The following is a 72,089-nucleotide window of genomic DNA, read 5'->3' on the forward strand; positions in this document are numbered from 1 at the left end:
ACAGGCTAATTTAGTAACTTTTTGGCTAATTGGCTAAAAAAGTAGGTAAAAAAAACTTGTATGTTTGGGATGACTTTTTGACTAATCACGAAAAGCTGTGCAAAAAGTAGAGAGAAGCCGTAATTGTTGACTTTTTGGTATGACTAATTGGCTAATTGGCTAATTTAGTAACTTTTTGACTTTTTGGCTAAAACAGAGCCTTCCCAAACGAGGCCTTAGGCTTCGTTTGGGAACATACTATTTTAGTAATTTTTTGACTTTTTAGTTAAAATGTGATGTAAAAAAAATTAGTATGTTTGGGATGATTTTTTGGCTTTTTACGAAAATATGTGCAAAAAGTGGAGAGAAAAGGGAATCTTTGACTTTTTTGTATGAGTTGTTAGCTTTTTGATTTTTTTAGTAACTTTTTGACTTTTTGGCTAAAAAAGTCACTTGCCAAACGAGGCCTTAGTCTTTATTTGGGATGTGAATTGATTTTTTAACTTTTTAATTTTTTTAATTTTTTGGTTATTTTAATCTCAAACTAAAAAGTTTTGTTTGGGAAAGATTTTTTAACTTTTTTGACTTTGTAAGAAAAAAAAAGAAATAATTATGAGTTTGATATGACATTTTATCCTATTTAACTAAAATAACTAATTTTATCCTATATAACTATTTTAGCCCAAAGCAATATCCCAAACATAAGTCCATGCTTTTGAGGTAATACTAATTTTTCTTGAGATTTTAATTTAAATAATATCTAATCTAAAAAAAAAAAATTCATATAACACAAATCTCATTTCATTAGTGATTTTTAAGTCGTATAGATAAAAAATAACATTATTATATTTTTTTATTAAAAAATATATATATACCATTGTTTATTTAAGTATTTATTATCATTTGCATTAATTTTGATAATTTTAAACTTTAATAAAAAAAATTGGTATAATTATGCCAAAGTTATAGGGTTAATCGTATTTTATTTTTCAAATCCCAAGAGAGATGAGTGTAATTTATCCTAAAATTATAATAAATATTTACACATTAAGCAGATCTTAAACAAGCTTTTAACAAGTCGAACACAAGTCAAACTCACATAGCTTACTTTTTATAGTGTGTACATTAAGCTGAGGATTAAGTTATTTAAGTTTAAGTAAAGACTTAACGAGTTTAAAATTATATTTAAATTTGATTTTTTTATATAATGAATCGATCTCAAAACGAACATTTAACGAGTTCAACACAAGCATTTAACTACTTTGCTTTGTTTTGTTTTATTTTATTATTTTTATTATTATTGATAGCCACCTCTCATCTTCACTGGTCGTCCATCAGCACCCATCTTCTCCAATCCATTGCCACATTTCATCCATTTTTTCCATCGATTGCGTGTTTGGTAACGTTTACGTTTTCAGTTTATATTTATAAAAATTTTATAAATTGATTTTTGTTTATTTTTTGTTTATTTTTAAAAAAACATAAATTACAAACGCGTTTGGTAATTGACAAAATGTTTAAAAAAATTTGAAAATATAAAAAAGAGTGAGAAATGACAAGTGGTGGCAAGTGGCAGCAGAAGATGGTGGTGGAAAGTGCTGATGGTGGGTGGTGGTGGTGGTGGGTGGGCAGGTAACGGTGACAGGTGGTGGGTGGTAGCGAGTGAGTGGTGGTGGTGGTGGTGGCGGGTGGCAGGTTGTGGGCAGTGGTGGTGGTGGCAGGTGGGTGGCGAATGGTGGGTGGTAGTGGATGGTGGCGGGTGGTGGTGGTGGGTGGGTGGGTGGGTGACAGTGGCTGGTGGTGGGTGGTAGCGAGTGGGTGACAGTGAGTGGGTGGCGGATGGCGGGTGGTGGTGGTGGTGGGTGGGTGGGTGACAGTGGCTGGTGGTGGGTGGTAGCGAGTGGGTGGCAGCGAGTGGGTGGTGGTGGCAGGTGGGTGGCGGATGGTGGGTGGGTGGTGGGTGGTGATGGTGGGATGGTGGGTGGGTAACGGTGGTGGGTGGTAGCGAGTGGGTGGTGGTAGTGTTGGTGGTGGGTGGTGGCGGCAGGTGGGTGACGGATGGCGGGTGGTGGTGGGTGGTGGGAGGTAGGTGGTGGTGGGTGGTGGTGGTGGTGGTGATGGGTGAGTGGGTGACGATGGCGAGTGGTAGGTGGTAGCGAGTGGGTGGGTGGTGGTAGTGTTGGTGGCGGGTGGTAGTGTTGGTGGCGGGTGGTAGATGGTGGTGGCAGGTAAGTGGCAGATGGCGGGTGGTGGTGGGTGGTGGGTAGTAGTGGCAGGTGGGTGGCGAGTGGGTGGTGGTGGTGGTGGTGGGTGGGTGGGTGGTGGTGGCGAGTGGGTGGCAAGTGACTAGTGGTGGTGGGTGGCTAGTAGAGGCAAGTGGTGGATGATGATGGCAGGTGGGTGGTGAGTGGTGGTGGCAGGTAGGTGGCGGGTGGTAGTGGTAGGTGGTGGGTTGTGACGGGTGGATGGCAGGTGGCTGGTGGGTGGCTGGTGGCGGCGGTGGTGGTGGTGGTGAATGGTGGATGGTGATGGCGAGTGGGTGGGTGGTGGTGGATGGTGAGTGGTGGTGGCAGGTGGTGGTGGGGGGTGGGTGGTGGTGGTGAAAGATGGTGGTGGAAATGGTGGCGGGTGGTGGCTAGTGTTGGGTGGAAAAAAAAAAAATTCAAAACTCAAAATTCAAAACGAAAACACATTTTTTATGTTTTCATTTTTTGGCCAAATTTATAAACTGAGACCACTGATTTATAAATCAAAAATCTTATCAAACAAGTTTTTATTTGAGTTTTTAAAATTTTTGTAAATATAAATAAAAAATTAAAAACGTAAGTGTTACCAAACGGCACCTACCCTTCTCATTCTTTCCCAAGTCCATAGCAGCCACCACTGTTTAGTACTACTAATAAACATTGATTAAATTGTCTAAATTATCATTATTCTATTAGTTATAAGTTATAACTACCAAAGTTTAGAATTGACACAATTTTAAAAATAAATAATTTAAATTGGAACAATAAAAAAGTTAAAATTTATTTGTTCGTCTGGATCCTAGCGTTTTATTTATTTATTTTTTATATACTTAGAACAAGTTTGGAAAGACTAAATAAGTGTATTTTTTGACTTTTTATGAAATATGGGTTGGATTTGGGTTGGGTTTGAAGTGATGTGTTAGAAATGTGATGTGACTTAAATAAGATAATGTGACTTAAATAAGATAATGACTTTTTGACTTTTTAAATTTTTTAAAGGATGCCAAACTTGACCTTATTTTTTAATTTCCCCAATTTGTTTTTTAAAAACTTTTTTAGCCCTTTCTGAGGGGGGTGTTTTCGTCAATTCAAATTCTTGATTTGTCTTGTTCATTCCCAAGAAACAAAAGCCAAACCCCCCCGCGTGAAATCCAACAATTGACGTTCTCCGGAAACCCTCAAGACGCCATTTTCATCACCCAAATCTCGCTCTTCCTTCAACGTCTCTTTGAACTGTAAGTTTCAAAACAATCTCATGCAAATCTTCACACAATCTCTGCTCATCTCTATTCACACGCAAAAAAAAAATTCGAAGAATAGAATAGCTGAATGTAAATAGATTTTCGTATCATACATCTTCATATCTTTGATTTGGTTTGTCTTCCAAATTCTGATCTTTGTTACTCATAATCGCTTCCATGGCAATAAAACCCTGTTTTAGAATCCTCATTCATTGCCGAGACAAGGCCTTTTTTGGCTTCCCATCTCCAAAACTCCACCATTCATTCACCAATATTTCATCAAGTTTTAGATTTAATTTTGACCATAACTATAAATTCCATAGCTACTCGCCTCGAATCTTGGGTTTTCGAGGCGTGACTGATCGAACCCAGAAACCGTTTTATGCCCCTAATTCGAATTGGGGCCAATCTAGGGTTTTTTCCAGCACTTTCAATGGTGGTGGTGGTGGTGGTGGTGGTGTAGGTAGGGGTGTATATGTGATTGCTAGTGCTGTATCGAGTGTTAGGAATTATTCGACTTCGGTTGAGACCCGTGTGAATGAAAAGAATTTCGAGAGGATATATGTTCAGGGTGGCATGAATGCGAAGCCTGTAGTAGAAAGAATTGATATAGATGAAAATATAGCGAGAGATGAGGAATCTAGGGTTCATGATGACGTTGAGAATGTAAATAATGAGAATTCAAAAGGTTTGGACAAGGTTGAGGTGTTAGATGCCCGTAAAGAAGAGTCTGAGATTGAGAAAGAAGCATGGAAGCTGTTGCAGCACGCAGTTGTGACATATTGTGGGAGCCCAATCGGAACAGTGGCAGCAAATGACCCGGCTGAAAAGCAACCACTTAACTACGATCAGGTCTTCATTCGTGATTTCGTTCCATCTGCCCTAGCTTTCCTGCTTAAGGGGGAGCCAGAGATTGTGAGGAACTTCCTCCTCCATACCTTGCAACTGCAGGTAATTCACATTGCTTTTATTGTTTTATTGTCCTGATTTCACCTTACCTTCACTTGTGATGTATCATCAAATAACAACATTGTAACCTCTAGGCTTTGTATTTAGAAATTAGGGTAAAATTACATCTTTCATCCAAATTTCACTTTGATCTCTCATTTTTCAATTTCAAGGATTAATCTTCAGATTTCTAGTTCTGGTTTATCCATTTCACATTGGCTTGAATGGTTTTTTTTTTTTTTTTTTTTTTTTTTTTTTTTTTTTTTTTTTTTTTTTGGGGGGGGGGGGGGGGGGGGGGTGTTTCAATTTCCTCTGTTTGATACATGATTCTTCTCATGAGCTACTTAAAAAATTATCTTACCTGTGCCAGTTCTCATTGACCATTGAATTGTATTAGTTTGCCTTTTGGTTTAGTGAAAACTTGACCGCATTTATGCTGTGGCATTTTGTGGAGTGATCAGAAAATCTTCTTCTTATGGTTTACAATGAGTGCACTCTCTGCCCCACCAAAGAAGGTTAATTTTACTATTGTATTCTGGGGATAATCAATAGTTAAGACTATTTATGGTACCAGCTATTTTTTATAACTGGTCGTCTGGTCCTTTTCGAATTTCTTTTTTACCATTTTATTGAGGAAATTCATTAGACCTCCATGTTTACTACTAGTACCTAGTTGGAAAGTTATGTCAGCTAGTATTCAATTTACTAGTAATTATGCCCATGTATTCATATTTGGTATTTGTGGAACTCTCGAACTGTTTTTCTTGTTTATTTGCTAGAGTTGGGAGAAAACAGTGGATTGCTACAGCCCAGGGCAGGGGTTGATGCCGGCAAGTTTTAAAGTTAGGACTGTGCCTCTTGATGAAAACAAGTTTGAAGAAGTTTTAGACCCGGATTTTGGTGAGTCAGCCATTGGCCGCGTTGCACCTGTGGACTCTGGTAATCATATTCTTCCTCTATAGATGTCATGTCAATCAATCGACTTGTAACTTTTATGATGTTAAGGTCAATGCCATCTTTGTTGCTGTGTAGTTGTTTTGTTTTAGGATGTCCATTTTTTGCATCTATAAATCTCCAGAAGAGAATGATTTATAATTTAGTGGCCCCTTGAGTCACGCACCTAATGAATTTTGAGCCTTTTTTTTTTTTCTTTTTTTTTCTTTTCATCTTGACTTCTATGATAGGGTTGTGGTGGATTATCTTATTGAGAGCTTATGGGAAGATCACTGGTGACTACACCCTACAAGAAAGGGTGGACGTCCAGACGGGCATAAAACTCATTTTGAACTTGTGTTTGTCTGATGGATTTGATATGTTTCCTACCCTCTTAGTCACTGATGGCTCCTGCATGATAGACCGAAGGATGGGCATCCATGGTCATCCCCTTGAGATTCAAGTGAGTCGATTCCAAGTTGTTTGTACTTGTCTTGTCATATGTAGCTTGTGATCTTATTCATGGCTTTGAGCTACTGTTGCAATCATGTCCATATTTTAAACTATCAAGGAGTACTATTTTCAATTAATTGCTGTAGTTCTACATATATGCCTTTTGCTGGAGAAATGGTTAGTTTTAATGTTTGGTGGCTTCACTTAGTTATGAAGTTCTTTTTCGAGGTTTGAATGATTGAGACAGGCATATGTTTGCTTTGTTGGAAAAGCTGTAAGGTCTTTCACTTTCAGAGGTCAGTTTCACATGTGGCATGACTTAAACCTCTAATTAGCTTGCTCTGCATGTTTTCAATGCTGATATTCTTCCTAGTAATCGGGTTTGTAGTTTCCTGGAGAGTTGTTTTAATCTTGCGTCTTTTCTCTTTAGGAGAATACTAAATTGGAACAAAGTTGTAAGACATTGCATCCTGTATTCCGAGTCATATCAGTCTTATAGTTTTGAAGTGGTGTCCTTTGTTCTACGGATTTTTGGTTACAAATATTGTTGTTACCTTTTTCAACTCTAGTTGTTTTATCTGCTTTAGTCTTATCATATGAATGCCAAGTTTTGTTTTACAGGCCTTATTCTACTCGGCTCTGAGGTGCTCCCGGGAAATGCTCTCTGTAGATGATGCATCCAAGAATTTGGTGAGGGCCATAAACAATAGACTTAGTGCATTGTCATTTCACATCAGAGAATACTATTGGGTTGATATGAAAAAGATTAATGAGATATACAGATATAAGACAGAGGAATATTCCACAGATGCTACTAACAAGTTCAATATCTACCCCGAACAAATCCCTCATTGGCTAATGGATTGGATTCCAGAAAAGGGCGGTTATCTGATTGGCAATTTACAGCCGGCTCATATGGATTTTAGGTTCTTTACACTTGGAAATCTCTGGTCTATTGTTTCATCGTTGGGTACTCCTAAACAAAATGAGGCTATTTTGAATTTGATTGAAGTCAAGTGGGATGATCTCATGGGGCATATGCCTCTTAAGATATGTTACCCTGCTTTGGAATATGATGACTGGCGTATAATTACAGGCAGTGACCCAAAGAATACGTGAGTGCTCTATACTATTTTATGCTGTGTGTGTGTGGAATATGTATCACTGGTTTGGTTATGTTCTTTTACTGGTATTGATTATCATTCTATTGACTCTTGCAGCCCTTGGTCATATCACAACGGGGGATCTTGGCCAACCCTTTTATGGCAGGTAATTTTGTATTTGATGCTATTGTATTTGTACTAAGGGATGCCCATTGAATGCTTTTTAAAAATGAAAATAAAAATGGGTGCACACGTTGCTATGAAGGCAATGTCTTCCCAACTAGATGACGTAACCATGTCCTTATATAAGAATTATTGAATAATATGTGCCAAAATCTATGAAGCATGGACACGGTAAAATTGGTGCCGTGGTGGTGTTGGACACGGGGACATGCCAGATGGTGTGTCCCTTTAATTTGATTATTTTTTTTTGTATGGGACACGTTGGGGACACGCGCGTCCAGATCTGGACACATCATGAGACACAGCGAGGAGAGAGAGACAGAGGAGAGAGAGTGTGAAGGAAGAGAGTGAAAAGACAAACCTTCGACTCTAGTCGAACATCCAGTTAACTCGAACAATCGATCGAACCATCGAACCATCGATCTCGTCTCGCTCGCATAGAACCATCGATCTTGTCTCGCATCGAACCATTGAACCTTGTCTCGCTCGTGTCGTCTTCTCTCTCTGTTGCTCCGTCTCTCTGTGGCCGTTTCTGTGCCTTCGCTTTCTTTCTTATCTCTTATATATAAGATAATATTAATAAAATCATATTATTTTATAAGTATATATAACATAATATTTACTACTTATACATATTAATAAATAAATAAAAAACACATGAATATAAAATAAAATAAAATAAAAAATTACCAAAAACACATTATTTAAAATAAATAAATAAAATAACGTATATTAAAATAAAAATATTTATGAAAAAAAAAATTGTCATGTTCCCTGCCATGTCCGTGTCCCCATTTTTTGGAAATTGCCGTGTCTCGTGCCCGTGTCCGTGTTCGTGTCTGTGCTTCATAGGCCAAAATCAATTTCTTTTAATTTATTTGATATATGTAATTGTTTAACATAATTTTTAATAGGTTGTGCCAAATTTTATGATAAATTAGAATTTTGATTCGTGATATGATTCTCAATTTGACAGTATGATAGGAACCATGCCGTCAACCTCCTGATAGATACTCACCATTCATGCTGCTGGTATCTGCTTCCATTTTTGTGGGAATTTGTCCGCTCTATGATTCCTTGTTTTTATAACTCAAACAAAAGGTCCAACGGTGAAAACGGTCATTTTTTGGTTCACTGATTTCAACTCCGTGGCTTTACTAAGTAAAAAATGTGATGGAACTAGGGGAAAATGGAATCAAGAAAGTCTCAAACAATAATTATGTACTTAAAAAAGTTGGAAACAATGAAATTAAAGAACATTTATATGCTTAAAGTAACAAGAGTTGTATATCTATTAATATTTGTCCTCAAACATGGTAGTTGAACCAGTTAGAAGAAGAATCAGTTTCCTTTTAGCAGGCTTGTCCAATCTGATTTTGGAAATCTGTTGCAATCATTGCTGATCATGGTTTCCTACCATAGGGTGCTACTGTGGTGCTGGATTTTTGTTTTGTGGTTTCAATGAAGAGTAAGAGGTGTATCCCTTTCCGCCCAGTGTAACCGTGTCCCGTGCATAAAGGTGTGAGATACGTGTCTAACACCCTTACACCATTTAAAAACTTGGATCCTCTAATATTATATGACGCTGGAAGATGAAGACGCTCACATTTGCTAGGAAAAAAACAATTCTAGCCTCTCACACGAATGTGGGAGATAAATTTTATATTTTTCACTAAATCCCATATAATTTGAGATACATTTCTAAATAATTTACAACATCTTATCTAAAACTAGTATACTATATACAATATCTTTAAGCTTTTAGGACTTGTCTCTGCACTCATACCAATTTTTTGATGCATATACCAATATATGAAGGTTTTTAAGTTTAGGATGATCGGACACCTGGTCATGCACCTGCACCTGCACCTGCACCTGCACCTGATAGTCCATGTGACATAGGTACTACTTGTTGGATGGCTTGATATACATTGTTGGGCCCATTTCTTAATAGCTTAAACTTTTGGGATAAGTAGTGATTTAACACTACCATCAAAATTATATGCTATTGAAAGAATGGAGGAGAAATAGAAGAGAGAAGAAAAAAAATGCCTTTTCTATCTATTGGATCTCTTTTGTTTGGGTAGTTATCTCTGAACCATTGATTAGTTTACATGCCTGTTTTTCTGTGGGTCTGTCGCGGTGTGCCAAGTTCTTTGGCCCATTTTTAGCTCGGAATCTCTTCTAAAATATATATGTACTAGGGATAACTTGTGCCTAAAGGCACTCCTAACCTAAGAAGCACGGACACGGACACGCGACACGACACGGACACGCAAAAACGCAAATTTTCAAAAAATAGGGGACACGACACGCTGGGGACACGTTCAATATATATAATTAATTTTATTTATTATATGTCATAAAATTATTAAAAAAAATCAAATAAAGGTAATAAAATATATAAAATAACACTATTAAAATTATAAAAAATAAACATTTAATTGATTTAACATCATATATATCGTTCACAATTAACATAAAATAGCATTCCATCAATACATAACATGTCATTCGAAGCTACCAACCATCATTTGTTACAAAATGCATGAAAATCAAACCACAAAATATAAAATTATCCAATGTACCAACAACTGTTACAAAATCCATAAATATCAACCTAAGTAGAGGAAACTATTACAACATCTTCACCACCGCCTCCATCTTCTCCTTCATCTGTAAATAGGACCGCCTCCATAGCCGGTTCATCAAGTGAGAGGTTAGCTATCCCAAGCATTCCAATATCATCAAGTGAGTCAAAGTTATCTCCGGCAATATCCCACATTTTTGTCTCTCCTTGCAAGTATTGGGAGCTCCTCTTTGATAAAAGACGAAGATTGCTATGAATGAATACCAAATCCTCCGCGCGTTGAGGGGCCATCTTGTTCCTTCTCACTGAGTGAATAAAGGAGTAAGTACTCCAAATTCTCTCACAACAAGATGAAGAGGCAGGTTGCACAAGCAATCTCAAAGCTAGTTTTTGAAGAGATGGTGCATATGCACCATATGCACACCACCAAGTATAAGGATCCATGTGCCACCTATTATGAATGGAATCATACTCTGAGAATGCTTCAACATAACCCGAAAATTTTCCAAACTCAGTTATCACCTTGGTTCGCTCCGTGATATCTTCAAAATACCTCTTAAAACACTTGTTCCTCTCACGTGTCACCTCTTCATCCCTATGTGGAGGAACTCTATTTTGATCCTCATGGAGCCACTCATCACTATAATACCTACAATCCAAAATAGGAAAAATAATTATTTTAAGAAAGACTAGATAAGTCCATTAAAATGAAATTTGTAAAACAAATTTAAATGTGGTACTTACTTTGGATTCGATGAATGTGCCATACAATGGAGAGGAGTATTGTTTTTATTCCAACGATCCACGAGAATTTGATGCACCACATTGTAAAATGTAGATTCCTCATCTATTCTTTTCCCTTCATGCCTATAAATTGACATCTTCACTTTCTCTATCATTGAGTCCCACATATCATATACTAAGTGAAGGCAAGGTTTGTCCGTATCACAAGCCCTAAGCATGTCATATATAGGACCCGTGAAGGAAAGAATATAATCAATGTAATCCCACCACACATCATCCAAAATCTTTTCTTTCACAAATTTTGCCTTCCCAACATCATCCTCTCTATAGCAATTCCACTTGTCACTAATTACCATTGCTTGAAGACCACGTTTTATAAGCTTTAACCTCTTGAGCATAACAATTGTGGAGGCAAATCGTGTTTCGGCAACCGAAAGCAACTTCAATGACACAAATTCATTGTACATAGCCAATCGCATTGAGTGATTAGAGATAAAATTCTTAATCATCAAACCATCTCCGGCAATATCAGTAATCCAACTACATTCTTCATATGTGACTTCATTCCTCTCAATATTCTTTGCGGCACAAATATTTTTCAAAGCTAGATTTAATGTGTGCACCACACAAGGAGTCCATAGAATATGAGGGAATTGAGCTTCAATGAGTTGTCCGGCTGCCTTACAATTAGGAGCATTATCCGTGATGACTTGAACCACATTACTTGGCCCAACCTCATTAATCACTTCTTTCATCAAATTTGCAATGAAATATTTGTCTTTAGTTTCTCCAGAACAATCAACTGCTTTAATGAACATAGGCCCACTTTCACTCGCTGCCATAAAATTAATCAAAGGCCTCCTTTGAGAATCACTCCAACCATCACTAACAATGCTCACCCCTTTTTCCTTCCATGTGCCCCTAATTGGTTGCAACAATTTATCGATGTTTGCCCTCTCTTTTTGAAGTAATGTGGTTCGTAACAAATTATAACCGGGAGGCAAATATCCAGGAATATTATGATTTGCAGCAAATGTGTAAGAGCTAACATAGTAAGGATTTCTTGCAAGATTAAAAGGTACCCCCCGAGTAGAACATCCTAGCAATTTCAAAATGCAATTGCTCTCTATCCTTCAAGTTGAATGCTTTCTCAATAGCACTTCCACTCCCACTCCCAGGCGCACTCCCACTCCCATTCCCACTCCTACTCTCACATGTTCTCCTCTTCTTTGATTCATAAGCATAACTACTACCCACTGATACAGTGGAAGGAGGCAATGGTACATTTTTGAGAAGAACATTTTTAATTCTCAGCTCAACAGCATCATTCTCATTTTGTAGTTGTGAAAGTTTTTGACTTGTCACTTTCTTACAAGCACCAATTCTCTTTCCTGGGAGTTTTAACAAGTGTGCCCTTACTCTTGTATATGAACCTTTGAAAGTATTATTACAAAATTTACATTGTAATTGGCAATTTCTTCCTCCTTCCCCAAGTTTTGCTAATTTAGTTATATACTTCCACAATGGTTTATTCTCATCAAAATCATCATCAGGTATATCATTAGAACTACCACCCGTAGCCGTTGTTTCAGAATTAATAATTGGTCCCTATAATAAAATTAATAAACATACATTATTAAAATTATATCCTCAAATAATAGAAAAGAAAAAATAAAATCAGAATATAAAAAAAATAAAAGAAAAGAAAAAATAAAATAAAACAAAATCAGAATCAGAATCAGAATTAAAGAAAAAGAAAAGAAAAATTAAATTAATAAAAGAAAAAAATAAAATCAAAATCAAAATCAAAATAAAAGGAAAAAAAAATGAAATAAAAGAAAGAAAGAAGAGGCTGAGAGAGAGAGAGAGAGAGAGAGCTATCAAAGAGAGAAATAAAAGAAAGAAGAGACTGAGACAGAGAGAGAGAGAGCTATCGAAGAAGATCGAAGAGTCGTACCTTCCTTAACGAAGCAGCAAATCGACTAAAGATCGCACGAAGAAGATCGCCGACTGACGACAGACGACCGACGAGGAGCGACGATCGACGAGAGACGACGTACGACGAAGTCAGGTCCTCTCTCTTTCTCTCTTTCTCAGCTGTTTATCTTCTATTCCATAGTCAATTCGAAGAGATTAGGGCGAATAGAGATTAGGGCAAATTTGATCTGTTTTTGGTTATTTTCAAATTGACCCCAAAAAATTTTAGTAAACTGTGAAATTGCCCCCGCGCGTGTCTATAACGTGTCCGGATGTAAAAAAATTAAAAAAAAATGGGACACTCTCCCATGCGTGTCGAGCACGTGTCCAACGCGTGTCCGTGTCCGACACGTGTCTGACACTGGTACGGAGCCTTCGAAGAGGTGTCCGTGCTTTATAGCTCCTAACAAAACTTAAGCATACATTTTAGTTTTATTATATGATTGCTCAAAAAAAAAAAACGCTTTCCATTATACATTCGCCACCAAGTAATGCTACAGAAACATCAACACACACCAAACTATAAGACTACGAACACCAAAGTGTAGATCTCACGTAGACATAAAAGCATATCTATATGGAAAACCACTTAAACCTACTCCACTAAACCTAACCCACTACACCACTACCACCTCACCTACTCCACTAAACCTAACCCACTACCACCTCCACTTCACCTACTCACTTAAACCTACTCCACTAAACCTAACCCACTACACCACTACCATCTCACCTACTCCACTAAACCTAACCCACTACACCACTACCACCTCCACTTCACCTACTCCTTACCTACTACACACTCACCCTCTTCTATATATAGGAATCATGAATCATTGTAATAGAACACAATACATCAATCAATAATACAATTCTCTATTTCTCTTTATACATTAAATTTCTACATGGTATCAGAGCTATAAGATTTAGGCCTATACTCCTTTCTTTCCGGCGGGCAGCCGACCGGCAACCTTGCCTTCGCTGCCCGCGGGAGTTTTTCAACACATACCAGAAACTCTCTTTCTCTGACTATCCGTCTCTACTCAATCCTCTCTTTTCCCTGCTTCTTTTTGATAACTTCATCAATGTACATTATACCCTTCCCTTTGTAAACTTCGGGAGGCTTACAACTACGAACAGCAGCAGCGAACTGATGCACCCTTTGCTTGTCAATCCCGGTGCAGCAAACTATATTGGGTTTGAGGCAAACCACACGGACAGCTGGAGGCACAGTCAGTTCAACTTCATGGCTGTATCCCAATTTGAGGTACACGAGACGACCTTTTGATTCAGCTCTAGCCTTGAAACGGTTGTGCGGAACGTCTACATTCTCTTCTCCAAAAGTGACAGACCAATAGCTGGAGAAAATAAAGAAATCATGGATTTGGTGGAACTGTCTACTCCTCTTTTCTTCTTTTCTCTCTGCAACCCACATGGGTTGGTTCCCACTTTTCATCATCAATATTCCCACTCTCTTCCACTTTCTTTTCTTTTCTTTTTTTTTTATATCACCCACTCCCATGAACCATACGGTGCAGACATTTCGATATATAATATATATATATATACTAGATATATAATATAGTATTAGATATATATACTAGATATATAATAGATATATATATATATTAGATATATAATATATATACCAGCTACTCTTTCGGGTTTTGCGAAACCAATTCAAAAAAAAAAAAAAAAAAAAATGCATTTTCCTCTCTCTCTGGTCCCTTTTCTTTATCACACTTCTCTTTATATCTTTTATAAAGCTATATCTTTTTTTCTCTCCACCGCCTATGCTTTCTCCCTTAATATCTTATTATTCTTATTCTTATTATTTTTATTATTTTTACAAAAAAAAAAAAAAAAAAAAAAAAACACGCAGAAGAAGAAGACGAACTGCACACCAAACTCATTTTATTCATATCAGGGGATCAACCCCGATCACAATTTTACACCACAAAAAAAAAAAAAAAAAAAAAAAAAAAAAAACCACCACAACACCAAAACAGCCACATCCACAGACAGGATTTTCTTATCTACTCTGTCGCCGGTCTCTTCTTCTTGCCTCCGTCCTGAGCGGCCCTTGACGGTGTTGCCTCCGTGTTTCCCACTCCACTGGGCACGATCACTCCAACCTGCTCCTCCACTACAGCATATGGCGGACCTCCAAATCGGAACATGACGGTGGCCTTCCGCTTCAGCTCCTTATTTTCCGCCTTTAGGACACTCATCTCTGCTCGCGCATCCTTATACATGCGCTGGAGCAGAGCCAGTTGGGCGTTTAACTGCTGCACCTCATTTGTCCTACTCTGAAGCCGGTGCGACAAGTTTGTTACCGCAGTCATGGTTTCCACACATGACTTCAAAGTATACTGATTGGCCTCAATATCAGTTTGCACCGCCATTTTTTGCTCCACCGACCGCATCGGAAAGTTCAACGGAGCAAACACAGAGGTGTTTGGTTGAAGTTCACTGGCCACCGCACTGGTTATCTCTCTTGTTGACTCGTTCAGGTCTGGAAAGAGCGTGAGCAGACTACGGGACGAGGAGGCCATATTCTGGGTAGCTGAACGGGAAGACGAGGCCATGTTATGGGTTGCTGAGTGTTTCAGAGAAAGGTTGGTTACAGAATGGCAACAGAGTGTTCCAGAATCTCTTTCTCAGAAACGGTAGAGTTTTTTCAAAGGATTTTTCGACGGTTTCAGACTGGTTTGCACAGCCTCCGCCACAACCTTGGTTAAATAGCCTGAGGCAGCCACGCGCATCGCGCGCCTCTTGCCACCAGACGACAAAACGGGCGCGCAAGCCAAGGCGCCCACGTGCCTCGCCATCATGTCCGGCACATCTTTTTATGACTTGGGCTCGCCTTTTGATGGCACGCCTTTTTATGGATTGGGCACGCCTTTTATGGCACGCCTTTTGATAGATTGGGCACACCTTTTGAGGGTGCGACTTTTTAGGGGTCCGACAAGACTTTGTAAACTGTCCCGACATTGATTCCGGTTAGCTCCTTCATGGGTCCGACAAGACTCTGTAAACTGTCTCGACATTGATTCCGGTTAGCTCCTTTATAGGTCCGACAAGACTCTGTAAGCTGTCCCGACATTGATTCCGGTTAGTTTCTACAAGGGTCCAGCAAGACTCCGTAAACTGTCACAACATTGTCTTCTACATCGGTCTGACACCGCCATCCAGTGTCCTCTACACCGTTATGACACCACCATACAGTGTCCTCTACATGGTTATGACACCCCCATACAGTGTCCTCTACAACGTTATGACACCACCATCCAGTGTCTTCACCAATGGTCTGACACGACCATACAGTGTCTCTTATCCTCTTTTATTTTTATGTATTTTCTTGTTTTGTTACTCTCTCCAAACTCAAGTTGGTTAGTTCCTATCCCCCTTGAGTTTGCGGGGGGCTGTTAAAATCCACCTACTCTCCACCTACTTCACCCACTTAAACCTACTCCACTAAACCTAACCCACTACACCACTACCACCTCACCTACTCCACTAAACCTAACCCACTACCACCTCCACTTCACCTACTCACTTAAACCTACTCCACTAAACCTAACCCACTACACCACTACCATCTCACCTACTCCACTAAACCTAACCCACTACACCACTACCACCTCCACTTCACCTACTCCTTACCTACTACACACTCACCCTCTTCTATATATAGGAATCATGAATCATTGTAATAGAACACAATACATCAATCAATAATACAATTCTCTATTTCTCTTTATATATTAAATTTCTAAAAATAATAATAATAATAAAAGCACACTTGCCAATGTTGTGCAAGTAAGGAAAAAAATTATAAACACTAACAACAGATACCATCCAGAGTACCTGTGTTGACACGACACGACATGACACAGGTGTAGGTAGGACTGCAAACAAATCGAACCGTGCCGAGCCGAGCCGAGTTTTGTTGAGCTCGAGCTTGGCTCATTTACTTATCGAGCTCGTTTATTGAGCTTGAGATTAAGCTCGGCTTGGTAAAGAACTGGGCTCGAGCTCGGCTCGACTCAATAATTTTTTTTTTAATATTATTTATATTATTTAAATAAAAAATATTATTTATATTATTTGATATATATTTTAATATATTATTTAAATTATTTAATATTAAGTTAAGTGCATCAAGAGTGAAGATTCTAAGGTATTGGTGAAGGACGAAGAGATTAAGGAAAGATGGAAGAATTATTTTGAGAAACTATTAAATGAGGAACATGGACGTATGGCAATAGGGGGAAGAAATAGTTAGTAATACGATAAACCAAGATTATAGGTTCTATCACAGGATTAGGAACTTTGAAGTGAAGATTGCACTTAAGAAAATGAAATCAAATAAGACTTTAGGACCCGATGATATCCCTATTGAAGCTTGGAAGTGTTTGGGTAAAAAGGGATTGCTTGGTTGACTAGGTTGTTTAGCAAAATTTTGTCGACTAGGAACATGCCGGATGAGTGGAGGAAGAGTATTTTAGTGCCAATCTATAAGAATAAAAGAGATAACCAGAATTGCAACAATTATAGAGGAATCAAGCTAATGTGTCATATAATGACAGGGTGATGGAACGTTGATTGCGAGTTATAACAGAGGTGTCAAAGAATCAATTTGGGTTTATGCCTGGTAGGTTAACAATGGAAGCGATCTATTTTTTCAGGAGAGTAATGTAAAAGTATAGAGAAAAGCAAGAGACATTCATATGGTGTTTATCGACCTTGAGAAAGCATATGATAGAGTGCCCCGGAATATAATATGATGGGTGTTAGAGAAGAAAGGGATGACAAAAAATTACATTGATGTGATTAGGGACATGTACATAGGGGTGGTGACCACTATTAGATCGCCTACTGGAGAGACGAATGAATTTCCTATCACTGTAGGGTTACACCAAGTATTTACCTTAAGTTCTTATCTTTTTGTTTTAGTTATAGATGAGTTAACGAGAAATATTTAGGATGACATGCCATAGTGTATGCTTTTTGGAAACGATATTATGCTAGTGGATGAGACTAAAGGAGGAGTTAACACAAAGTTGGAGATTTGGAGAAAAGTTCTTAAATCTAAAGAATTCCAGATAAGAAGAACTAAGACAGAGTATATGGAGTGTAAATTTAGTAACAGTAACAATGAAAGTAGAGAAGTGAAGATTGAGAATCAAGAACTGTTTAAGGGTGAACATTTTCATTATTTAGGGTCGATTATTACAACAGCGGGGATGCAGATGTGGCCCATAAGATTAAGGCGGGATGGTGTAAGTGAAGAAGTGTGTCTGGGGTACTGTGCGATAAACAAATACTCACTAGACTAAAAGGTGAGTTCTATAGAACGGCTATTAAACCAGCGATGTTGTCTAGGACAAAGTGTTAGGCAACCAAGAAACAACATGTAAATAAGATGAGTGGCTGAGATGAGGATGCTAAGGTAGATGTGTGGCAAGACTAGACAAGACAGAATTAGAAATGCGTGTATTCGAGAATGGGTAGGGGTAGCACTGATAAAAGATAAGTTGAGAGAAAATCGATTGAAATGGTTTGGTCATATTCAACGGAGATCAACAGCAGCAGGAGTGAAGAGATGCAATGCTGTAAGGGTAGATGGAAGTGTTTGGGGGCGAGGTAGGCCTAGATTAACGTTGGCTAGCGTTGTAAATAGAGATATGGGTCTACTTAATTTGACTAATGAAATGGCTTTTGACAGAGCCGTGTGAAGAAGGATTCATGTAACTGACTTCATTTGATGGAATTTAAGGCAAGGTTTGGTTTGGTTTGGTTTGGTCTGGTCTGGTTATTTGAATTATTTAATATATAAATAATATATTTATTATATAATTTAAAAAATGATAAATGAGCTGAGCTTGATGAGTCGAGCTTATGCGAGCTCGAGCTTGAGCTTGAGCTTGAGTTTGAGCTCGAGCTCGGCTCGTTTACTAAACGAGTTTAATATTTGAGTTTGAGCTCGGCTCGTTTACTAAACGAACCGAGCCCTTAACAAGCCGAGCGGAGCTTGTTCATGAACAATTCGATTCATTTGCAGCCCTAGGTGCAGATGTGAGATCTGTGTCGAACTCGGCATGGTTTTCTTACACAACTGACATGAGAGAAGAGTGAAGAAGGATTGTTGAGAAACTTGCAGTGGTAGTAGGACCAACGACCATAGGCTGCTAAGATTGATCAATCGATCTTCTCTCTCTCTCTCTCTCTCTCTCTCTCGATCTTGTCCTTATCGCTGAGAGTACGTTTCGTCTTCGTGATCGAATCCCGAGGAGGGGACTTCAAAGTCATCTTTGTTAGAGAGTCGATCTTAGTGAGGGGAGTGGTTCGGTGGAGGTGCGGCGGAGAAGGAAGAGTCTTTGTTAGCATTGGATTTGAGGAAGCTAAGGTCGTCGATGGTGGTGGAAGAGACATCGATGTTTTTGAGATCTTTGTCGAGGTCGCGAAGTCAGTCGAGGTCTTGGTCAAGGTCTTCATCTATTTTTTTGAAAAGGAATCCAATAAAACCATATATAATATATTTTATTTTATATTATTTATTATTTATAAAAATATCAATATTTTCAATAACATTTATTATATAATTATTTGACCATTTATAAATAAATAAGATTAAAACATTTCATATAGCATAAAATTTATATACATGAAATATAAATTATATTTGTAAAAGTTTAAAAAAATTATATCTTATATGAAAGTAAATACAATAAAAATATATGCCTGGGCCCTACATTTATTTCATAATAAATTATTTTTTTGTTCTTCTATAGTTATGTATTTTTTTTAGACTTTAATTATCTAGGTATTGATCATGATGTATAGATTATGTAGTTAGTACAATATAGAATATCCTATTAATATTTCATGTGTTGTGTCCCCACCCCGTATCCGTATCTATGTTTTGGAAACTTCTTAGCCGAGTTCCCATACACTCACTTTTTAGGAATAGGTGAATCTGACACTTAGACACATGCTCGTATCCGACACTCGCACCCGCACCCGCACCCGCAATCGCACCTGTGTCCATGTAACATAACCTGTCAATGCTTTACAATCAAAAAAGAATTACTGAACACCAAATGAAACACACTAGCTAATGCTTTGCAATCCCAAAAAATAGAAATCAAAATTAAACAACAATGCACACCATCAATTCTCTACAATTCTAAAAAATTGAAATTGAAATTGAAATTAAAATTAAAATTAAATACCAAACAATACACACCAACCAGTACTTTGCAATTTGTAAAAAATTAAATAACAAACAATGCATACCAGTCAGTGCTTTGTGATCCCAAAAAACTAAAATTAAACAACAAACAGTGCACACTAGCCAGTGCTCTGCAATTTGCAAAAAATTAAATAACAAGCAATACACACTAGCCAGTGCTCTGCAATATCAAAATATAAAAATAAAAATTAAAGTTAAACCTTATAGAAAAAGAGATTTGAGACTTTCCAAACTATGTATGTTTATAATAAATGAGTCAAAATATTTATGTGTTGCAAAAAGTGGATTATAGCTAGTGTTTCCCCGAAATTCACTTTAAACATATTTCCCAATGCCTTCAAACTTGTTTGTCCCCAAAATTCACTTGTATGTATCCCCAGTGAGGAGCATGAACTCACATCATTACACCCCCATCGGGGCAATTTTGTCATAATTTTCCTTGTGAACTCCATATTTTTTTCAACCCAATCCTATAAAAGTTCATATGTCAATTAATTGAAACTATTTGGAAGGTTATGTAATTAATATAAATAAACTTATTAATAAATTGTACCATTTGCTAAAAAATGAGATGATCCATAGAGAATACTATTACAAAATTTCAGGATAAATAATGTTTGTGGTAGAATCTGGCCCATCTTTAGGGAAGAAGGATACTTGTACGATCAAAAGATGTGCATCTGGATAGTGCTACATTTAGTTGTCCATGACTAAACATTGATATACGCAAATTAAACCCAACAAATTTCACAAATTGTTCTTTAAATTTGTTAATGGTTAGGGCATATGCCAATCATACTGGGAATTGATGTCTTGTCATTTGAAAATGCATTTCTGAAGAAAATAGTGTCAAGAATATCCTTGGTATGAATGCCAGAAATTTCCTAATAGCTTAAGCTTTCGGGATAACTAGTGATTTAACACTACCATCAAAATTGTATGTCTATTGAAAGAACGGTGGGGTGGAGAAATAGAAGAGAGAAGAAAAAACATGCGTTTTATGTCTATTGTATCTCTCTGGTTTGAGTAGTTGTCTCTGAAACATTGATTAGTTAAATCTTATTATTTGGGATGGATGTTTACATGCCCGTTTTTCTGTGGGTCTGTCTTGGTTTGCCAAGTTCTTCAGCCCATTTTTAGCTCGGAATTCTTTTCTAAAATATATATGTATATATTTTTCAGTTCACATTGGCATGCATGAAGATGGGCAAACCAGAACTTGCTAAGAAGGCAGTTGATTTGGCTGAAAAGAGGCTTGTGGCGGAGCGTTGGCCTGAATATTATGACACAAGGAACGGAAGGTTCATAGGCAAGCAAGCCCGACTTTACCAAACGTGGTCGATTGCTGGCTTCTTGACATCTAAAATCTTCGTGGAAAATCCAGAAAAGGCTTCTTTGTTATTCTGGGATGAAGACTATGAACTTCTAGAGATTTGCGTTTGTGCTCTTCGCAACTCCAGCCGTAAAAAATGCTCTCGTGGTGCCGCGAAGTCTCAAATTCTCATTTAAAAACCCTTTTGTACATTTATAGCCACTATTGAAGCATAGGGAAGTATAAATTTTCTTTTTTTTTTTTTATTATTATTTTTATATACATGTTGCTGTATAATATTAATTGATTTTTTCTCCTATCTATATTTGTTTGATTTAAATTAAATGTTTTTTTTGTTTTTCCCTTGTCCGGAGACCCCTAAAGTTTGTACTGTTGAGGTGGCTCCTTGATTATCTTTATGTATGATCATAATAATACCATATAACAGTTACATGTTTACTGCAAAGAAGTGGCCTAAGTTATTGCTTCTGCACTCAACTCTTCTATATTTATAGATTATAACTCTTCTGGATAAATGAAAGAATGTATAAATGTGTTCTTTATATTTGTTCTCTTTAATAATTTCATTGGTGATTGACTGTCATTGTTATACTATATAGGACAAATTGCATCAATAATTCTAGCATTTTATTCCTTGTATCATTTTTTTTTTTTTTTTTGAAGACGATGAAATCACCATATATTAATAAGCAGAATAACAGCATTACAAGTTATAATAATCACGAGTACAAATAAAATTAGAATAAACAAGCACCAACAAAAGAGTCCCCTAGCCTAGTCCAAAAGCTCGACGCCGATGTGGCCTGAAAAGATTGGGATCAGAGTAGGAATCTTCAATCCGTGGCTCTCGCTTGCGTTTACCAGCAGTAAGCTTCAATTTTGCTCATTTTGACCTTTAATTTTGAATTTTGTATCAATTTGGTGTAATTGACACTACTCGTTAGGCTTTTCGATGAAAAATAGTCATTGAGTGTTTTTTTTTTTTTAAATGTTAACTTATTGAGTTGAGTAAATTTATAATTTTTTTGTTAAAAATATAACAAATACTTGTTTACGTGCACAATTTTATCAAAAGTTTTTTTTTTTTTTTTTTTTTTTTTTTTAGGGTCCTTGATATTAAGATTTAATAGCATAAAGGACATTCAATATCTTCATAATGTCTAAAATCTTTCAACATTGATCCAGGGAAATTTCAATCCAGAGAAATTCTTTCTAGAGAAATTCTAGACTTTCCAAAGAATTTTTCTGGGTTTAAATTAGAGAAAATTGAATAACACTGAGAAAATTAAACAGGACAGAGAAAATTATTCAGAGAAAATTGAAATTTCTCTGAGTTCAAACCAGAGAAATTCAGAGAAAATTGATCGGAATAAAATACTAACAAGTTCCTGCAATTTCCTCACCAAAATACTAATTTTTGTAAATTTAAAGCCCAACTCCCTAACAAAGTTTTTATTTTTGATCAACCTTCAAAATCTAAACCCAAATCCCCAATTCACTAACTTAGCAAAATTACACAGCAAAATTGTAATATAAAATTGAAACTTTAACCCATTTCTTAACCAAAATAGCACTAAAATTCGTGAATTCAGAGCCTAATTTCTCAGCAACAAAAAAAAAAAGAATTTATCTGGGTTCAAACCAGAGAAAATTGAAATTTCTCTCACTTTGTTCACAAATTCCTCTAGTAATTCTGAGTGCTTCATTGCAAGCTTTTCCCGCGCAATTCTTTCAACAAACAGAGGCAGTCTTCCGTTGCCACTACATTGATAAGGTAATAGAGTAATCAGCAACATAAATTCTATCACTTGCCACTTGTTTGGCTGATGAGAAAACAAAGAGCGGAAGAAAGAAAGAAAAAAAAAACTGTGAATTTTGTTATAATGTATACCAATTAATTTAACAAATACAAAATTCTCTTAAGAACTCATGATTTATAAATTTAATTTTCCTCCGGTTTCTCAGCAGTCAAATTACAATAGTAGAGAGAGAAAGAGAGAAAGAGATTTACAGAGATATTTCAATTCCCTGTGAACAAAATCAGAGAAATTTCAATTTTCTCTGATTTGAACTTAGAGAAATTTCAATTTTCTCTGATTTGAACCCAAAGAAATTCTCTGCATGTAATTACCGATGGCACGATTATTGACGGCTTAAACCGTGTGAATTTGATACCTGTAATCAAATTACAGAGAACAAATCATTGATTAGTTGGCAAGAAAATGAAAAGGAAAATTTTTAAATTTTAACTTTTGGTTTCACAATTCTTGTTTAGTTAAACCCAAATATATATCCATCATGATTTTTAGTCTTTGCTTTTGTTTGGTTTCTTGGGAACCAAACAAATTATCAACTAACTTGAATAAAATAGTAATGATAGTAAATTTACCCCCTTCAACTGTGATAACGACTTGTGCAATGTGTGGACGAGTGAAGCCCTGAATTGGTTGTGGATGTCCAAGTTTAAAGAAAGGGTAGAAGTAATCGATGAAGCATATCGCATTCAAGGATCGCATTCTCCATTACAGTGTATTCAGTATCCGAAGGTCCATTATGACTTCTCAGTAACAAAGTTTCCCTTAATTATCTTATGACTTCTCAGTAGCAGAGTTCATTGAGGCATTTTGTTAAACAAGTAGAGGGCAAGACCACCAAACACTCTGGTTCGCTTTGATTGCACAGGGAACTCTCCACCTTGTCGCATAAACACACCTTACATTTGTCTTGAGAAGATTCAAAAAAGTTGGTGGCGGTTTAGATCGGAGAAGATGAAGAGGGGAGAGAAAAGAGAAGATAGAAGAGATCGGAAAACTTTGTGACAGCGGCGTGCGGCAGTAAAGTGAAGAGCAGCAGAGAGCGACTGAGCAATCTAGGGTTTCTCTCTCTCTCGCATGTCATTTGAGTGATCTAGGGTTTCTCTTTCTCTCCCTTGCACGTCTTCTTTCTCTCTCTCTCTCTTTGTCGAAGATTGAGTGTAGAGAGTCAAATTTTTCTGTAATATATGGGTGTGGGGTTAAGGGACTTTAGACATCATCATAAAATAATATTTTAGATTTCTTACATTACTAAAAATGGGAGAGAGATCTTAAACTAATTTTCCCAAGCTCTAGCTGGAGCAATCAATTGGTCTAAATTAATACAAAATCATAAATTTAGAATTAAAATTATAATGATTAAAATAACATGAGAGGTTTATCTGTAGGTGATTGAGATATCCATAGCCCTTTCTAAGCTTTAAAATAAACTTACACAATTTAGCACATTTATAATTTTATCTGCATTGCACATTCATATAGTCCTATTTTTTATTTTAATAGTGTTTTGGTGGACAACTATACCCTTTTATTAATATGAAAGATATGATGTGATACTTTAATGTGGTAGGTATTAATGTGACACTTCAATGATATGACACTTCAAAAAAATTAAAAACTTCTTAATGTACTTTTCTTAAATGTAACAACATGATGAGTATGATGTGACACTTTAATACTTCTACTAAAAAAAAAACTAAAAACTCTTTAGTGTATTTTTTTTTACTAAAAAAAAAAAAAAAAAAAAAAAATGCTTATTGTATTTTTTTTTCAAATGTGACAACGTGGCGAGTATGTCACAAAAACTTCTTAGTGTACTTTTTTCAAATGTAACAACGTGGTGGGTGTGATATAATACTCTAAAAACAATAAAAACTTTTTAGTGTATTTTTTTTCCAAATGTAACAACGTGACGAGTATGATGTGACACTTCAAAAAAATAAAAACTCTTTAGTGTATTTTTTTAAAATGTGACATGTGACACTCCAACTTGACGGGTATAATGTGACATTCTAAAAAAATTAAAAACTTTTAGTGTACTTTTTCTAAGTGTGACACTCCAACGTGATGAGTATGAAGTGATATTAAAAATTTCTTAGCGTAATTTTTTCAAATGTGGTGGACAAATGAGTTATTGCACATCAAAATTGACTAAATGGATTACAAGAAAAAGAATGGAACTATATAAATTACGATAAAAAATATAAAATTTAGTCAATCTACTTACTATTAATTGTGAATAAAAATTATGAACCTAATATTATTGTTTCAAAGCCCGCAACAATGTTAATGTAAGGAACTAGTTATAAGCAAGTGGAAAATAGAATCAATGATAAGATATATGTTAATCAAAAAATGTTCCAATGATTAAATTTGATTATTAAAGATTGTCACTCTACTACACACTATAGACATGTAGATGTTGGATACTATTTACTTCTATGAGGCTGTGATCATGTACAACCGAAATGGGTTTCAAAAAACTACTCTCCACCATTCCTCATCATCAGATCCCCCCAATGGTCAAAAACTCTCTCCATTGGGCCCACAACTGCACTACCCAACACAACCCACCACCTTTTCAACCCAAAGGACCCTCCATTTTAGCCACCAATCTCATCAAATCATACTTTGACAAGGGTCTAATCAAAGAAGCACGCATGCTGTTCGACGAAATGCCTGAGAGAGACGTGGTTGTTTGGACTGCCATGATTGCTGGCTACGCCTCTTGCAATCATCACGCCCGTTCATGGGTTGTGTTCTGTGAGATGATGAGGAAAAGTAAAGAGAATCCAAATGCTTTTACCATGTCAAGTGCTTTGAAAGCTTGTAAAGGCATGAATTCACTATCTTGTGGTGGTTTGGTTCATGGGTTGGCTATTAAGCTTGGCATAGTTGGTTGTATTTACGTCGATAATGTGCTTTTGGACATGTACGCGGCGTGTTGTGTTACTATGGATGATGCATACTTGGTTTTTCGAGAAATTCATGAAAAAAATGACGTGTCTTGGACTACCTTGATCGCGGGTTATACTCATCGTGGTGATGGCTATACCGGGCTTCAAGCTTTTAAGCAAATGTTGTCGGTATGTATAAGAATTAAGATGTAGTTTCATTAATGTTGTTTCAATGAAGAGCGTTTCAATTTCAATGTAAATTTTGTTAGTGAGGCTAAATATGCAGATTGTTTTTACATTTCTTTTTACCTTTTTTTTTTTTTTTGTTAACAGGAGGAATCTGAAGCAAATGCATTTAGCATTTCAATTGCAGTTAGAGCTTGCGCATCCATTGGCTCTCATCCTTGTGGAAAGCAAATTCATGCTTCAGTTGTTAAGCATGGGTTTGAATCAAACATACCCGTTATGAATTCTATTTTAGACATGTATTGTAGGTGTAGTTGTTTATGCGAAGCGAATCAGTGTTTTCATGGGATGACTGAAAGAAATTTGATTACTTGGAACACGCTGATTGCCGGATATGAGAAATCCAATTCCCACGAATCCCTCTACATATTCTCGCGGATGGAGTGCGAAGGTTTTAGTCCAAATTGCTTCACGCTTTCCAGCGTTATGGCAGCGTGTGCTAATTTAGCGGTTTTGAGCTGTGGACAGCAGGTTCATGGATCGATTGTTCAAAGAGGTCTTGATGGGAACTTGGCTTTGGCTAATGCCCTTCTAGACATGTATGCAAAGTGCGGAAACATTGTAGACTCGCATAAAATTTTTACTGAAATGTCGCTTAGAGACTTGGTTTCTTGGACTTCTATGATGCTAGGATATGGTAGCCATGGATATGGAAAAGAGGCTGTTGAATTGTTCGATGAAATGGTCATGTCAGGTATTAGGCCTGACCGAATTGTGTTTATGGCAGTGCTGAGTGCTTGTAGCCATGCTGGACTTGTAAACGAAGGCTTGAGTTATTTCAAGTCAATGATTGGTGATTATAACATCACTCCAAATCAGGAGATTTATGGATGTGTTGTGGATTTGCTAGGACGTGCGGGGAGAGTTAAGGAGGCTTATGAACTAATAGAAGGCATGCCCTTTAAGCCCGATGAATCTGTTTGGGGCGCGTTTCTTGGAGCTTGCAAAGCACACAGGCTTCCTAATTTGGGCAAATTGGCAACGAAAAGGGTATTGGATTTGGGGCCAAATGTGACAGGCACTTATGTGATGCTGTCGAATCTTTATGCAGCAGAAGGTAAGTGGGGAGAGTTTGCGAAAATGAGGAAGTTGATGAGAGGAATGGGGAGTAAGAAAGAGGCTGGGAGGAGTTGGGTTGAGGTGAGAAATCAGGTTTGTAGTTTTGTGGTTGGAGATAAGATGGGTGCGCATATAGAGTGGGTCTATGGGGTTCTGGATATGCTGATTCTGCATATGAAAGAAGAAGCAGAATATGTTCCTCCTGACTTACATTGCTCGACATATGATGTAGCAGAAAGGACTTGAAGATGAGAAATTGCAGGTAAGAAAAGGGAGAATTATAAAAATTCAAACATGGGTTTTGATGAAAGAAAATGCTCAAAGATCAGGAAGCATGGGCAAAGAACGGATCACATGGCCAGGAACTGCTTCAAGAAGCCAAGGTCCCCAGTTCAAGTTGTCCAATAGATATGGGACGAGGGGTCTGACGTGCCCGGTAACTAGCTGGGAGCTGTAAAGAGGCCCAGAAACATAGTAAACGAAAGGAAAGAAAAGGGGATGCTCAAAGATCAACCAGGACGGCAAAGATGTCTGTTATAGATTTTAACATATTCATTTTCCCCCCCCTTTTCTCTTATGGTTATAGATTTATCATCTTCTTATTCTTCACCATTTTTTTTCCTTTTCTTTTTTGAGTAATGACAAAATGCTTCATTAGTAAAGAGAGGAAGATTCTTCAGCATAATGGCTTTATTCCAAAGCTTTAATTTATTTATTTTTAGGGGTGCAAATTGAATCCCAAGTACCTTTGGCCCTACTTTGCGTCAAATATGTTCAGACCAGAGAAAAGCTCTAACCACAGTTTGAATGTTTTATGTACCTCTGCAGATAAAATCAAGAAGGAGCTCCAGTAAGTTTGAGTGCTAAACAACATTGACTTGGATAAGTTGCAATCTCCCTCCATATAGTAAACTATTGAACCAGCTTTTTTTTTTTATTTTGAGAATTTTTTCTATCAAATCTCTGCAATGATTAGATTTTAATCTGGTTAACATGAGGAAAACACCAAAATATATAATAGGAAGGATGATTTCCCAAGAGAACATAATACCAGAAAAGATCATCAACAATCTTCTTTATGTTGGACAATGTGTTTGCTAACCTACATGATGAACATTGGCCCTATAACACTAGGAACAGAGTGGTTATGCAGCAATGATGAAACAGCACGATTAACACAAGGAACCTTGAGAGTTGTAGCAGGGATGGCATATGTATGCCTGAGCAGGCTGAGCTGGGTAAGAGTACAACTAACTTTGACTTTACAAGAGTCATGAACAACCATGGAAATCCATTTACTAGTTTAAAAAAATATACGAAAGTGTAGTTCAGGCCATTTGTCTGAAAGTGTGCATCAACAACATCAAAATATCCATCCACGTTTGCAAAAATACAGTCGTAATGATAAACAATGACGGAGGATTTCAATAACCTTAACAGGCTTAACTGATTCTGAAACATAAACAAAATAGGTTCTCCTCCTTGACAAGAGTTCCCATGACATTTGAAGTTTTGACATATCAGAGTGCACATTGGGAAAGGAAATGCATAGTGAAAGAAGTGCCATACTGTTGGTTCTCAGGACTTTATAGAGGGCTTTGAGAGCTCCTGATCCAGGTTCTTCCATGGAGGAGATTTTTTAACTTTCTGGGGAAAATAATGACTGGAACATAGCCGTTAGTTGCTTAATTCAGCACTGACTGTACTCCAACCTTTTAAGATATAACCTGAAAAATAGCTAACAGTATAAGTAATACACCTTGATTTTTTTTTTTTTTTTAACAAAAAAGAAGGAAATAGGTATGAGCCACTTTGAACTTTACCCCTTGAAGAAAGTCAGCTACCCCTATCCTTCAGCTCAAACCCGCAATCGTAAAAAATTCTAAACATAACATAGGAACGGTGTTACACAATGTTCTCCTCTTCCACTAAGATAATGTCATCAAATTGAGATTAAGGTGTCAATGTGATCGGGAATTGGCTGAGGAAGAGGAAGAAACTGAGGGAAGTAAGGTAGCATCCATGACATATGATAGCTATTGGAGCCGAGGAAGTGCTGGAACTGTGTGAGCCATTTGATGTTTGATCAAACAGAGCTTAGGTGGGATCAATAATCAGTTCCACTGCATGATACAAATAAAGCTGATTACCAACAACAACAACCAAAAAAAAAGGAATATTCAGTTCAGGCGCTTGAAGTTGAAAGCTTGAAACATTGTCATATTTTCAGTTACATCAGGAGAGAATGTAATAAAGTGAGAAAGTTGTATTATCTGCTCTTGTATAAACCTTTTCACTCAAACTACCTGTATCCAGTTTTTCCTTCTGGCCACCGGAAATGCCTCTTTGTGACGTCTTCAACCAGTATGTTTGCACCACATACACCAAGTTGCCTCTTCGTGATGTCTCAAACCAAATTCACCAAATACATGCCCACAGGAAGTGCATTGTCAATACCAAGTTGCTTTAGTATCATAAAATGCTACCAGTACTCCTTGCAGGAACATGAGCCCTGCTTGAAGTGGTGAAAGCGATGTCGATCTCTAACCACAATCTCACGGTTAAAAGATCTAGAAATGAGCTTTACCACTGCATGACAATCATTACATATTCGCAAGTTCTTAATAATCCTTATTGGTGTTGGTGGACTGATTGCTACAAGTCCAAAGGCAATTGCAAGCTTCTCACTATGTCTAAAGAGAGTGGTTTCCTTCTCCTCTTCATCGATGTCAAGGGAAACAACGTTTGTGTCTGGGGCATAACCCAATGTCTTAAGTCTCTTGGCTACTTCATCCAACATCTTCTCAATCTGATTCATGTAAGGGTGTGTCTTATCCCCGGCAAGAAATTCATAAACAACACCATTGGCTTCAATCATGCTGCAACCAGGGGTTTTAACCACGCTTTGTTTCATCATCATCCCTCTTATTTCCATAACATCATTCCAATTGCCTTTTGAAGCATATATATTGGACAGTAATACATGGAACCCATCATGATCGGGTTGGAGCTCAATAAGCTTCCTTCCTACCCTTTCTCCCATTTCATTATCACCATGCTTCTTGCAAGCCCCAAGCAAGGCCCCCCAAGTAGCAACATCTGGTTGCATAGGCATACTTACAATAAGTTTTTCTGCTTCCTTGAGCATACCTGCTCGTCCAAGCAGATCAACCATGCATCCATAATGTTTGACATTCGGTTCTATATTGTGCACTTGAATCATGCTATCAAAGTGATGACGGCCCTTGTCGACTAAACCCATATGCCGACAAGCCCCAAGAACTCCTATAAAGGTTATCTCATTAGGCACTACACCACATTTCTTCATCTCTGAAAACATCTCAAGAGACCTTTCGACCAACCCATTCATTGCCAATCCAAGAATGAGAGCATTCCAAGTCGAAACCCCCTTTTCCTCCATGCCAAAGAAGACTTCCAAGGCATTTTCCACACACCCGCATTTCATATACATATCTATAAGGGTGGTACCAAGAATGACATTAATCTTTAGTCCATTCCTCCTTATATATGCATGGATCCATTTTCCTTGGTCAAGGGCAGCCAAATGGGTGCAAGCTGAAAGTACACTCACCAAAGTGGTCTCATCAGGCCTAACTTCTTCAAGCTGCATCTGTTGGAACAATGCTATAGTATCTGAGAACCGGTCAACTTGTGCGTAACCTGATATCATTGCACTCCAGGACACAATATCCCTGTTGGGCATGGAATCAAACAATGCCCTAGCATTTTCTACGGACTGACATTTCAAATATCCAGATATCATGGAATTCCAGGATATCTGGTCCAAGTGGTAGCTCACATTAAACAATTGTTGCGCAGCCATAATATCACCACAAGTTGAGTACATGTGAATCAATGCATTTTGAAGGTTAACGTAAGACTCAATTCCAATTCTTAAAGCTAAGCCATGGATCAATTTCCCAGTCTTGACAATAGACAAGTGTGTACATGCAGAGAGAACACTAATCACCGCAACCTCATCCACCATTATTCTATTAGAATTCATTTGCATAAACACAAGCAGAGCCTCTTCATACATCTCATTTTGCTCATAACAAGAAATCAATGCAGTCCAAGAAACCATATCGTTTTCGTCCATGGCATTAAACAACTGAGAAGCCTCACTCACACAACCTAACCGACCAAGCAACACAATCATAGAATTTGACGCAATTATGTTCCTCACGGGCATCCGATCATATATCAATTTTGCTTCTTCTACATTTCCCATCTGTACATACCCTGCCAGAATCGAATTCCACGAAACCGAATCCAACACAGGACTTTCATCAAACAACTTCCTTGCATCCCTTATATTTTGGCAAACCGCATACATATTAATCAAAGTGTTCAGGACATAAACATCTGAATGAAAACCCATCTTGAGTACATGATCATGCAACTCTTTACCCTCCAATTCCGAGTATCGGACAGCGCTGGCCTGAACAAGAATTGGGTATGTGTAGTTATCAGGACACACATTGTTTACCAACATCAGTTGATAAAGAAAGATTGCCTTTTGAGGATAATTTCTCTGTAAATAAGCTTTCATCATGGTGTTCCAAATGAATGCATTAGTGTTTTCGATATGATCAAAAACTTTACGAGAGTAGTCGACGTGAATGAAGGGTGAGTCAGTGGAGAACTTGAGGAGCTTGCTTGCAGCATGAGTGTCTCTGATGAATCCAGTGAGGATCATCTGAGAGAGAATTTGGGTAAATTGCTTGAGATTTAGGGAATGTTGCAAGTGGGTCTCCAAGATTGACAAGGTTATGGTTGATTTAATGGCTGAAGAAACGGCCGGCTTTGCTAGATTCATATATATATATATATATATATAGAGAGAGAGAGAGAGAGAGAGAGAGAGAGAGAGAGAATGTGAAGAGTAATAAAATGAGAAATGGGCCGTCGTTGGTTTCTTCTTTCTTTTTCTGGGGGGAGAGAAGTAGGCAGCAGACGTAAACCACAAGTTCACTCTCGGATTAGGATAGCTTCAAAGAGTTGAAGTGCCTCGGTCCATCACTCATTCAAATCGCTTCATTTTTAGATGAGTAATGCTAGAAATTAGGGTGTCTACGGTTTGATTGTGGTTGAGAAATTTTTAATTTGTCAATCGCATATTAGATGAAGGGATTGAAAAAAATTAATTTGTATTTGTTGGCTGCATAATTTGTACAAGCCAATTACAATTTGACGCGTGGTAAAGTAAGGGTAATATGGGGAGACCATTCAAATTTTTGATCCTGATCGTACACGTGGCAGTTGATATTGGTTGTTATGAGATCTGAGTAGCAGTGGATCAACAAAGAGATGCAAGGTGATGTGGCATCAGCGGTTATTTTTATTTAAATTCAAATTTAGGAGGGAAGCTTAACTGCAAATGATGGCATAGTAGAGCTAATTTTAAGGCTACATAATCAGCGATCATAGGGGAACAGTTCGACGGTTGGAAATACAGTTCGACTGTCATCTTTGAGCAGTATAAATAGCAGAGAAGGTCCTGGAAAAAGCCCTTGGACTCAGATCTAAAAAACCAGTCTTATTCTACTTTACTTTTACATATCTTGTTCTTTACATTCCAGTACTTTAAATTCTGCACTGCATTTTCATTCATAGGAGTAGTTTCAAATAGATTGTCGCTTCGAATCATTGTGAGTTTTTCATTCTAGTGAAATGCTTCAGATTTTCTTTATTTGATTGGTATTCTGTTTAAATTCTCCTAAATCAAGCCACCAGTAAAAGTCCTCTTCATTGAGGCTGAAAGAACTAAAACACAGTCGTCTGATAATTGGTTGGCAATTAAATTTCTGTAAGGATTAAATTAATCCTTGCTGGCACGCTCGCAATCACAATAATAACTTTCGAAAGCCAAAAAGCCAACATATATTTTGAGCACGCCCAGTGGGACTACATTTAAAATGGCTAGACGTAGGAGACAATGAGAAAATGAACGCTTAGAAGAAGGCCTAGAAGGAGAGGTAGAGATACCTAATCCAGAGGATAATGTGATAACACATCCTGTGGAAACTCCTATTTTATCGGAACCTATGGTCGAACAGACCAGTACTTCAGAACAAATACCATTTGTTCGTAATATTGGACGAGACCAAAGAATTGGACCATCCACTGTCCCATCTACTCAGCCAGTGAATCCATGGGGTGGCTTAATAGATGCAATGGGACAGCAATTAATGAACACAATGGAAAGGTGGTCAACATCCTTTTTGGATCGAATGAATAACCACCAACTAACAAACGCAAGACACGTGGGGGAAATTTTGAATATCCCTCAGCAAAGATTGACTAGAGATAAACAGCTTATGCAAGTTAATGGACATTCTAATGGACAAACTAGTAATCAGAATCATGAAAGACCATCACCTCAGTCTTGGTACAAACTTGTTCCAAGGCCCGTTGTAGGTCAAAATGTCTCAGTACTTAACAGTGAAGCCATGCAATTTGGTGGAACTGGCCCAGTATAAGGAAATGGCATAAGAATGGTTCTGAATCCCATGTTCGAAGCCATACATGGCACAAGGGGGTTCACTAATCCCTTATTCGAATTTATACCCGGGGTGTTAGAGGGTTTTCCTACAAATGGAAGAGACACAAACACCAGTTCCAGCACATTTCGTAGGTCCTTTCATATTACAAATTCAAAGGGGTTACCCACACCCCCAACAGCAACCTGCACCACAGGAACAACCAATCCCAAATAAACCACCTTATGGACCAAGACGACCACAAGCACAAGTTTGTCCACCAAATCCTGTGTTTGTTCCTCCGGCGGTGATTCAGCAGGCACAAAATATGGTCCCTAGGGACCAAATTGCTGACATCGTTAGGGAGATGTGTGAACCAATGGCTCGGGGGGTCTAGACTCCTGTATACAGAAAACCCTACCCAGAATGGATAGATAGGGTACATGAATACCCAAGAGGTTTCAGGATACCAGATTTCGCCCTTTTTTATGGGAATGGAAACCAGTCAACAGTAGAGCATATCGCTAGGTTCGCTGCTCAATGCGGTGAATTCACTAATAATGATTTTATGAAGCTGAGGCTATTCCCAAATTCTTTAACTGGGGGAGCATTTGTATGGTACATTAACCTTACACCTGGCTCAATCCAAACTTGGCAACAAATGGAAGAGGCATTTCATGCCCAATTTTTCCAATCGGAGCCAGAAGTTTCCATGGCAGACTTGGCAAGGTTGAGTCAAAGGCCTGAAGAAAAGGCTACTTAGTTTATTGCCAGATTTAAAAGGGCTCGAAATAAATGTAGAGTCATTTTGCCAGAGCCAGAATTCGTAAGATTGACTCAAAATGGCTTAGAATTTAGGTTTCGAAAGAAGTTTGACTCAACAGAGTTCAGGGACTTAGTGGAACTGACCTACAAAGTATCTAGATATGAAACATTACTAGAAGAGGAGCAAGATCGAAATAATGCATCATATAAGACATACTACAAAGATCCTAACTATGAGATTGATGCAGCCGAGATTGTGGAGAAAGAGCCTATGATCTGTGAAGCATTAATTCATAAGGATACGACAATTGACCAGCAATTTAAAAAGAAAGATCTCTACAGGAAATATTTTTTCGATTTAACTAAGGCAGATGACATTTTTGATTATTTGCTTACGGCCAACTTCCTTAAGTTACCAAAAGGGGTTAAAATTCCATCTCTTGATAAACTTAAAGGAAAAGTATATTGTAAATGGCATAATTCTTGGTCTCACTCGACTAAAAACTGTGTTGTTTTTCGAGACAGGATCCAAGAACAAATTTGGAAAGGGAGTTTGAAATTTCCAGCCAAAGCTGAAAAGGCCATGGGGATCGACAGTAATCCATTTCCAGAAATTGGAGAGGTGGCAGCCAATGTCATTATGCCAGATTTTCAGAACCTGTCTTTGAAAGAATTGGAAGAAGTCAATGCACAGATGCATGTGGCCAACCAGACAGCAATCAAGAAAGACACTAGAGATCTACCAGCTACTGGACAAGGTTTCTCACACCAGAGGGAAGACTCTGAGGAAAAAGCATTGGATGACGATTCCTTAGAAGCAGCTGTAATGCAAAGGATGTGTCCTAGGTGCAGACTAAGCTACAAATGGCTGAAAGGACTCCCGACTGATGGGAAGTAGTACTACAAGAATGTGCAGAGACGTCCTAAACCAACCAATGCTTACAATAAAAGGCCACATCCATCTAGCGTCAGGCAGCAGCCCTTGAGGGTTGAACCAACAGTTGATAGGATGCATTTCAAGGGCAACAAGCCCTTACATGAATCCAAGCCAGCTAATTATTACAAAACGGAGAGCAGCCATTCTGGGAGGAGATTGGAGAGAAGTCCAGTTTATGGGATTAAAACTAGAGATTGGTCCCCTAAACTAGCCTCATGCAAGACAGAAAGTGGACACCCTCATCGAAGGCCGGAGTTAGGCCCAAAGCATGAAGTTAGGACCAAGCAGTGGCCTTCGCAGCTAGCTTCGAGCAAAGCTTCGAAGGAAGAAGGAAGTAGTTCCACGGCAGGGTCAGTAAGTTCGTGGGTACCTGGGGTCCCAGACTGGTTTGTAATGCAGAACAAACCTAGGGAAGTGTCTACCCAGACAGAGGTTGTTGGAAACCAAGGTAGGATGGTCAGACCTCCTTTGGTGGCTCCGAACAATTGGGTCTTGCTTAAGCACCCAAAAACAAATGAACTAGATATGGTCCCCGTGATTTCTAGATCACAAAGGAGAAAAATTCAGTGTAGATACACTCAGTACCAACGAGACCTGAAAGAAAATGAAGAGAATTCTTTATTGGCACAGACAGAAGGAAAGAGGAATCCAAAGTCAGACCCTACTCCAAAACCAACTCTACAAGGCAAAATGGGTTGCAACAGAAAACAGTTGGCCAAAGTTCATTCTGAACTAAGAGCCAGGGAGAAGTCCAGTTTAGCGGGATTAGAGAAGGCAGTAATGGAAAGTGACAGCGAACCAGAGACGGAAGTTGGTTTAAGCCAAAAGAAAAAAATGGTTGAGGAAGAAATGTTCGAAGCCTTCATGGCTGAACAAATGTTCCTGGTTGAAAAACCAATCGTGACAGACCATTCAAAGGATAAAGTACTAGAAAGCGGCATGGAGGATGCTTCTGGAGTGACTGAACAAGGTAACCAAAAGAAGAAGCAAACACAGTCGGCCATCCAATTTGGCTCGGTGTCAGTGAACATGGTACACATACTACCGCATGAATTCCAAGCTGGAGATGAGAATCAAGAAGGGCAAGAAATTGACCCAATTCCAATCTCTAGTGAAGACTCACAAGTGAGTATGGTACAAGATAATTCCGGAATGATTATCCCAATGGAAACTAAGTATGAGAGTGAAGAAGTGGTAAGTATTAACCTCTCATATCCTTTTGAATATCCCTCGAATTCTATGACACAACATGTTAAGCCTTTGTATATTAAGGCCTTCTTCGATGGGATACAGTTGAATCGAGTCTTAGTGGATAATGGGGCAGCGGTGAACTTACTACCGAAATCTTCCTTGAAGAAATTAGGGAAAAAGAATCCCAGGTTAATCCTAACCAATACAACCATTGCTGGTTTTGCTGGGGACAAACAGATGGCCCAGGGAATTCTACCCATCAACTTGAGTGTGGGAACCAGGGACTGCATGACGGCGTTTTTCGTCATCGACAGCAATGCGAAGTACGATGCTTTACTTGGTAGAGATTGGATCCACACTAACAAATGTGTGCCTTCCTCTTTGCATCAAAAAATGATAATGGCTCTAAGCAATGGGGAGACGGAGGAAATTGATGCAGATCCTCAACCTTTCGTAGCCTGCGCAGACTTTGCAGAAGCCAAGTTGTATATTGAAGGAGTGACACCGCTCAGTATACTGATAAAATCTGATGGCTCAGCCGAAGTAACGGCTGATGAGGAAGTGACACACTCTAAGCGCTTAGTCCAGGAGAGTGCTGATGAAGAGGTGGTCGTTAAAGATGACAATGATGCCTGGTTATAGGCAGCAAGATGAAGCACCAGAAGCCAAGTCTTTGGCTTTAATTAAGTTTTCAATATTGGATGTAAAGTCAATAGTCTAGAAAGTGCGGGAGCAAGAGAAAGAAGTCATGATAATTGGCTACAAGCAGGAGCAGCAACAAGCCAGAGTTTTGACCCTTGATAAATACTGTGCATTGGACATAGAGACAAAAGTCCAAGAAATACAGGAAGAAGAAGCCTTGTGGACAGACTTCGTCTATGAGGAGGAAGGTAAAGAGGTTGAGTCAAAGAACCTGGGAACAGAATGCAGCAAGGAGATTGCTTCGAAGTCAGAAGGAATCAAAGAAGGAGTTCCAGTAAGTACTCAGATACAAGATCCCTTAGAAGAAATAAATTTAGGGGAAGGTTCTGTACAACAACCCATTTATGTAAGTGCTCGGTTGAATACTCTTGACAGGAACCAGTTGTTGGTTATACTGAGGAGATATAAAGATTGTTTTGTATGGTCTTATAATGAACTACCAGGATTGGATAGGTCATTAGTGGAACATAGGCTTCCTATGAAGCCTAACTTCAAGCCATACAAACAAAAACCAAGAAGAATGGGTCCAGAAGTGATCCAGAAAGTTAAGGAAGAAATTCTTAGGCTACTCAAGGCAGGCTTTATCAAGACAGCCAGGTATGTTGAATGACTATCTAATATTGTGCTTGTAGTTAAGAAGAATGGCAAAATGAGGGTATGCATCGATTTTAGAAACCTAAATCTAGAAACTCCAAAAGATGAATATCCTATGCCTATAGTAGATTTGCTGGTGGACAGTTCAGCAGGGCATCAAATTTTATCAATGATGGATGGGCACTCTGGTTACAACTAAATCTACATTGCGGAGGGGGATGTTCACAAGACAGCATTTAGATGTCCTGGGAATATTGGGACCTTCGAATGGGTTAAAATGCCATTTGGCCTAAAAAATGCTGGGGCCACATATCAGAGGGCTATGAACACTATATTTCATGACCTTATTGGAGGGTATTTAGAGTGTTATATTGATGACATTGTAGTTAAATCCCAATCCATGGAGGAACATCTGTTTCACCTAGAAGCAGCCTTTGAAAGAATGAGAAAGTTCAAATTGAAGTTTAATCCTCTTAAATGTGCTTTTGGCGTATCATCTGGAAACTTCTTGGGCTATGTAGTATACAAGAAAGGAATACAGATTGACCAGAATAAATCCAAACCCATCATTGAAGCCAGACCTCTATCAAGTAAGGAAGAATTACAAAAGTTCCTTGGACAGGTTAATTTTCTTCGAAGATTCATTTCTAACACTGCAGGGAAAACTAAAGTATTTTTTTCCTTATTAAGGCTGAAAGATGAAGAGGAATTTGTGTGGACAGCGGAGCATCAAATTGCTTTTGAAGGAATCAAAGCCTACTTGGCCAACCCTCCAGTACTGATGCCACCAATAGCATTAAGCCTTTGAAGTTGTATATAGCTGCAGCAGAAGATTCATTGGGAGCTTTCTTAGCCCAAGACAATGAAGAAGGCAAGGAACAAGCTGTTTATTACCTTAGTAGGTTTTTAAATTCTTGTGAATGTAAATATTCAGTTGTAGAAAAGCTTTGCCTTGCGCTGTATTTTGCTGCAATGAAATTAAGATATTACCTTTTGCCTACAACTGTCTTGGTAATTGCAACCACAGATTTGGTTAAATATATGTTATCTAGACCTATGTTGAGGGGAAGAATTGGCAAATGGGTATTAGCCTTGTTAGAATTTCATTTAGAATATGTTCCCCAAAAGGCAGTGAAATGACAAGTTTTAGCCAATTTTTTGGCAGACCATCCATCTCAAACAGAGAGTCAAGAGATAATGGAACTTGGTATGGCTAGTGTCGAGCCATGGCAAATGTGGTTCGATGGATCGAAAGCCAATGGCCTAACTAGAATTGGTATAGTGATTAAGTCACCACAAGGAATAGAAACCACACACGGTTTCAAAGTGGATGAAACTACTTGTTCTAATAATCAAGCTGAATATGAGGCCTTGATAGTGGGATTGGAAATTCTTATTAGATTACAAGTACATGCAGTTGACATATTTGGAGATTCTCAATTGGTGGTTAGCCAAGTGGAAGGAATTTTTAAATGTCAAAGTGTAAGCATGCTGCCATATTATGTTGTCACATTACATTTGCTCTCTCAATTTCAAATAGCAAATGTAACTCATGTTCCGAGATTCTTGAATAATAGAGCTAATGATGTGGCTTAGAAAGCCTCGAATTTCAAGAGGAATGATGGTACCCAACGGGACATAAGCCAAACAACATACTAGAAATCTATATCACCCTTAAATAAAAGGAATGTGGTCCTAGAAGTCAATCATAATGATTTACAAGAACAAGATTGGAGGCATCCAATAATACAGTACTTGGCTGGCCCATCCTCAAAGGCCAGCAGAAGAATCAAATTGCAATCTATGCAATACATCATATATAACAATGATCTCTACAAAAGGGGAGATGGTCTATTGTTGGAATGTTTAGGACCAAAAGAAACATTAGCAGTTATGGCTGAGGTTCATGAAGGCATCTGTGGTGCACATCAGCCTGGTGTAAAAATGAGATGGATGCTTCGAAGACATTCCTATTATTGGCCAACTATCCTTAAAGACTGTATAGAATATGCAAAGGATTGCCAGGCATGTCAAAAGCATGGCACAATAAAGCATGTGCCCATAACTGACCTGCATGCAGTAGTAAAGCCTTGGCCATTCAGAGGATGGGCCATGGATATTATAGGGAAAATACACCCACCCTCTTCGAAGCATCATTGTTTCATTTTGGTGACTACTGATTATTTCACCAAGTGGGTCGAAGCTAAGCCACACAAGGCTGTAGACCAGACTGAGGTCATTGGGTTCATCAGGGATTTGATCCATAGGTTTGGCATCCCGCAAACCATAACTGTTGATAATGGGACTGTGCTTGATGAAAAAATGGTGAGGTCTTTTGTGGCTGAGTTTGGAATTAGCCTTATTAATTCCACCCCCTATTATGCACAAGCTAACAGCCAGGCTGAATCATCCAATAAGTCCTTGAAGAAAGGAATATAGAAGGTTGTGGAAGACAATCTTAGGGATTGGCATAACTTGTTGTTGATGTATTTTGGGCTTATAGAACTTCTCCAAGGTCAAGCACAGAAGTTACTCCTTATGCCTTGGTGTATGGGCATGATGCTGTATTGCTTGTGGAAATTAATGTTAACTCTTTGAGGGTAAGATACTAAGACCAGCTAGATTCTGAGCAATACCACCAGAGTATGTGCTTGGAATTGGAAGGAATAGATAAGGCCAGAATTTTGGCATTAAATAGCATTCTCTTTCAAAAGAAGAAAGCAGCCAAAATTTACAATAAGAAAGTCAAGCACATTGGCTTTGATGAAAGTGATTTGGTGTGGAAAACTATACTCCTAATATGTATTAAAAGCCATAAGTTTGGTAAATGGTCACCTAACTGGGAAAGACCATATCAAATTCATAGAGTCCTGTCTTTTGGGGCATACCATTTGAGAAATTTGAATGGATACGTGCATCCCAAAAAGATCAATGACAGATATTTGAAGCCTTATTTTCCAACTATCTGGAAAACACAAGGAGTAGAATGAATGTCAAGCAAAAGAACACAAGAGTACTCAAATGATAAATCAGAATTTATTTTTCTTCATAAAGAGTTAAATACATTCTGCCATAAATTGGCCCAAAAATCATTACAATGCCTTAATTGTTCTTTTACAACAAACTTCATATTCTTAAATGAGGGAGCCAACTGAATGGCCGTGGTCATTTCTTACTTTCGATCGGCCAATCCTTGGTTGGTGATCTGCAGTTTTGTGTCAGTTCGAATTAGGCTTGATTCACTACAGACAGCTCCTCCTCAAGTTGAGCTTTCTTCTCCAGTAGTTGAGTTCGAAAATGGGAGACAGAGGAATGTTGTTCCTTCAGCACTGAGACTTCAGAATGTACTGCCGAAACAAAGCTCTGGTCTCTCGCTAATCTCTCCTCTGCAACCTTGGCAGTATGACAAATGTTGATATAAAAGTCAATAGTAGCTGCTGCTTGAGATAGATGACTTAAGACAGTCATGCTGGATTGCTCAACAGCTTTGCAGCACTGTAGGAAGCCATTTCTTATTATAGGCCTTTGTAAAGCCTCGAAAGGAATCCTTGAAAAAGATATCAGTAATTCCAGACAGCTGTCTAAATCCATCAGAGTTGCAGAAGGCTTCCTACTGGAGGAAGAGGAGCCCTCAAGAATTTCTAACAGGGAGTCAGCTAGTACCAACTGCTCAGCCTCATCATTAGTTATTAGAGAGATAGAGACTATGTCGAAGAGACTAGCTAGTCTTGCTTCGAAGACATCTACTTCGTCCATGAGCATGAGGGGTGCAGAAAGAGTAGTGGTAGAAGACACAGACGATTGCATAGGGATAGGAGAAATGGATGGAACATTTTCAGCAGTCTCTATGGTCCTAGCCACCAATATGTCAAGGGAAGAAGGGCTGGAAGTAGTTAAAGGTAATAAACCATGGGTTAGAGAGCCACCAGCACCCTCTTTTGGGGAATCAGCTAGCATCTGAGATAGAGTAATAGTTGGAATTTCCTTAGGGGGAAGGGAAAGAGTAAGGCTCGGAAAAGAATCGAATAAAGGTAGATCCAAAGATAAGAAAGGGAGATATGGATTCAATCCAAAAGAAAGAGATGCAGGAATGCTTGGCCTCAAGGAGGATACATTAAATGTAGGCCTAGGAAGTGGGAGTATTATCTGAATGGTTTTCACGTTTTGCATTTGATTAGCCTCAATTGAAACTGAGAGAGTTCTCATTGAAAGAGTAAGCTCAAGATTTGTTGCTGCAAAAGAAGAGAAGGACAAAGTGATGTTAAAGCTCAATACCCACAAGATTAACAAGGAAAAATAGTAGAGGCTTTAAAGAAGTTACTTGCTTCAGAAGTGACAGTAGCAGTAGGAGAGCTTCGAAGAGAGTAGTGATCAGGAACGTGTTGTCTTCTTGCAGCATCCCTTTGAAGTGCATCAGCAGCAGCAGCTTCGTCTATTAAGAATTGCTGCTGCCGTCTCTTCTTAGCTCTCTCAAAGACAATTATGGCCTTGGAATGCTCTCGTTCCACTGCCTTAGCAGCTGTCTCGTGTATAGGGTCTTCAACAAAATCAGAAGGAGAGACAACCATCTTCCTTCTCCTTTTTCTTTGTGCAAGCATTGAATGTTCTTCCTCAACTTCTTTCTCTCCAGTTTGGGATTCAGATTCTTCAGAAGTGAGTTCCTTTACTCTGACCATTGTCTCATGCATGGGGTCTTGAACCAAGCCAGAAGAAGGGACAACCACTCTTTTTTTTCTTTTCAGGGGAGACTCTTGCTCTTGGGTTAACTCTTCTTCTACTTTTTCTTCTTCTTCTGCTTGCACCTCAAAGACTTCCTTCTCAGGCTCAAGTAAAAGTCTCATTTTCTTTTGTTGCTGTTTGTTTTTGAGGAGATTTAGAGCTTGAATCTTCTGAGGAGAGTCTCCCTGTGAGGTACCTACACCACCTTCACAAAAGGAAGAACTAAAGATAAGACTGAAAGCATTATAAAGAAGGTAAAAGAGAAGAGATGAAAGTATATACCTTTCTTCGAGGTGGCCCGAGTAACTCTAGGAGTGGAGGCAGACACAGGAACTGGAGTGGTCAGAATAGTGAAAGAAGTAGCAGCTCCAGCTCCTTTGGGCTTGGGTACATCTAACACCGTCAGTAGGTCTTGAGGGGGAATGGCCAGGTGTACTTCCATATTGGTCACCCACCAATTTTGGTATCTCTTCAAAATGTTACCTTGGGGAAGGAAGAGGATACACTCAAAATCGATCAAGTCCTGTATAAATTTGAAAGTTGCCTCTTCCAGTCTGGACCTTTGAACTTTCACATCCCTTGTGGTAAGACTTAGATTGGTGTTACTAAAGAGAGGTATTGGGACTCCTTGAGTGAAGCCAAATTGTCTAGCAAATTGTGCAGGACAATAGGGCTCAGCAATGCATTTGTAAGCTCTGGGGTTCATGGTCCCAATGAATAATTCTCTAGGAATTAAAATGGAGGCCCATATATCCTTGTGAACAGGTGAAGCGTAGAGCCTATCACTTAGGAAATTCTTCAACCAAAGTGGGCCGATAGTAGTGGGTTCGAAGGGACGAAAGCAGTAGGAAAGACGAGAAGCTGAAAGTTGGTGGAAGAAAGAGAAGTAAAAAGCAAAAGTAGAAGGATAAAGAGAAGCATTGTCTAGCCTCATGCCATGAGTAGGAGGATCTGGTTCAAAAAATTAAAGGCATTTGGATTGTAACTCGAGGAAATAAGCAAAAAGCCAAAGCTGAAGAATCCAAATCGGTCCCCCTTGATTGACATCTAAGGGTTTCTCACCAAAAAGAGAGCAGGCTCTGTATACGTGACCTAGAACGTATGGGGCTAAAGCCACTCTTTTCTGTAAAACAAGGGCTTTGGCAAGAGGGGCAAATTCAGGCATAATTCTTTGAGAAGAAGTGCAGAAAAGGAACTCGCAAAGCCAATATAATAAGAAAGAAAAGAATTCCCTATCGGTCACAAGACCCTCCCTTCTATTCTCAGCCTTGATAAAGTCAATATAGGATGAGTTAAGAGAGGGGGGAAAAAGGGACTGCTAGGTCAGGATAATCTGGTCCAATGAGAGTTCTAATGGGAGATAATCCTAAAAGATGGCAAATGTCAAGAACAGTAGGGGCCATCATCCCACATCTGAATTGGAAGAAATTAAAAACAGAATTCCAAAAGCACAGAGCAACAGAAACTAAAAAGGGGCCCTCTGAAATGGTTAACCTGGATAATCGAAGGGCGTCGAGAAGGTAGAGTTCTTGAAGGTTCAGGGTTCTACTAGGGACAACTCGATCATACCATTCTTGTCACTTCGGTCTCACCGTGGGCCAACATCGGTGGGGGCGATTCGTCTTCCAGTTCCTCCAGTCAAGGCCACCTTCATAAAGGAGACAATGGTCTTCCAGACGAGGGTATAGAGCTGGAAGCTCAATAGGAATCTCCTTGAATATGGGACCAAGCACATAGTCTTGTTGCACATGACGACGATGAATGAAGATGCGTCCGTCAATGGCACTTTTCTCCCCAGCTTTGTACTTTTCACATTCTGCATCAATGAGCCTTTTCAAGGCTACAGATGGGCTCGCACGCTCTACAACTGGCACTTTCAATGAGGAAGAAGCCATTGATAAAACGCTTTCTCAAATGATGAAGCTGGAAAAGGGAGTAGAAAGAAGTGGGAGACGAATAGAGGTGAAGGGTTTTGTATGTTGAGCGAGCAAGTGATTTCATATTATAGAATAAAAGGATTTCAAAAGCCTTTATATCTGAAAGATATATCGCGTAAATTCGTTAAGTACTAAAAGTACGAATACGAAGAATTTCCTTCAATATTGATACTCTTGGAGGGAAAAAAACATATCCCAAATGTTGATACCAGCTTCGAAGTAGAATGTTTGGCTTCAAAGCCAGATTTTGGCACCAAAAGTCAAATAACAACGACTTCGAAACTAAGAAGCCAGCTTCGACGCACATTCCATGCTTAAGAATGTAAGAATACTCAAATATTCATTTACTTAGAAGGGAATTAAAGACTTGTTTTTAGACTTCTTAATGAAAACAATGACCTTCAAAGTGAAACTTGAGACCCCGTGAGGATGGAAATTGGTGTTCAAAACATAACACACTAGATTTTGGCGCCAAAATTCCAATAACAACGGCTTCGAAACTAAGATCTGGCTTCGAAGCGCATTCCATACTCAATGGATACAAGACTGCTCAAGTATTCGTTTACTTCAAAAGGACTAAAGATCTGTTTCAGGTTTCTCAATGGCAGTGATGTTCTTTGAAGTAAAATTAGAAATTCCTTAGAAAGGGAAATTGGCATTCGAAACATCGAAACCCATAATTGGTTTATATATATATATATTCAGAAAAGTTGACTTTTTGAACTAAAACAGTGCAGCCCTCAAAATGAGCTCTCGTATTTTTAAAAATATAGACTGTTGTTCAAAACGAAAAGATCAATTTAGAACCGATTAATCTGCATTCCCTAAATTGGAAAAGTTTATGGTCGTGTTGTTAGTATTCATTTTAAACGATCGAATCCAGGTTCGAAGGAAAAGATTGTTCAGTTCGAAGCTCTGAAATTGCTTTTAAAGACAAATAGAGACAAGATCAAACCATATCAAACAAAGAGAAGTCTTGTATTAAAGCAAAAGTAGTTACATCGAATGGCCCTATTTGGGTACAAACTCAAGCTCATAAAAATAAGGAATGGAATAAATAATAAGATCATGAAATTTAGTCCAGCTGTAATCAATGAATTTCTGTTCTTTCTTTATTCTGCCCTCTATGTCTTCTAACATTGGTTGCATGAGTTGATGAGCTCTCACTTCGTAAAAGAGTTCTTCAGCCTTTATTTCGAAAGTTGTTTCTCTCAATCCTTGTTCCAATTCATCCATCTCTAAGTCATCCCAGTACGCAGAATCTTTGTTCTTAAAATCATCGAATTCTTTAATGAAGTTTTCTGCTTCGTACTGGGCGTGAATTCGAAAGGACGAAAGTTGGTCTAAAGATCGTGTAGTGGCCATAGAGGTCCGATGCCAGTGGAGAAGCAACGGAAGCTGGTCCAAAAACATGTAAAGTTCTGCTTGGGCAAGGGGATTGAGAACATGACCCCGAGTCAGAATATCACAAGCCCATTGAAGGTTCTTGAGAGGAACTTCGTCCTCAAGAACATTGAAGGGCAAATGAGAGAAAGTCGCGAGCAGAAGTAGAGCTTGTTTCCGTTCAGCAGGAGTGGGGGAAGGTGGAGGCTTGTAAGGTGGAAAGATCTTATCTACAGAAAGGGCAAGCCTTAATCTCTCTATCCAACAAGGATTGGGCAGAAGAGAAGGTGTGGATGCTTCTATTTTAGGAGGCGGAACAAGGGTAGAAGGAACAAGGGCAGAAGGAACAAGGGCATTAATGTAATCAAGCCAGTCAGAAGACAAATCTTCGCCTTCTGGGCTAAGAATGATGGATTGTACCCTTGTACCTTTTCTATGCGTCGGGTGGCGTGCATTGTCTTTGTAGGCATGGAGGATGTATACCATGCCATAAGCAGATTCTCCTCTAAACTACGTCGATGATCAATGGGCACGTAAGGATAGACCACCGAGCTTCGTGCATAAGAAGGGAACTCCAAAGGGTCAATAAATTCGACAAAGTGGTGTTCCCTCAAATCACAAGACTCAGGTTTTGACCAACTTGTCCAGTCGGAAGCACCAGAAGAGGAAGAAGTCGCAGCCTTGTCCCATACGGAGGATTGTAAAGAAGAATTTCCCATATCCATATTTGTAACTTTCTGAATTAAAGGATTGAGAGCAATTTGTTCGTAGTTCAAGGGTGAGACAAAAGAAGAACCTCCCATGTCCATATTTGTGAGTTTCTGGATCGAAGGATTAAGGGCAATATGTTCGAAGCCCAAGGGTTGGTAATTTGCAAAGGCATCCATGACCTGAATATAGAAAGGTGGATAAAGGTAGCTAATAAATACATGGACGTTCTTTCGAGGAGGAACAACATCGACATATGACTCTTCGTGTGCTCGATCGTTGGAGGAAAAAATTAATTCGGCCATGAAATGTATCAGTCTGTTCGAATGCTAAGACAGTGGAAGTGTTCAAAGGATTAAACGAGAGTTTAATACAGATGGTGAGTGACAGTTGCATTTCTGGGAAGATGCAAAACCCATGCACGCTCTAAGACGTGGGGAAAAGACCCTGATCCACTAATATCACCAAGTCTTGGGTATATTAGTGCGAGGGGTAATGTTGGCTGCATATTTTGTACAAGCCAGTTACAATTTGACGCGTGACAAAGTAAGGGTAATATGGGGAGACCATTCAAGTCTTCGATCCTGATCGTACACGTGGCAGTTAATATTGGTTGTTATGAGATCTGAGTAGCAGTGGATCAACAAAGAGATGCAAGGTGATGTGGCATCAGCGGTTATTCTTATTTAAATTCAAATTTAGGAGGGAAGCTTAACTACAAATGATGGCATAGTGGAGCTAATCTTGAGGCTACATAATCAGCGATCATGGGGGAACAGTTCGACGGTTGGAAATACAGTTCGACTGTCATCTTTGAGCAGTATAAATAGCAGAGAAGGCCCTTGAAAAAGCTCCTGGACTTAGATCTAAAAAACTAGTCTTATTCTACTTTACTTTTACATACCCTGTTCTTTACATTCCAGTACTTCAAATTCTGCACTGCATTTTCATTTATAGGAGTAGTTTCAAATAGATTGTCGCTTCGAATCATTGTAAGTTTTTCATTCTAGTGAAATGCTTCAGATTTTCTTTATTTGATTGGTATTCTGTTTAAATTCTCCTAAATCAAGCCACCAGTAAAAGTCTTCTTCATTGAGACTGAGAGAACTAAAACACAGTCGTCTGATAATTGGTTGGCAATTAAATTTCTGTAAGGATTAAATTGATCCTTGCTGGTACGCTCGCAATCACAATAATAACCTTCGAAAGCCAAAAAGCCAACAGTATCTATCCGTTGAATTGATTGATCCGAATTGATAGATGGATGCAAATCGATTTAGCAGTTTTAATTTTTATAAATTTTGAATATAATACAACAACTTGTCAATATTTTTTTTGGATAACAATGGCCCTGTTTGGTAGAGCTGTGGAAAAGTGTTTATAGCTTATGCCTTAACAGCTTATAGCTTATAACTATGAACATAAGCTGATTTCTGACTTATAAATTAAGCATCTCCTGCCCCACTCAAAAAATAAGCTGATTTCTGACTTACAAAAAGCTATAAGCTGCATTGTTAAGCTAAACCAAACACATGAAAGCTAAAATAAACAGCTTTTAAGCTGCACCAAACAGGCACAATCTAACTCAACATAATCAAAAGATTATCAAGTCAATTGTCAAACACTAATAATAATAGATAGGGTAAATTACATTAACACCCTGAGATTTATGTTTATTACAGTTCTCCCCTCACCTTTTGGAAATTACATCCTCTCCCTGAGGTTAAAAGTTTCATTACAGATTACTCCCTCAGTTAGTTGACTGTTAAGTCAACTAACAAATTTTGCTGATGTCAGCAATTTAATTTTTTTAAATATCAATTTTGCCCTCACTAGATAAATTACATTAACACATTTTAGAAATTACAATCCCCTCTCCAAGGTTTAAAGTAGCATTACCAATTGCCCCCTCGGTTAGTATTAGTTGGAAAAAAAATTAATTGAAAAAAAAAATATTAGCCAAAATTTTAAATTTCTGTTTAAAAACTAACGTAAACTCATTTGTTGAATTTACGTTTTTTCCTCAAATTTACAAACTGAGACAACCATTTATAAATCAAAAAAATTATTAAATAAGTTTTTATGAAAGTTTTTTTTAAATCTTTGTAAATATAAATTGAAAACTAAAAACGAAATGGTTACCAAACAGGTCTCAGATGGTAAAAATGTCGTAAAATTAGCAAATAATTAAATAAGTTACCAACGTAAGAAATGACTTATCAAAAGATTATTAGGCTATGTATGGTTTGATTTTTAGAAATTTTTTTTTAAAAATTAAAAATTAATTTGGTTAAGAAATAAAAAATAAAAAATAATTATCATTTTTATATAATTTTTATTTTTCGAGTGGTTAGAAATAATTTTTTACAAATTAAATATATTTCTTCATATTTATTTTTATTAAATTAGTCTTTTTTTTTAAATGTCAGGGGGGATCCGTATTAAATTGAAACCTCAGGAGGTGTCAATGTGTAGACGTCCCCCGAACGCCCCGGGAGGGTGAGTCCCGTTCTGTTCATTTGGGGTCACTACAGCTCAGGACTCTTAAATTGTTACGGTTCTAAGTCTGAACCGAAGAGTCCAAATCCGGCAAATCGTTTTGAGAAAACTGATTTTTGAAAGAAGTGCCAAACATGGACTGCTTTGCCAGATACAGAGTCGCCACCTAAATATTTTATTTTTGGGGAAATTTAGGAAACCCTGACTCAGTGCCAAAGGCCACGTGTCCGTCATCACCAAAGTTGCCTCGGCTCGGGAACTTGGGTACGATTGGGGAAGGTCACTTCGTGAGCACCCCCGCTCGCCCGGTCAAAGACCGGCCTCTACTAACCATGATATCTATTTTTGAAAACTTTGTGTGTTCTTATTCCGGTTATTAGCCTGGGTTACTATGTGATGCACACAGCATATAAGTATAGACTGGGTCGCCCGAATTGGAACAAAACATTTTATTTATTTGAAATATGGTTTGCTACTCGCAAGGAGGCTTAAAACATTTGATGATTTATTCCAATTTAAGTAACCCAACCTTCACCCATAGGCATTCAGGCAGTTATATCACATAAGCAATTAGCCTCATGGTAAGCATGCTATTATGGCATTCACTCACACGCATGCAAGGATGCTAAAGCATAAAGCTTACCGAGTACTCCAAGCCAAAACAAAAGCTAATTAGAAATCCATGCATGGATCCTAAGTATACAGAAATGCCTAATGCAACACATACAAAAATGCAACTATAGCAGGCTCGGCTATTCTAAGATGGCATATGAAATGCTACAACTATCATGTATTCAATTTGGAATTGAAAGTACAATGCAGTTAGTATGATGCGCCGAGCCCGGTGCATGCAAAACAGATGAATGATGCAAACATGCTGTCATACTGTATGCTAATTGAAATATGCTCTAATCTAACCATCATAAGCAGATAAATAAAATGGAAGAAAGACGTGAGGTTGGAAGACATACATCACACTCACGCACACTTATTACAGTTATGCCCTCGCAGAGAGGGTCCAAATAAATATACAGTCCCGAATGAAAGAATAGTACAGTCCAAATATTACAGTCCAAATATTACAGATTCCTAATTAATTTAATAAATTAAGAAAATTGTAAAACTGGCATGCAAGCCAGGGACTGCCTTGCTTTTCATGGATGATGCATGTCCGGGTTGTCTTGGGCGGAAATCTACTGGGATGCCCCAATTAGCCTCTGTTTAGCAGTTATTCTTGAAACGCGTGCCAAGTCCCGAAAAGTTGCTGATTCTTCATTTTGCTGCAACAGAGAGCAGGAAAGGGGCATAGCAATGTATTTTCACAAATATATGCATGCCTCGATCCTCGTGCCACCAATCATGCATACCGAGGCATGATGGCCGAGGAGTCAAATTGCACAACTCAATATAGAATGAATGCATGTATAAACACAACAAGAACCTAACTCCATCATGGATAATCCGGAGTGTCGGTGACTGGGAATTGAGACACGTTCCGTCACTCGGAGTACGAAACGCACCTCGTTTCCCGTGCCCGGGCTAACTCCTATCTCGGACTCGATGCAATATGCATGATATGCATGAATGCAACTAAGATACAGCCTAGTATGCACAATGCTATGAAAATGAGATGTCTCGAAATGCGTGCACACGGGCACGCAAACTGAGGAAATGCATATGCAATGGAAATGACATGGAAATATGATATGGACTTATACTAACATGAGAGAGCCTCAGTCACACTCACATAAGAGGCCGATAGATAAAAAAATGAGGTGCCTCGAAATGCGTGCACACGAGCACGCAAACCGAGGCAATGGCATACGCAATGCAATAGGGCTAAAATGGCATATAGAATGCAACATAGACTTATACTAACATGAGAGAGCCTCAGCCACACTCACATAAGAGGCCGGTAAATGAACATGAAGTGCCTCGAAATGCGTGCACACGGGCACGCAAACCGAGGCAATGGCATACGCAATGCAAATGACATGAAAACATGATATGGGCTTATACCAACATGAGAGAGCCTCAGCCACACTCACATAGGATGCCGGTGGATGAAAATGAAGTGCCTCGAAATGCGTGCACACGGGTACGCAAACCGAGGCAATGGCATACGCAATGCAATAGGACTAAAATGGCATATAGAATGCAACATGGACTTATACTAACATGAGAGAGCCTCAGCCACACTCACATAAGAGGCCGGTGAATGAAAATGAAGTGCCTCGAAATGCGTGCACACGGGCATGCAAACCGAGGCAATGGCATACGCAATGCAAATGACATGAAAACATGATATGGGCTTATACCAACATGAGAGAGCCTCAGCCACACTCACATAGGATGCCGGTGGATGAAAAATGAAGTGCCTCGAAATGCGTGCACACGGGCACGCAAACCGAGGCAATGGCATACGCAATGCAATAGGGCTAAAATGGCATATGGAATGCAACATGGACTTATACTAACATGAGAGAGCCTCAGCCACACTCACATAAGAGGCCGGTAAATGAACATGAAGTGCCTCGAAATGCGTGCACACGGGCACGCAAACCGAGGCAATGGCATACGCAATGCAAATGACATGAAAACATGATATGGGCTTATACCAACATGAGAGAGCCTCAGCCACACTCACATAGGATGCCGGTGGATGAAAATGAAGTGCCTCGAAATGCGTGCACACGGGCACGCAAACCGAGGCAATGGCATACGCAATGCAATGGCATGAAAAATTATATGCAAACATGCTAATGGAATCTCAGCACTGAAATGTGGGGGAAAACAGCCCCGAAACGAGGCGAAAGCACACCCGATGCATGGAATCTCTCCTGAAATGCAAATTAGGCGCATAGAATGAACTACAGCTATACAAAGCATGCATAATTGGTACATGGAATGAAAAGACAGAAGCAAGGCAGCCCCAAAATAATCATTTTACCAGTACAAATCATAGCCAAACAGCAAGCAAAGATAGGGCAACAATGGCATGCAAAAATAGGGGTCAAGAGAGGGCAATGAAACAAGTGGTATATAAAAAGCCCAAACTGAAAAATTCCCTTCTACAACACTGAAGAGGGACCAAAAATATGCACATTTACAGTTTATGGCAGCCCCAAAATCAGTATACAAACATGCTAGAAATGTAATGCAAAATGAGGCTCAAAAATGGCTATAACACAAAGTATGCAAAATATTCAACAAACAGCCAAAGACCCTTGATGAAACATGAATAATGGGCCAAAATAAGACTATTTTTAGTTCTATAAAATGACTAAAAACCAAAGCATACTAGGCTGCCAAGACATGCAAGAAAAGGGGACCAAGGAGGGATACAACATGAAGTAGCATATGGAGGTCCCAAACCATGAAAGGCCCTTAATAAAACATGAAGAATGGACCAAAATAAAACTATTTTTAGTACTGTAAAAAGACTAGAAACCGAAGCACAATAGGCTAGGGCTGCTCGCGGGTCGGTTTTGGCCGGGTGCGGGTCAAAACCGACCCGACCCGCACTTATGCGGTTGGGGAAAAATGGACCCGCAACCGCCCGCGATACGGTTCGCGGTTTGTGCGGGCGGGTGCGGTTCGGTTTGCGGTTTAGTGTGTTTTTATTTTTTTATTTTTTTATTTTTAACTTAAACAAATTTGATATTTTTTGTTACTTTCTAAACACTTTTTTTTTTTTTTTTTAGAAGAGTTATAAATTAAATTACAAGATATACAATTCATGATCATAATAAATAGTCCACATGTTAGATAAGATGATATGGAACCATGCTTGAGGATAGTAATTAATCTTCCTCCTTAGCTTGCAAAAACAAACCCTTAAAAGTCAAACTAGTAACACTAATTTAAATATGCAAAAACAAACCCTTAAAAGTCAAACTAGTAACACTAATTTTAATAGTAGATTAATCTTTACTGTTTAGCTTTTAATATGCAATAATGTGATAATAGAATGACAATTCAAAATATCATATTTAACTGTGTCTACTAGACTAATGGAATATAATGATTTTTTTTTTATATGTATAAATAAAAGTCAAACTAGTAACACTAATTTAAATATCATTAGATCATGATAATGTATATAAGTGCCCATATAATAAATTTTACTTTCATCCAAAATGTAAAAATAAAAATAATAACTAATTATCTCCATCCATCCAAAATGCAAAAAATAATAATAATAACTAGTTATTTTTTCTTAAAAAAAAAAAAAAAAAAAAAAGATGCAGGTTGCGGGCGGGTCGGGTTCGACCTAAACCCGATCTTTTGCCAATTTCTTGACCCGCACCCGCCTGCCTACCTACATCGAAACCGCCCAAAGCACTGCGGGTAGGGTAGGATCGGGCGGTTTGTGCGGGCGGGTGGGTTTGTTGCCCAGCCCTACAATAGGCTGCCAAGACATGCAAAAATAGGGACCAAAAGAGAATATAAAGGCAAGTATAGCATGGAGGTCCCAAACAGTGTTGAGCCCTTCTTCAATGTTGAAGAGGGGCTCAAAATAAGCCTGTTTTTAGTTCTGTAAAACGCCCAAAAATGGAAGCATAATGGGCTGCCAAAGCATGCAAGAAAATGGGACCAAGGAGGGATACAACATGAAGTAGCATATGGAGGTCCCAAACCATGAAAGGCCCTTAATAAAACATGAAGAATGGATCAAAATAAGACTATTTTTAGTACTGTAAAAAGACTAAAAACCGAAGCACAATAGGCTGCCAAAGCATGCAAGAAAATAGCATTTAAGGAAGATATTGAAGCAAGTGCAAGATGGGGGGCTCAAACAGGGTTGAGCCCTTAAGAAAAAGTGAAAAAGAGCTCAAAAGAAGGCCACTTTCAGTTATGTCCGGAGCTCAAAGAAAAAATCATATATGGCTAAGAAATGTTGCAAAAATAAGCTCAAAAAGGGGAAAATGGCAACTCACCCTTGTAGACCACTCTTTGGTTGCTTCTTGGACCAAGTTGCAGCACCTTTTGCCTTTGAGAAACCCTCTTTGATGCTGGAAATGGAGTGGTGGTGATGGTGTTAGGTGGTAGTGAAGAAAAGGGGATGAAACTTGGGTGTTTTAGGGTAGAAAATGAGAGAAGGAGAGGGGATATAATGCAAGAAGCTCAAAGGATTTTTTTCTAACCCCTAATACAAATGCTTGCAGCTGGTTATAAGGAACAAAAAGAGGGTGTAAAGGTGGGGAAAAGGTAGGGGAAAAGGAGGTAAGTTTTCCCCTAAAAAATATCCCCCGGATTGAGATATTTTCTGGGGGATACAGCTATACAGCTGTAAAGTTTGTGTTGCAAGGAACATGGCCGGCCACCTTTTGGAGCTGCAGGTGGCCGGCCGGCCACCCCCCCTAGCCGGCCGGCTAGGGGTCAAAAAGGTCAAATTGAGTTAGTGGCCGGCCACCACAAAAAGATGGCCTCCCAGGTCCCCTCATCACAACCCTGTGGTTCGAATTTGGAAATTCTAAAACAGGAGAGAGAACAAGCCACTTCTAGGGGGGGTCAAAAGGGTCAGGTGACATTAGTGGCCGGCCACCAACTTTTAGGATCCTCCCAAGTGTGTACATCACAAATATATGGTTCAAAGTTCAAGAAAGTAGCCCAAGGGTGTTCAACATTGGCTCGGAATGAGGGGTTCAAAAGGGTCAAGCAACATTAGTGGCCGACCACCAAATTTTAGGGTCCTCCCATGTGTGTACATCACAAATATGTGGTTCAAAGTTCAAGAAAAGGGCCCAGGTTGTTCAACATCAGCTCGGAAGTGAGAAAAACGGGCGTCGGAGGGCGCCGGAGGAGCAAAAACTGGTTGTTGAAACAATTGCTGGCCTCCCACCCTTCTACGGCCTTCCCGGTGATAAAACAGAGGTACCTGCCAAAAATGAACAAAAACCGATGCAAAACGAATGCTCGGGGACCAAAACACGCAGTTCGGGGTCCCGAAAACGGGCTGTTAAGCACCGAAAGTGGTATTCGGCCACGAAGTTGGTTTCTCAGACCCCAGTGTCCCTCAAAAGGGAGCAGAAAGGAAGTATGGCAAAAATCAGAACAAACGGAGATGGTTAGGCGGTCCCGAACCGAGGCACACGGCCAACGGTCCCGAAAAACCGGAAACCGGACTCCGAAATGGGCAAAATGGCCTGCGGCCACAAAATGTAGCCCACGGCCATTGAGAGATGGTCTACGGGACCTCTCCCTCCCCTCAGGAAAAGAAACAGAGAAAACTGAGTTTGGTTCGCAAACCGAGGCGAGGCACAAAAAAGGGTTCGGAAGTCCGGAGGCAGGGCTCACGGCCGCGACTCAAAAACTTCTGAACGAGCACATTATGCAACATCACCAAGTGCTCAGTCAGTGACGTCTGAGTCTTAAGGTCGGTCAAAAATGGGGTGTCTACACAAAGTAATTTACCTTTAAAGTATATGTAAAGGTTATGGGTAAATATGTCATTTTAACTTAACAGTTAACACCATCAAATAATTACACTGACAATGGGGTTCAGTGTAATTTCTCAAATGTGAAGGGGAGAACTGTAATAAACATAAATCTTACGGGGTGTCAGTGTAATTTATCCTAATAGATATAAGAAAACCATACATTATCAAAACTATTTCATTACTTTTTTTTATTCAAAAACTATTTAATTTAATTTTTTTTAAAAAAAATTACAAAATTAAGCCTCATATTTTCATATAAAAATACTAAATATCAGCCTTTGTCATTTGATAAAATGATTTCTAAATAGAAAAGAAATTAAAAACACAATAGAATATCTAAATTATTTTTTAATTGAAAACATAAGTAGAGTATTTAAACAAATTGAAAACACAAAGTCTTACAAATTACTAGAGATGCCCGCGGTTTGGTGGTTTGGTTGCGGCTAAAGGAACCTTAAATCTGTTATCCATCCAAAACTAGGTAGATTGGGAAAAAATTAATCCACGACCGTCCGCTCGTCATCATGCATCCGTCCAAAATGAAATGAATCTGTTTGGTTCGGTCGGTTTGGACGAATTAGAATATCCGTTGTTCACCCCTACTAGAAACTCCAAAAATTTTACTAAATTTTTTACCATATGTCTTACATGGGTGTGGGCTCTACCCTATGTAGGTCTCATGTGAATCTCATATTTATGTAAGACATTTGATAGAATTTTTGAGATCTCTAATACTTTTGTTTTTAGATTAATATTTGTTTCTTAAGTGGGAATTTATGAGATTCAGGCTTATTTTTTGAAGCAGAGAAAAAGTTAATTGTTTAGTTTTTTTATTTTAAAAAATAAAAAAATAGATAAATAATGTGATTTAAATAAGTTTATAAGTTGATTTTTTTTTTCTTTTCTAATTTCCAAAATAAGCCTAAGTGAGAAAATGAAAGCTTTCATTTTGGGTTGGAGGGTGATGTTGAAATTTATGGTGTTTATAATGGATTTTGTTTTGATAATTTAAATTATTTATTTTGTGGAGTTTTTTGTGTATATTATTCATACAAAAAAATTATGTCAATTTAATAATTGTAATATATTCAATTTATTACATTTGTTTATAAAAAAATTAGATGACAAGTATATTTTTAAAAATAAACTATCTATTGCGTTGGCGATAAATACCATAAATTAAATAGTTTAATGATTAGGGTAAATTACAAATACACCCCTTGACGTTTGCTTAAAATACAGATTGTTCCTGTGGTTTGAAAAATTACAAATACTCCCTTATTAGAATTTTTTATTTAACATAATTAACTAAAAAAATGAAATTCATAATTGCTCTGCTATACAATAATAAAATTACTTAAATTATTAATTGAAATATATTTTTAACATTATTAAAAACTGTTAATTGACTTCATAATTTATTAATAAAATGGGCGATTTGTTATGAAATTAAAAACCTCAGGGAGTATAATGTAATTTTTAAAATCACAGAGAGTGATTCATGTTTTAATCAAACCTCATGAGGTACATTTGTAATTTACCCTTATGATTATTAGATTGACCTAAAATTTTTTTTTTTTTTTTGTGTGTGGATAATACACGCAAAGGGACGCTACAAAATAAATGGTTCTGTTAACACCATAATTTATATTTTGTTGATTATAATCAAATTTATTTTAGTTGATTGTGGCCTTTTAATTATGATTTGTCAATCAAACTGTTGGTTCTAAATTTTATAATATTACCTGTCGATAGACATGCTAATATGGCATGATAAGTGTATTGATGAGGTAGCATGATAAGAATAATAATGTGGCTTAAAAAGGAAAAAATTATTAATAAAAGTCAAAGAAGATTAACCGTTGCAATCTGCTTAAATCAAGAAACTAAAACGAAGTCAAGTACAAAATTTGTAAATAGTTCCTACGAAGGTGAGATATAATTGGGTGAAGGAAAGATCAAGAAAAATTATGGATTGATAGCTATAGTAAGAAGTTGCCAAGCAAGTATAGAAGAGGGAAACTTAAAAGGAAAAAAGACACATTCAACAAAACTAACACATCATGATCAATAAGAGTAACTTCTATCTAGAAGTAGTCAACTTAGCATTTAGAAGTAATGTTTTAAAAATTGGATTGATAAGCGAATTGGAAAAGAGATCGAGTGGACGGGTTACCGGTTCAACCGTCGGGTTAAATCAAAATCAAACTGTGACGTAATAAATATATTAAAATTATATTTAAATAAAAATATAAGTAATAAAATTATAAATTAAAGATATTAAATTATCTTAAATATTTGTCATAATATTTTTTTTACTGAAAAATATAATAATATATTTTAAAATATTATTAATTTCAATTTTGGAAGATGAAATCAAATATTTAATATTCCCTCCATATGATTTTAATTCAAATAATTTGATTGAAAGGAGAGCAAAAATTTTGAAGGGATATCAAAATTTCAATATTCCCTCCAATACATTTGATTGAATCCCACATGAATTTCTTGAGTCTTTTTGAAAGAATTTTTTTCTTATAAATAAGTGAAGACTTTCACAATAACTTCATCAAGCTCTTAATGGGATTCCTCACAAGAGGAGACCCTTGAAAAAGAGTTTCAAATTAAAATTTTCTTATGTTCTTATATTATATATATTTATAAAATAAGAAAGAAAGAGAAAAGAAAGAAAGAATAAAAAAAAGAAAGAAAAACTAAAAAAAAAAATTGAGCCGGACAGCCCGGCGAACCGGCTCCGGGTTGACCGGTTCGCTGGTTCAACTGCCGGTTTTTCTGGTTCTCGCTAAATACATTGGTTTCATCTTTGGCCGGTTTAGAGGGTATGTCCGGACCGAAACCCCGACTGGTCGACGGTTCAACCGACCGGTCCGGTCCGATTTTCAAAACCTTAAGAGTAGATTAATGATAGCTTTTAACCTTTTCTTCTGTCGATCATTTTATTTTTCAGTTCTTTAACTTATTTAAATTCATGCAACTTATAGCAGTGACATTCTCCTTGATTAATACAAATTTTGTTCTTTTTCTCCCATATTCTTCTTTATTTAATTGCCTTTAAAGAAACTCTTAATCTGCTTAGGGTGTATTTATTTGAACGGATTGGATAAAGGGGAATTGGAATCCACAGGACTATTAGTCCTGAAATACATTGTCCTTGGACTATTTGGTTAGACTGAATTTGTATCCTATGTTTATTTAGTCATGAGATTATATATCAGGAAATGACTACTTGGTTGGATAGGATATGAATCCTAAGTTTGTTTGGGATATTATGGAGAATGATAAATGCTCAAATGACTATTTTACCATTTTCAATAATTTACTAAGCAATAACAATATTAAACATATATTTAATATTTTAATTATTTTTAGTTAGATTAAATAAAATTTTATTTTATTTTATTTTTACACAATTAAATAATTTTTTTTAAAAAAAATTAAATAAATAAAATACCAATAAAAATATATGTTATTTTTTAATTAAAATTTTAAATAAATTTATTTTTAAAAATAATAATAATTAAATAATGAAATTAAATAAAACATGTATTAGAATTTAAATAATGAAATTAAATAAAATATAAAGAAAATTTTAAAATAAAATATCTATAAAAAAATTATTTTAAAAATTAAATAAATAAAACATCAATAAAAATTAATAAAATTATTTTATTTTTAAATTGAGATATTAAATTTTATTGAATTTTACTAAATATAATGCATAATTAAATAGTAGAGGGTCAAAATGGTCATTTCACCGCTTAATCCCATATCCTCCGACTTGTGTCCCACCTCATCCATGAGACACAATAGTCCAATAGATTTGGGACTAATAGTCCAATATAAAATTTTTGAACCAAACAACAGACTATTAGTTCGGATGGACTATTAATCCAATCCCATGGCTCAATCCCTCAAAACAAACATCACCTTAAAGTATAGAAGTCAACCACTAGTCTGGTCTATTTTTGTTTGTGAAAATTAAGTTTTTCTGTCGATTGGCATCTGTTGATTGACCCTTAACAAAATTTTTACTAACAGGTCCAAATAATCAAAATAGGACTTGTGGTGGGATTTATAAGCTCGAACAATATCCTCAAATTTAGATCTGGATCAGAGACAATCTAGACTCTAATAAAATTATCAGTATGATAGTGTTGGCTGTATATTTTGTACGAGCCGATCACAGTTCGACGCGTGGCGAAGTAAAGGCAATACGGGAAGACAATTCAAATCTTCGATCGTGATCATACACGTGGTAGTTAGTATTGGTTTTTATAAGATCTGTGTAGCACTGGATCAGCAAAGAGATGTAAAGTGACGTGGCCTTAACGGTTATTCATATACTTAAATTCAAAATTAGGAGAGAAGCCTAACTGCATATGACATAGTGGAGCTAACTGTAAGGAAACATGATTAGTGATCATGGAGGGATGGTTCAATGGTTAGAAGTCCATTTTGACGGTTGTCGTTAAGAAGTATAAAGAGCAGAGAAGGCCTCAGAAAGCACCCCCTGACTCAGATCCAAAAAAACCAGTTTTATTTATTTTATTTCCTTTCCAATTTTTACATTTTCTGTTCTTTATATTTCTGTACTTTAAAATTCCTGCACTGCACTTCATTTATAAGAGTAGTTTCAAGTAGATTGTTATTGTAAACCTCCACGAGGCTAATTTGGATCTTTGTAAGTCTTTCATTTTACCTAATGAAATGTTATAAGTGTTCTTCGTTTAATTATTGTTTACTTAATTCTCCTAAACAAAGCCACCGGTAAAAGTCCTCTTTATTGAGGCTGAAAGAACTAAAACACAATCGTCTGATAATTGGTTGGCAATTAACATTCCGTAAGGACTGATTGATCATTGCTAGCACGCTCATAATTACAAAAATAACCTTCGAAAGCCAAAAAGTCAACATATATTTTTGGCACGCCCGGTGGGACTCGAATTAAAATGGCTAGACGTAGGAGACAAGGAGAAAATGAACGCTTGGAAGAAAGCGTTGAAGGAGAGGTAGAAATGCCTAATCTAGAGGAAAATGTGATGACACATCCTGTGGAGGTATCTGTTGTGTCAGAACCTATGGTCAAGCAGACCAGCACTTCGGAACAAATACCACATGTTCAAAGTATTGTACGAGGCCAAGGAATTGGACTATCCACTGTTCCATCTGCTCAGCCAATGAACCCATGGGGAGGCCTAGTAGATGCCATGGGATAGCAGTTAATGAACACAATAGAAAGATGGGCAACATCATTTTTGGATCGAATGAATACTCATCAACCAACTAATGCAAGGCATATAGGGGAAAATTCAAATGTCCCTCAGCAAAGATTGGCTAGAGATAAACAACCTATGCAGAGTAATGGGCATATTAATGATCAAACTAGTAACCAAAATCATGAAAGACCACCACCTCAGTCTTGGTATGAGCCTTTTTCGAGGCCTATGGCAAATCAAAATGCTTCATTACTTAACAGTGAAGCCATGCAAATTGGTGGATCTGGCCCAATACAAGATAATGGCGTAAGGATGGTTCCAAATCCCATATTCGAAGCCATACCTGGCACGAAGGGGGTTCACTAATCCGTTGTTCAAATTTATACCCGGGGGGTTAGAAGGTTTTCCTATAATTGGAAGAGACACAACACCTGTGCTAGCACCTTTTGCAGGTCCTTTTACAGGACAGGCTCAAAGGGGTCACCCATATCCCTAACAGCAGCCAGCACCACAGGGACAACCAATCCCAAACATACCACCCTATGGACCAAGAGGACCCCAAGCACAAGGTTGTCCACCAAATCCTGTGTTTGTTTCTCCAGTAGTGGTTTAACAGGCACAAAATATGGTCCCTAGGGACCAAATTGCTTATATTGTTAGAGAGATGTGTGGATCAATGGCTCGGGGGGTTTAGATTCCTGTCTACAGGAAATCGTACCTAGAATGGGTAGATAGGGTACATGAATACCCAAGAGGTTTCAGGATACCAGACTTGCCCTTTTTTATGGGAATGGAAACCAGTCAACGGTTGAGCATATTGCTAGGTTCGCTGTTTAGTGTGGTGAATTTACCAATAATGACTACATGATTGTTCCCAAATTCTCTAACCGGGGCAGCCTTTGTATGGTATATTAACCTTACACCTGGCTCTATTCAAACTTGGCAACAAATGGAGGAGACATTTCATGCCCAATTCTTCCAAACAGAGCTAGAGGTTTCCATGGCAGACTTGGCAAGATTGAGTCAAAGGCCTGATGAGAAGGCTATTCAATTTATTGCCAGATTTAAAAGAGCACGAAATAAATGTAAGATCATATTACCAGAGCCTGAATTTGTGAGATCGACTCAAAATGGTCTACAGTTTAGGCGTCGAAAGAAGTTTGACTCAACTGAGTTTAGAGACTTAGTGGAATTAACTTATAAGGTGTCCAGGTATGATGCATTACTGGAAGAAGAACAAGATCAGAGTAATGCATCATACAAGACGTATTATAGAGATCCTAATTATGAGATTGATGCAGCAGAGATTATAGGGAAAGAGCCTGTGATCTATGAGGCATTAATTCATAAAGACACAACAATTGAACAGCAGTTTAAAAAGAAAGACCTTTATAGGAAATACTCTTTTGATCTGACAAAGGCAGATGACATTTTTGATCACTTGCTTGCTGCAAACTTCCTAAAGTTACCAAAGGGAGTTAAAATTCCATCTACAGAAGAACTTAAAGGAAAATTCTATTGTAAATGGCATAATTCTTGGTCTCACTCAACTAAAAACTGCATTATTTTTCGAGACAGGATCCAGGAGTAGATTCGAAAGGGAAGTTTGAAATTCCCAGCTAAAGCAGAAAAAGCCATGGGAATTGACACTAATCCATTCCCAGAAATTGGAGAAATGGCAACTAATGTTATTGTGCCAAACTTCCAGAACTTGTCCTTGTAAGAATTGGATGAAGTCAATATGCTAATTCATATTGCCAGTCAGACAACTGTCAAGAAAGACACTGGAAATCTACTAGCAATTGGACAAGGTTTCTCAGACCAGAGGGAAGATTCTGATGAAGAAGCACTGGATGACGATTCTTTAGAAGCAGCTGCCATGCAAAGAATGTGTCCCAGATGCAAGCTTAGCTACAAGTGGTTGAAAGGGCTTCCAATTAATGAGAAGCAATATTATAAGGATGTGCGAGGCGGCCTAAACCAACTAGTGCTTATAACAAAAGGCCATATCCAATTGGTACTAGGCAGCAGCCATTAATGGCTGAGCCAATAGTCACTAGAGTGCACTCTAAAGGCAAGAGACCTCTATATGAATCTAGACCACCCAACTATTACAGAATGGAGGGCAATCATCCCGAAAGAAGACATGAAAGGAGTTCAAGTTACGGAATCAAAGCCAGGGATTGGCATCCTAGACTAGTCTCACACAGGACGAAAAATGGCCACCTTCATCGAAGGCCTGAATTGGGCCCAAAATAGGGAGTCAGGGCCAAGCAATGGTCTTCACAGCCAGCTTCAAAAATGGATTCGAAGGACGAAAGAGACAATTCAATAACTGGGTTAGTGGGCTCATGGGTACCTGGAGTTCCAGATTTGTTTGTCATGCAAAACAAACCTAGGGAGATGTCTACCTGAAGGAATGTTGTTGGAAACCAAGGTAAGATGGTCAAACCTCATTTGGTGGCTCCAAATAATTGGGTGTTACTTAAGCACCCAAAAACAAAGGAACCAAATATGGTCCCAGTGATTTCTAGGTCCCAAAGAAGGAAGATCCAACGAAGGTACACTCAGTACCAGAAGGACTTGAAGGAAAGTGGAGAAAGCTCTTCATTGGTCCAGCCAAAGAGCCAGGCAGAAAGAGAAGAAAATTCAAAGTCAGATCATGATCCAAAGTCGACTCTTCAAGATAAAAGAAGTTGCAGCAGAGAACAATTGGCCAAAGTTCACTCCGAACTAAAAGCCAAAGAAAAATCCAGTTTGACAGGATTGGAAAAGGCTTTGATGAAAAGTGATAGTGAGATAGAGGAAGAAGTCGACCTAGACCAAAGAAAAGAGATGGTTGAGGAAGAGATGTTTGAAGCTTTCATGGCTAAACAGACGTTTTTGGTTGGAAAACCAGTAGAAACGGACCATTCAAAGAAAGCTACTATTACTGAAGTGCCAGAATGCAGCATGAAAGGTGTTTCTGAAGTAGTCGAACAAGTCGGCCAGGAAGGAAAGCAGGTACAGCCAGTCATCAATTTGGCTCATTTCCTCCAGTGTTAGTGAATATGGTGCTTCTATTACCACAGGAGTTTCAAGCTGAGGATGAAAACCAAGGTCAGGAGATTGACCCAATTCTAGTTTCCAGTGAAGACTCACAAGTGAGTATGGTGCAAGATGAACCCGAAGTAGCCACACCAATGGAAACTGAAGATGAAAGTAAGGAAGAGGTGAGTATTAACCTCTCATACCCTTTTGAGTATCCCACGACATCCATGACACAGCATGTCAAACCCTTGTATATCAAGGCCTTTTTCGATGGAATATAGATGAATCGAGTGTTGGTAGATAATGGGGCAGTAGTAAACCTGCTTCCGAAATCTTCTTTGAAGAAACTAGGAAAGAAGAACCCCAGACTAATCCCAACCAGTACAGCCATTGCTGGTTTCACAGGAGACAAATAGATAGCCCAAGGTATTTTGCCAATCAACCTGAGTGTGGGAACCAGGGACTGTATGACGACATTCTTTGTTATCAACAGCAATGCTAAGTATAATGCTCTACTTGGAAGAGATTGGATTCACACTAACAAATGTGTGCCTTCCTCTTTACATAAGTGTAACAACCCTCATACTGTTTACTGATTAATGACTGATTGATCACCAGTTACTGTTAAACGGAACTGATAATGACTGATAACTGACCAATAATTGAACTGATTAAAAGTACTGAACTGACTGACTGAAACTGGAACTGAATTGACTGAGTATATGTTAGTTAATTTCATTCTATCTGTTTGATTGTATGATTATCTGTTCATGTTCGTATGTTTAAACTGCTAATTGAAGGCCTTATCGGCGGCCGAATCTGAAACCGATTAGTGTTCTGTGACCCTCGTAATTTACGTGATTTTATTGTACAATTATCTGAAAATTGATTAGGTATGATTAAATTAGATTAAATAAGCTAATTAAAGAGTTGGATTTAATTACAACCTTGCCACTAAGTGGGCCACTCACACACACACACACATGAGCCTTGTAAACACTCCACGTATTGATTAAACCCACACTTCTTCTCACATTTTGAGCCTCAACCGACCCTAGAGAGAGAGAGACTTGAGGAGTTGGTTTTCATCTTGAATTGCTTGGAATTGCTTGAGAAATTGTTGAAGTGATTGCATATTTGAGCTCCCTTCTTGAAATACAAGACTTAAGGTAGCTCCATTGTCTTCTTATTCATGTTTTAAGTTGAATCTTGCATGATTTATGTCATATTGAAGGAGTGTAGAGCCAAACATGGTTTAGATGGCGAATTGTAGCTTAATTGTTGCATGCATGTACATATATTGAAGTTTTGAGGTTGTAGTTCATAATGCCTCACATGCATGTCCATCTTTTGGTCATACTCCATGAGTTCATCTTGTTTTTGAAGGTTTGAGCTCTTTTGAAACAGCATTGAAGCTTTGAAAAGGATTTAAGATCATGCATGTCATGTTTGAGGAAATGGTTTGAAATTGGGTTTGAATAAAACACCCTTGGGCTTTGATTTCTCAAATTGAACCTTGATTCATGTTATTCTATGTGTTTATAAATGTTTTCCAGAAAATGGGCCCAAGAGGATTGGTTTTGATGCTTTTGAGCTTGGTTTTGGACCTGGAGCTCGAATCTGGGATTTCCAGATTTCAGTCGTCCGCTCGAGCGGGGGAAGTGCCGCTCGAGCGGGAAAATCGAGCTTCCAGCATCTTGCACTGTTTTACAGTCCGCTCGAGCGGAAGATTGGGCGCTCAAGCGGAGTCATGTCTCAAGCTCGAGCGGGCGTCGAGCGGGGATTTCACCCATCCAGTACTTTACGGTACGCTCGAGCGGGAAAATTTACGCTCGAGCGTGTACCTTTGTTGCATGACCGCTCGAGCGGGGAAACCTGAGCTCGAGCGGGACTCTGTTTTACTGAATATTCTGTAACTGTTTTCTGATCGCATTTTTGCATCCTCATCCCATCCTAGGCATTTTTAGGCCTAGTTTAAGACATCTTGTTGAGGGTATAGATGTAGAACACACCAAGGCAAATTAGGGATTAAGTTATGCTATTTCCCAACTGTGTAGCTTAGTGTGTGTTCAACCTGTGAACTGTGTAGGGTTGGCGACTGGGGGGACACGCTCTAGCATACCGTAGCCCAGAACTCTGTGAGTAACAATTGTGTAAAGATATGTTCAACTGATTATCTTCTGGATACTGAACTGAACTGTTTACTGAACTGGTATTATTTACTGAATGAATGTATGTCCTTTATTTCTGAACTGTACTGTGGCATCCTTAGTATCTACGGTTTACTGTTACTGTTACTGTCACAGAGATCTCTGTCGGTTTCCTTGTGGAACCACTACTGTTTACTGACTGATGGCCATCATTACTGTTCGGTCTTTTAAGACCTACTGTTACTGTTATGCTAATGGATGTACCACATATGACTGTTTACTGTACTGAGCAACTGAATTACTGATTGAAATGAACTGTTTTCATTACTGTAAGGACATTCATTCTAAACCCCTTTACGCTTTATGTTATTCACTGGGCTTTAGCTCACTGCTCATATATATATGTAGGTGTACAGGCACCAGACCGCAGCTAGAGGCGTCAGGGTTACTCCAGTTTTGTCAAGCCAGCCTTTGTGCCTCACTGCGAGGTTCCGAGCCTACTGTTAAGGCTTAGGGGTGTTTTAGAATTTCCCCCTTTTTGTACTGTTTCACTGTTTTGTATAGACTGACTGTTTACTGTACTGTTATACAGGGATTAGGTCCCTGTACTGTGTGACTGTTAATTTTGTATACTGTGTTGTACAGACGGAATGTTTTCTGTACTGTTATGTGGGGTTGAGTCCCTAGTTAAATGGATGTGAATATTGTGTATACTGTTCTGTACTGTTTTTGTATAATGTATGAAAAGCCTTTTTGCATACAGACTGTCACAGCTCAATGGACACTATTTACTTACTGTATTGGCTTCCGCCAGGCCCTGTACTCTGTTTTACTGTATTACTGTTCTGCAGGCCTTCGGTAATCTCGGATTACTGGCCGGTTACGGTGCTAAACCCATAGGGCCGGGTTTGGGTCGTGACAGAGTGGTATCAGAGCGATACTTACCACGAGTTATACCGCACACACGTGTCCAAATGAGCTATAGGGTGTCCTAGAAAAGTGATTAGGGCATCTCATGAGCATGTTAAGTGTGTGATTACGTTATGACTGAATATCTGCTAATGTGTTAAACTGGTAAGCAAATGACTGCTTATGTTTAAAACTGTTATAACTGCTTATAGTGAAATGGACAATGCAAATGAACCTGAGTCCTCATCTACTGAGGCAAGAATGGAAAGAATGGAAAGAATGATAGAACTGATAACTGCTAGACTGGAACAACAACAGAACCAACAGCCCCCACCTCCTCCTCCTCCTCCTCCGGTACAGCCGGAACCTAATGCGAATGCGGATGATGGGGATATTATTGCTCTCACCCATAAATTTAGTAAGATGAAACCGCCATCCTTCCAGGGAGGCCTTGAACCGTTAAAAGCTGAAGCGTGGGTGCTTGAGACAGAGAAATTATTTGAGGTGTTCCCGTGCTCTGAAGCGAATAAAGTACTGTTAGCTACCTTCACCTTACAAGAAGAAGCTAGAAGGTGGTGGATGTTAATCCGTGAAACAAACACTGTTATGACTTGGGCTCAGTTCAAGGAGTCCTTCTTTGAAAAGTACTTCCCTCAGTGTGTCAGGGATAGAAAAGTGACCGAATTTGAACAGCTGAAGCAGGGCACAATGTCCGTTGCAGAATATGAAACCAAATTTACTGAACTTGCCCGTTATGCACCGCACATGGTGGATACTGAATATAAGAAGGCCAGAAAATTTGAAGGTGGCCTTAATGTGGCAATACTTGACCGGATAAATGTTTTGAAATTACCGACTTTTGTGGGTGTTCTCGACCGGGCATTGATGGCCGAGTCAAACATTGCAGCAGTGAAACAATCTGAGACACCAACAACTGAATGGCATGGTAAAAGGCAGGGTTTCAAATTTAAGAAAGGCAAGCACAACCCAGCCAACAAGAAACAGAATACGGGGACAACAACTAGCCTCAGTCAAGGGAGTGGATTCATACCACCCTGTCCTGGGTGTGGCAAGAAGCACAAGGGAGTCTGCTACAGAATATCTGGAGCCTGTTACAGGTGTGGCAAGGTGGGCCACATGGTTAAAGACTGCCCCTCTGCTCCACAAGCCAGTGGTAAAGCTGCACCAAGCGCAGCAGTATCAAATGCTCCACCAAAGCCTAACCCTAAAGCTACCGGGAAAGAGCCTATGAGGCAAGGCCGAGTGTTCGCACTAGTACCGGGAGATGTGCAGAATACCGAGACCGTTGTGTCAGGTATTCTCTCTATCTGTACTCAAAATGCATATGTACTGATTGATTCGGGGTCTACGCATTCTTATGTATCATATGCTTTTTCACGGAAATTGGATAGACCCTTAGAACCCATGAACTATCTGCTAGCCGTATCATCACCCGTAGGGGGATCCATGACATGTGCTTATATGTACCCCGCATGTGAAATTATTGTTGGGGATATGCATCTGTTTATTGATTTACTGCCATTGAACATTGATCATTTTGACGTAATATTGGGGATGGATTGGTTACAAAAATATCATGCCACTATTGACTGTGTGACCAAGCAAGTTGTTTTCCGTCCACCTGGTTTGCCTGAATTTGTGTTTAATGGGAGTGGAGTAGTACCTCCTCCGTATTTGATTTCGTCAGTGAAAGCTGTTAAATTAATTAGAAAGGGGTGTAAAGGATATTTGTGTTCTGTACTGACTGTGTCTACTGATGATAGTGTTAAAACTGATGTGAATTGTATTCCTATAGTCAGGGAATTTCCAGATGTTTTTCCAGATAATCTTCCAGGAGATTTGACTGATAGGGAGATTGAATTTACCGTTGATGTGATTCCCGGAACACAACCAGTTTCTAAAGCTCCTTACAGAATGGCTCCAACTGAACTGAAGGAACTGAAAGTGCAATTGCAAGAACTGTTAGATAAAAAGTTCATCAGACCTAGCACTTCGCCATGGGGTGCTCCTGTTTTGTTTGTCAAGAAGAAAGATGGCTCACTGAGACTGTGCATTGACTACCGGGAACTGAATAAGGTAACTGTAAAGAACAAATACCCTTTGCCACGCATTGATGATTTATTTGATCAGTTACAGGGTGCACAAGTGTTTTCTAAGATTGATCTCAGATCGGGGTATCATCAACTGAAGGTTAAACCGGAAGACATTGATAAAACTGCTTTTAGAACAAGGTATGGACATTATGAATTTCTAGTTATGCCTTTTGGAGTCACGAACGCACCAGCTGCTTTTATGGACCTCATGAACAGAGTTTTTAAACCGTACCTTGATGACTTTATTGTTGTATTTATCGATGACATATTGATTTACTCCAAAAGTATAGAACAGCATGAACATCATCTGAGACTTGCCCTACAAACCTTAAGGGAACAGAAACTGTATGCTAAACTGTCTAAATGTGAATTTTGGCTTGACCATGTTATGTTTTTGGGGCATGTTGTTAGCAAAGATGGAATTTCTGTTGATCCGCAGAAAATTGAAGCTGTGGTGAACTGGCCTAGACCAACAAATGTGACTGAAGTCCGAAGCTTTTTGGGATTGGCTGGATATTACAGAAGATTTGTCAAAGATTTCTCCAAAATTGCCCTACCATTGACTCAGTTAACTCAAAAGGGGACATCATTTGACTGGACCGACCAAAGAGAATCTGCTTTCCAGGAGTTGAAAACTCGACTTGTGACTGCACCAGTTTTGACTTTACCCTCAGGTACGGATGGTTATACTGTATTTAGTGATGCTTCTCATAAGGGTTTGGGATGTGTTTTAATGCAGAATGGGAAGGTTATAGCTTATGCTTCCCGACAACTGAGACCACATGAAAAGAATTACCCGACCCATGATCTGGAACTTGCTGCAGTAGTATTTGCACTGAAAATCTGGCGTCACTATCTGTACGGGGTGACATGTGAAGTATACACCGACCACAAGAGTTTAAAGTATTTCTTCACACAGAAAGAACTGAATATGAGACAGCGGAGATGGCTGGAACTGATTAAAGACTATGACCTACAGATATTGTACCATCCGGGAAAAGCCAATACCGTTGCTGATGCATTGAGCCGGAAATCGATTGGAAACTTAGCCTATTTGCTTACAGGACAGAAAGAGTTGCTTTGTGACCTTGAAAAATCTGAAATCGAAATTGTTTTGAGAGAACAAGGTGGAATCTTAGCTGCTATTTCTGCTCAACCGGCACTGATTGAAGAGGTTAAAGAAAAACAGCAACTGGATGATTTCTTGAAGAAGATCATCGAGGAAAGAGAATCCAAACCGAGACCGGGATTCAAAATTGAGAATAATGTACTGAAATTTCAAGAAAGACTGTGTGTACCAAATGATACTGAACTGAAAAGAAAAGTTCTGCAAGAAGGCCACAATTCGAAATTGTCTATCCATCCGGGGAATACGAAAATGTACCAAGATCTGAAACAGAATTTCTGGTGGCCGGGAATGAAGAAAGAAATTGCTGATTTTGTATCCAAATGTCTTCATTGCCAACAGGTCAAAGCTGAACATCAACGACCTGTCGGATTACTGCAACCCTTACCCATACCGGAATGGAAATGGGAGCACATCACGATGGATTTTATCGTTGGGTTACCTCGCTCCAGAAAAGGTATGGATTCAATTTGGGTTATTGTTGATAGACTAACCAAATCTGCTCACTTCTTACCTGTCAAGACAATCTATAATGCGGACAAATTGGCTGTTATCTATATTGATGAAATTGTTAGACTGCATGGAGTGCCTGTGTCTATTGTTTCTGACAGGGATTCGAAGTTTACATCGAGGTTTTGGCAAAGCCTACAGACTGCATTGGGTACTGAATTGAGGCTGAGTAGTGCCTATCATCCTCAGACAGATGGCCAATCTGAAAGGACCATCCAAACTCTGGAGGATCTACTGAGAATGTGTGTCCTTGATTTTCAGGGAGACTGGGAAAGCCATTTGCCCTTAGCTGAATTCGCCTACAACAACAGCTACCATTCGAGTATTGGTATGGCGCCTTTTGAGGCATTGTATGGCAGAAAATGTAGATCTCCAATTTGCTGGGCAGAAGTTGGAGATGGGCCTTTGCTTGGGCCCGAGATTGTATATGAAACAACTGAAAAAGTGAAACTGATACAGCAAAGATTGAAAACTGCACAGAGTAGACAGAAAAGTTATGCAGATGTCAGAAGACGGGACAGAGAGTATGAAGTGGGTGATCACGTTTTTGTGAAAGTGACACCAATGAAAGGCCAGACTCGTTTTGGAGTCAAAGGCAAGTTAGCACCGAGATACGTCGGACCTTATGAGATCATTGAGAAAATCAATCCGGTGGCGTATCAAGTTGCGCTTCCTCCTGAAATGGAGCATATGCATAACGTCTTCCACATTTCTATGTTAAGAGATTACCTCCGGGATCCCTTCCATGTGATTGAGCCTACCCACGTAGTGTTGAGTGATGACTACACTTACGAGGAACGGCCTATACAGATTGTAAACCGACGGATCAAGAAACTGAGGAACAAAGAGATCCCGTTAGTGAAAGTTGACTGGCAGAACCATGGTGGCGTGTATGCCACTTGGGAAAGGGAAGATGACATGGCTAAACGATATCCTGAACTGTTTCCACTGAATCCTGTTTTCTTCCAGAATGAAGGTAACTCGAGTTTAGAGGACTAAACTCTTTATAAGGAGGGGAGACTGTAACAACCCTCATACTGTTTACTGATTAATGACTGATTGATCACCAGTTACTGTTAAACGGAACTGATAATGACTGATAACTGACCGATAATTGAACTGATTAAAAGTACTGAACTGACTGACTGAAACTGGAACTGAATTGACTGAGTATATGTTAGTTAATTTCATTCTATCTGTTTGATTGTATGATTATCTGTTCATGTTCGTATGTTTAAACTGCTAATTGAAGGCCTTATCGGCGGCCGAATCTGAAACCGATTAGTGTTTTGTGACCCTCGTAATTTACGTGATTTTATTGTACAATTATCTGAAAATTGATTAGGTATGATTAAATTAGATTAAATAAGCTAATTAAAGAGTTGGATTTAATTACAACCTTGCCACTAAGTGGGCCACTCACACACACACACACACATGAGCCTTGTAAACACTCCACGTATTGATTAAACCCACACTTCTTCTCACATTTTGAGCCTCAACCGACCCTAGAGAGAGAGAGACTTGAGGAGTTGGTTTTCATCTTGAATTGCTTGGAATTGCTTGAGAAATTGTTGAAGTGATTGCATATTTGAGCTCCCTTCTTGAAATACAAGACTTAAGGTAGC

General features: G+C 38.5%; 3 protein-coding genes and 1 long non-coding RNA gene across 5 annotated transcripts; 2 read left to right on the forward strand and 2 right to left on the reverse strand.

The window, feature by feature from the left end:
- The first annotated feature begins 3,296 nt into the window (after positions 1-3,296).
- LOC114300118 (alkaline/neutral invertase A, mitochondrial) lies at positions 3,297-21,433 on the forward strand. Of its 2 annotated transcripts, none has more exons than XM_028244980.2 (6): positions 3,297-4,417; positions 5,194-5,353; positions 5,599-5,810; positions 6,422-6,915; positions 7,021-7,069; positions 20,838-21,433. In XM_028244980.2, the coding sequence occupies exons 1-6, from the start codon at positions 3,644-3,646 to the stop codon at positions 21,162-21,164; spliced, it is 2,016 nt and encodes a 671-aa protein (XP_028100781.2). In that variant the 5' UTR covers positions 3,297-3,643; the 3' UTR covers positions 21,165-21,433. The 2 variants fall into 2 exon arrangements, with proteins under 2 accessions (XP_028100781.2, XP_028100782.2); XM_028244981.2 differs by lacking the exon at positions 20,838-21,433 and adding an exon at positions 8,063-8,361 and having other exon boundaries at positions 3,317-4,417.
- LOC145807719 (uncharacterized) lies at positions 15,739-16,095 on the reverse strand. Its single transcript, XR_014351017.1, has 2 exons — positions 15,963-16,095; positions 15,739-15,866 (listed from the first exon to the last, which is right to left on the reverse strand). It is a non-coding gene; the product is annotated as an uncharacterized LOC145807719 (long non-coding RNA).
- A 3,660-nt stretch (positions 21,434-25,093) lies between the features above and the next one.
- Positions 25,094-27,689, forward strand: PGN (Tetratricopeptide repeat (TPR)-like superfamily protein). Its single transcript, XM_028244953.2, has 2 exons — positions 25,094-25,888; positions 26,033-27,689. Exons 1-2 carry the CDS (start codon positions 25,271-25,273, stop codon positions 27,248-27,250), a joined length of 1,836 nt encoding a protein of 611 aa, XP_028100754.2. The 5' UTR covers positions 25,094-25,270; the 3' UTR covers positions 27,251-27,689.
- A 589-nt stretch (positions 27,690-28,278) lies between these two features.
- Positions 28,279-32,043, reverse strand: LOC114300104 (pentatricopeptide repeat-containing protein At3g62890). Its single transcript, XM_028244954.2, has 3 exons — positions 29,311-32,043; positions 28,828-29,127; positions 28,279-28,731 (listed from the first exon to the last, which is right to left on the reverse strand). The coding sequence occupies exon 1, from the start codon at positions 31,842-31,844 to the stop codon at positions 29,487-29,489; it is 2,358 nt and encodes a 785-aa protein (XP_028100755.2). The 5' UTR covers positions 31,845-32,043; the 3' UTR covers positions 28,279-28,731; positions 28,828-29,127; positions 29,311-29,486.
- Between the last annotated feature and the right edge of the window lie 40,046 nt (positions 32,044-72,089).

This window comes from Camellia sinensis, chromosome 2, assembly GCF_055761805.1.
Source record: "Camellia sinensis isolate YWXY chromosome 2, ASM5576180v1, whole genome shotgun sequence".
Taxonomy (NCBI): Eukaryota; Viridiplantae; Streptophyta; class Magnoliopsida; order Ericales; family Theaceae; genus Camellia; species Camellia sinensis.

Coding starts and splice junctions, on each gene's coding strand:
- PGN (XM_028244953.2), top strand. CDS start 25,271: ATGGGTTTCAAAAAACTACTCTCCACCATTCCTCATCATCAGATCCCC. Junction 25,889..26,032: donor CTTTTAAGCAAATGTTGTCG/GTATGTATAAGA, acceptor TTTTGTTAACAG/GAGGAATCTGAAGCAAATGC.
- LOC114300104 (XM_028244954.2), bottom strand. CDS start 31,844: ATGAATCTAGCAAAGCCGGCCGTTTCTTCAGCCATTAAATCAACCATA.
- LOC114300118 (XM_028244980.2), top strand. CDS start 3,644: ATGGCAATAAAACCCTGTTTTAGAATCCTCATTCATTGCCGAGACAAG. Junction 5,354..5,598: donor CGTTGCACCTGTGGACTCTG/GTAATCATATTC, acceptor CTTCTATGATAG/GGTTGTGGTGGATTATCTTA. Junction 6,916..7,020: donor GGCAGTGACCCAAAGAATAC/GTGAGTGCTCTA, acceptor TGACTCTTGCAG/CCCTTGGTCATATCACAACG.